Source organism: Eucalyptus grandis, chromosome 2 (genome assembly GCF_016545825.1).
Source record: "Eucalyptus grandis isolate ANBG69807.140 chromosome 2, ASM1654582v1, whole genome shotgun sequence".
Classification (NCBI taxonomy): Eukaryota; Viridiplantae; Streptophyta; class Magnoliopsida; order Myrtales; family Myrtaceae; genus Eucalyptus; species Eucalyptus grandis.
In genome coordinates, this window is record NC_052613.1 from 565,924 (window position 1) to 638,012 (window position 72,089).

At 42.9% G+C, this 72,089-nt stretch overlaps 3 protein-coding genes and 1 pseudogene across 3 annotated transcripts; 2 read left to right on the plus strand and 2 right to left on the minus strand.

The window, feature by feature from the left end:
- Positions 1-1,654: 1,654 nt before the first annotated feature.
- On the plus strand, positions 1,655-3,374 carry LOC104416900 (cytochrome P450 94B3). The gene has a single exon (XM_010028237.3). The coding sequence runs from the start codon at positions 1,774-1,776 to the stop codon at positions 3,328-3,330; it is 1,557 nt and encodes a 518-aa protein (XP_010026539.2). The 5' UTR covers positions 1,655-1,773; the 3' UTR covers positions 3,331-3,374.
- A 6,694-nt stretch (positions 3,375-10,068) lies between these two features.
- On the plus strand, positions 10,069-11,655 carry LOC104434224 (cytochrome P450 94B3). The gene has a single exon (XM_010047197.3). It carries the CDS (start codon positions 10,069-10,071, stop codon positions 11,653-11,655), a length of 1,587 nt encoding a protein of 528 aa, XP_010045499.3.
- Positions 11,656-41,677: 30,022 nt separating this feature from the next.
- LOC120286372 lies at positions 41,678-44,842 on the minus strand (annotated as a pseudogene).
- Positions 44,843-62,910: 18,068 nt separating this feature from the next.
- On the minus strand, positions 62,911-66,208 carry LOC120290166. Its single transcript, XM_039305882.1, has 4 exons — positions 65,917-66,208; positions 65,484-65,841; positions 64,514-64,622; positions 62,911-63,201 (listed from the first exon to the last, which is right to left on the minus strand). The coding sequence occupies exons 1-4, from the start codon at positions 66,206-66,208 to the stop codon at positions 62,911-62,913; spliced, it is 1,050 nt and encodes a 349-aa protein (XP_039161816.1).
- Between the last annotated feature and the right edge of the window lie 5,881 nt (positions 66,209-72,089).

Genomic DNA, 72,089 nt, shown 5'->3' on the forward strand with positions numbered 1-72,089 from the left:
AGAAAATAAAGTAATGAAATACCAAATAATATCCCCAATGTCTAACATAATCTCTAGCAATATTCTCTAATATCCTTACATATACTTTGTCAATTTCTCACACAATGAGCTTTATCTTATATTATATGCATGAGAATGCATTCATAGAGAGAGTTTCTCCCTCGGCTCTTTGCTAAGTGGACGCCGCCTTCAACGACGAAACGTTTACAGAGCCAATCCCCAATTAGACTAAATCTTAATCGATTGCTGGCGCCCGCACCTGCTCGTTTCGTTCTTTTCGTCATCACGTGTGCACTCCAATCCCCTACGATTCCAATCCCCTACGATTCTACAAAGTCCACATCAAAGTCGGCTCCCCCTTCCGTTTCACACCTGCCGGCAAGTAGTGAAACCGAATCATCTCGGGGATTCACATTGCAGAGATCCCACTAAAGTTAAAACAGATCGTAAAGTGAATCGCTTCCATCCCTCTCAATGGACCATCTGACGCACTCATAGCTAAAGCTAACTTTGCTAAGGAGCCATCTTCATGGCGGGGTAGCTCCATGGAATCGACATTTTGGTTTTTGTCTATTCGTTTTTTGGCTGATATTAAACAAAGTACTATGTGAGTAATGAAATAAGAGCTGTGTTTGGTAAAAGCAACTTACAATTATTATCAGTAAGTAACAAACTCAGTCCATGAGGGCGGAGTATGGTAAAAGCACATGTGTCGCTAATGAAATGAATAGAACAATCGACGACTTGTCAATGGAGTTGTTGATAATAGGCATCACTGGTTATTGAGGAAAGCCTTTAACAATCGATGAAATTATGGATGCTAGCATGTATTTGCCAAGTAGTTAAGTTAATATTATTTTTGGATATGTAACTTCATCCAGATAAGTGTTGCTGAATGATAGGAGATTACGGAATAACTCCTTGTAATTACATATAGGACTAGGAAGTTGCTCATTTATTTACCCACAGTGTTCTTTGCAAATATAATATTCCCGTGCAAATTTATATTTATCTTTACTTTCCTACAATTTACATTGAGAGCGACATTGTTTTTAATGCTCGTACCTTAAAATTTCTTGTCATTTAAATGACCCATCATAATTTTTTTAGATTCATATCAATTGTCTATATTTTCAAAGGTATTTTAAACTCTGACTGACTAAAATTTGACATTAAGGAGACGTGTCGTTTTTGCTTGTCCTACTAATCTCACATACTAACTTGTTTGTTTTCTAGTACACCGTCACTAATGTTTTAAACTCTTTGTCCCGCGCTGCTATAATCCCGCGTTCATGTCAAAGCGTGTGAAAAGTGAGAACGAATGGGGGGAGCCACGGTTGCCCGCTCCGTCTTTCGTTGTTTGGCCCTATGTTTTTTCCTCTTTTTTCTCCTTTTCTGGAGGCAAGCGCTGTGATTCAGGACGTATTCGCGCGCCGCAAAACACTGCTCGCAATCAATTCATCTTGCTTGCGGTTCCGCATGCTGTCCCGTCCTTTTTGAAGCTCGAAAACGATGTGAACTTCCAACTCCCCCCGCCCCCACTCCCCCAAAAATTCCGAATCGATTTCGTCTATGATGAATTCAACCCTTCTTTCTTTAGTCCTCTCTCTCTCTGTCTCTCTCTGTCTCTCTTTCTTCTGCCATTCAACTCTCTCTCTCTCTAAAAGATATACAGACATCTCCATCGCATTACATCTCCCTTCAACACAGCTATATACATAAGCTCCTGGACATCGCCCATTAAGTCCTGACATCCCGCACTCCAAACTCATCATGTCTGTTTTCCTGTTTGTAGGGTTTTCTGTCATCTTGTATGCCTTCCTCTCCCTCATTCACCAAAGCATCAGAGAGAAAACGTCATCCTCCGCTTCTCATCGTATGAGCCACGGCCCTCCTTCTCATCCCATCATAGGATGTCTCCTCTCTTTCTACCAGAACCGTTCCCGCCTTCTCGACTGGTACACTGACCTCCTCTCCCGATCCCCTACCCATACCATCGTCATTCACCGGCTCGGCGCGTGCCGCACCGTCGTCACCGCCAACCCTGACAACGTCGAGCACGTCCTCAGGGCCAACTTCCACAACTACCCCAAGGGCGTCCCCTTCACCAGCATCCTCGGCGACTTACTTGGCTGCGGCATCTTCAACGTCGACGGTCCTCTCTGGAGCACCCAGCGCAAGCTCGCCAGCCACGAGTTCAGCACCAATTCGTTGAGGGACTTCCTCGTGCGGACGCTTGAAGCTGAGGTCGAGAACCGTCTCTTGCCGCTTCTCCAAGACTATGCCGATACTGATCGAACCCTGGACCTTCAAGACTTGCTCAGGCGGTTCGCTTTCGACACCGTGTGCCAAATTTCTTTAGGCACCGACCCGGATTGCCTCGACCTCTCGCGTCCGCTGCCTCCTCTGGTGACTGCCTTCGAAAACGCGTCGAGGATATGCGCAATGCGAGCCACCTCCCCAGTGTATCTGGTCTGGAAAATCAAGAGAGCGTTGAACATCGGGTCTGAAAAGAAGCTTGCGGAAGCTGTCAAGCTCGTGCATGATGATATAGTTGATATAATCCGGAACAGGAAGAAGAAGCTGCTCCAAGAGAATGACGATCAGCAGATAAAATACGACGGCGACCTCTTGTCTCGGTTTCTTGCGGCCGGGCACAGTGAAGAGATGGTGCGGGACATGGTGATAAGCTTCGTGATGGCCGGAAGAGACACCACATCGGCCGCAATAACGTGGCTCTTCTGGCTCCTTGCTCAGAACTCGAATGCGGAGCGAGCGATCGTGAGCGAAGTTGACTCGATTCTTGACCGGAGCTACAAGAATTGCTTGGACTTCGAAGCCTTGAAGGAGATGAGGTTCCTGAAGGCATGCCTCTGTGAATCGATGCGGCTGTACCCGCCGGTCGCATGGGACTCGAAGCACGCCGCGGCGGACGACGTGTTGCCGGACGGGACCCCGGTGAGGAAGGGCGACAGAGTGACGTACTTTCCCTACGGCATGGGGAGGATGAAGGAGCTGTGGGGGAAAGACAGGCTCGAGTTCAAACCGGACCGGTGGCTGGTGGGACCGGGAATGGAAGGTGGTGCCGAGGGGGAGTTGAGAGCGGTGAGTCCATACAAGTTCCCGGTTTTTCAGGCCGGTCCGAGGGTGTGCCTTGGGAAGGAGATGGCCTTCATCCAGATGAAGTACGTCGTGGCGTCGATTTTGGGGAGGTTCGAGATCAGACCGGTTCTCGAGAACCGGCCGGCTTTCGTGCCTCTGTTGACCGCCCACATGACGGGGGGATTGAAGGTCGTGGTCAATAAAAGGCAGCTAATGGGAAGCTGCTGAGCAGTTGCGACGAAAGGAGTTGGAGAGTACTCAGAGTAGTACATAAGAGAGGGTAGGTGGGGGAGCGGATGCTTGTCGTTTTTGTAGTTTAACTGCCTCGAACGATTCGTAAGAAAGATTATAAATAAATGCCTAATCATATCATCCCCTCGGTATTTATATATCTACACAATAGTGTACCTATTAGATTGTGGATATCAATCGTTCGGTTCAGGTTTGCATGATATCCAAAACGCTTGGAATCACACTTATCTCAAGTTAAACCATGAATCAATTGGAAATGATAAATGTGGCTTAGTTCGGGTTGGATTTTTGGGGTTCCCTTTTTTTTTTCCGGGCTATTTCAAGCATATGCCCCCGTTGACCATGAAGTTATTCCAGACCTAGTATACTACATTTGGTTTCCCTATATATGTTTATTTGGAGCTAATTTCAAACCTGTTGGACAAAGAAATTTAGCAAGAAGCTAACTGTGGAAGTCCAGTTTCTTAAAACACCAAAACTTTAACTGTGGAAGACATTGAATCAGGTTAAGTCTTATACAATAGCTTAACTTGGCAGTACAAGTGCTTACGAAGATATACAAACATATCGGAACGATGAATGACCAAGATCTCCTCATCTTTTCATTTAACAAAACCAATATTCTCCAACAAATTCAATCATGTTCAGGCAATCTCCATTTTGGCCAAAAGACCATATTAGCTAAATCTCTTGAGGAAAATCTTTCCAGCCCATTAACTATTCGATATTGTAAATTTGCCAATCACGTGGAAAACATCAACATATGTTTTTTTCAAGGATGCTTCAGTTTGCAAGATACTCTATTTATATTATGAACAGTAACTGTACAACTCAACTTACAATTTTCATCCTCAACTTTAAAGAATGAAAGCATCCAATGGTGCAATTATTCAATAATGAAGCTATGGGGAGAATGATAAAGCTTGTTTACTGTTCTCTTACACCAGCAAACTTTCTCTACGGTGAGACCTCATTAGTCAATTTTTTGATTGAACCTTTAAATATTCGCTTTTGACAAATTATAGTGCTTTTTTAGGGCTCTTGAAAATTTAGGTAAGAGAGAAAGGAGGGAAAAAAAAAAAGAAACTGAACCGAAGTGAATAGCCAAACTACTCAAATTTCTTTACTAATTACATGAAATGAAATGACCTAAAATTTTCGGTTTGGTTCAATTCAGGTATATTTGACACCCCTAGGGATATTTCGATGGACTGTTGAAATGTGCCTTTTAAGGGAGATGTGATATTGATCTATTGTACATGTAGACTAGTAGCTTCACGATGTAGCTATCCTAATGTACTAGTAGGACATACGGACGATGGAAGTCATGGCCGAAACATAAAGAAGGAAATGATTTGATATTCAAAAGCGCATGTGCACAATATGCCTAAATATTCACCTAATTGCGGATGGCACAATGTTCACCCCCTCGGTCTTGACTCCACGTGTCCTTCGCTACTGATGCCAATTGCCAAGTAATATATCGAATCAATCCAATGTTCACTGGCTGAATCCGTCGCCTCTTAAGAGAGTTCAGCCGGCAAGAACAAGACAGAGTCTTTTCCCCTTGATGCAATGTTGACAGCAATAGTATTTTTAAATTAATTCATTTTATCTTACGTGCTGTTTTTTGTTGCTTTTTTCTTTAAATAAGATTTAAAGAATGGCATTTTTTTTAAAAGCTAAAATAATTCTAAAAAAATAAAACTAGAAAGAAAGAAATAAAGAAAGAAAGAAAATGAGCAGGGTCATGGGTGGCTCAGTAGCTGCCACTATCACTACCACCGTCGGAGGGGGCCGATGAGGTCGTCGGCCCTAGGTTGTGGACGGGGATGGCCCTTGCTGACCTAAGCGAAAGCTCCCCCAAATCTGGGCGATGCCTCAACTAGGGTTGGCAAGGCTCGCAAAATTGGTGATGTTGACCCTTGCCTATGGCCTACGAGTCTCCCAGCCCTAGGTGAGGGCCAGCAATCCTCACTAGGCTCAAGCGAGGGTGTGGCGTCGCCTAGATTTAGGTGAGCCTTGTCGACTCTTGCCTAGCTAACGAGGGCTGCCTCACCTTTGCCACCTCGCCAGCCCCCTCCGACAATGGTAGCAACGTCTGTGGTGCTAGCCATGATTGCTACCCCTTACTTTTTATTTTTATATATTTACACTTTAATATCTCAAGTATTCAAAATTTTACAAAGTGATCATATACGTGTTAGAATTGCGTGTTAAAATTTCGAACTCATATGTCGAAATGTGTCTTAAAAAATGAATCACGTGTTGAATTTTTCTACACATATGATTGCGTGTCCAAGCGTATTGAACACATGGGAATATTGTACATGATACGAAAGTTTTCGAAGGGGGTGGATGCTCCTTGAATGATTACCTCTTGGGGTCCATCGAGATATGGTAGATCGCTGCTGTCGAGTCCGGGCGTGGCAGTGGGCACAAACCTTCAGCAAAGTCTACCGCTTTTTTTGGGGCCCAAGGTCGTGGTCGTACGATGATGATGGTGACGACGACGATTTATAGATTTAGAAGAGGCGCCCGTTCGTTTCTTTCTTCTTGTCAGCCGCGGCTGTACCTTTTTCTGACACATGACTCGTTCGGCGAAAACCCTAATGGGAAGAGTTCAGAGTGGGAAAGGAAAAAAGAAGGAACAAGAGAAAAGCTGACAGACGATGTGACCATCCCCCCAGTCCCCATTGACTTGACCCATGCCCATCCGAATCGTCGAGAATCCAGTTAAAAAATGATGCGAATCCCTGGTAGACGGGGGTGAAATTTCGAATGTTGGAATTTAGGGTGGACGCCTGCTTCCAAATGTGGGGAAATCTCTCGTATTGAACAAATTCCATGTCTCGACTACTCGATATAAAGCCTTTCGGATAGCTGGCTCTTGTCTTTCTCCTTTGGAAAAAGCATGCGTCCTCCGTTCACGACCAGGCCAACAAACGGCAGGACGACAGCTATTTTCGATCGCGACAAAGCCGATCCGCCATCGCCATTGCAAAAGTCCAAACACCCCTGATTAAGGGGCAAGTAAAAGAAGGTGAGGAGGAAGGTCCCACGTTCGGACGCAAAAGAGAAACGTGGTTTTAACTCTTCACGTGCTCTAAATCGACGCCAAAAGAGACGAGAAAAGCCATCGACACATCAACGGCAGCAGCAGCACTATCTCCAAGAGATTTTACCTCTTAGTCTCTTTTAAAGAATAGTTTTCCTTATGGAAATGAGACGTCCATGTCGTGCGTGTCCAATCGAGTTCGTCCTTTGATCGCTTTCCACCTAACCCAACTTCTCCACAAGTCGCTTCATTTTCGTTCCCGCCCCCATTGCTGACCTACTTCGGTTTTCTTGGTCGCCCAAGCCCTCGTATATCGATGTTATGTAGACTTGCCATTTCGGTACGTTAAAATGGTTCTTGCGTAAGCGCGTAAAAAGGTAAAATTTTCCTTCTTGTGATCAGAACTAAGAATAAATTGACTTGCGAATTGCTCAGCTTGATTTTGCACGAACTGATGAGACCACCCATCTCATCTAACGAACCGATTTGTAAGATGTTACGTGCAACAACTTTTCTTTTATTGGAAGGCATAATGATGGTTTCTTTCTTTTTTGGGAAATCCTTTTGAAATGAAAGAGACGAGGCGCATGACGCGCAGTTAACAAAAGAAGAAGCCCAATCAAGATTACCAAAAGTACTAGAACATGGCACATCAAGACAATTGCAAGGTTTTTAAAAATCACATGTTTCGGAAAGTGATCCGCTCCATACATCAACAGTCACAATTTTGAATTACAATCACCACGTTTGGACCGAGTGTTCTATTTTATATTCTTAAACATGGGCTAAACATAGCTAGGAAATATTTGTATTCTCATTTATTATGTATGCCATTGATCGATAGTAATTGATATTGGAAATCATGATATGATAGTTTGAATATTTTGATACTTCGATAGCCATCTTGTGCTGTTTATAAGTTTCTCCTGTACTCTTCACTGGTGAATATGAACATTCTACTCTCTCCACTCATGTTTTTGGTTTCTTCCTCAGTGCTCTCCTAATGCCCTGGTCCTCATCACATGCAATTTCACACACTATTCCCATTTAAAGAATCACCGAACCCCACTTGAATCAAGCCCCTTGACTAAGAACACCGTGAATAGATCTGGAGTTAGGCAATGGGAAAACCAAGCTCATTGCCTTTTCACATGTATCGATCAAATCAAACGTTGACTTGCTCTAGCCTCCAATGTGTCCAAGTTGGGGAAAAAGGGTCTTATAAGTTGATAATTCTTGGGAGAGGCGTGCAACCCACGCATAGAGCAAGCAAATTACGTCCGTGGTTAGGTCATTCATATATCCTACTTTTAATTCTGTAAATATTCTAAAATTTTCAAGAGAGAGGGGGAGAAAGAATCAATAAAGATCACATCTTTACTCAACTGGCTTAACATTTACCTCATTAGAATTAAGAGTATCGATATCTGAACAATATGTATAAGAAATGAAATAATCTAATAAGAAAAATTAGCTATATTAAAAAGTAACAAAATACCAAATAATTTCCTTAATATCTAATATTATCTCTAGCAGCCTACTAAGGAAATACCTAATATTTACAAATATGCTTTGTCAAATTCCCACACAAGGAGCTTTATCTCATACTATATGCATGGGAATGCATCCATAGAGAGAGTTTCTCCCTCGGTTTTTTGCTAAGTGGAGGCCGCCTTCAAAGACGAAACGTTTACAAAGCCAAAACCCAATTAGACTAAATCTTAATCGATTGCTGGCGCCCGCACCTGCTCGTTTCGTTCTTTTCCTCATCACGTGCGCATTCCAGTCCCCTACGATTCTACAAAGTCGACATCAAAGTCGGCTCCCCTTCCCTCCCACACCTGCCGGCCGGCAAGTAGCGAAACCGAATCATCGTGTGGATTCACATTGCAAAGATCTCACTAAAATTAAAACAGATCGTAAGTGAATCACTTCCGTCCCTCTCAATGGACCATATCTAGCATTCCTAGCTAAAGATTACTTTGATATGGAGCAATTTTCGTGTCGGATACCTCCATAGAATCGACACTTTGGTTTTTGTCTATTTGTACTTTGGCTTATATTAGGTAACTATCGTGGTCCTTTCTTTCGGGGAAAATGACACTGTAATTATTCTCTTGAATATTTTATTAACGAAAGTATTATGTGACTAATGAAATGAGAGCTGTGTTTGTTAAAAGCAACTTTCGATTATTATCAACAAGTAACAAACTCGGACCATGAGAGCTGAGTTCGGTAAAAGCACGTGTCACTTATGAAATGAATAGAACAACCAACAACTTGTTAATAAAGTTGTCGATGATGGTATCACCAGTTATTGAAGAGAGCCTTCACTAGTCAACGAGATTATCTATGCAAGCATGTGTTTGCCAAATAGTGGAGTCGATATTTTCCGATCTATAACTCCATGTATACAAGTGTTGCTGAATAACAGAAGATTGTTCTTGTAACTTCTCGTAACTACATACAGTATTAGGAAGTCACTTATTTATTTACCCATATTATATTCTTTGTGAAAGACCCCAAATCAATTATAGAACTCAATGTTCTCGTGCAAATTTATTTTCATCTTTATTTTTCTACAGTTTACATCATGGGTGATATTGTTCCCCGTGCTCGTGCTTTTAAATTCTTGGTCATTTATTTTCCCATCCAAAAACGGCAAAATAACCCATCATAACTGCCCCCTGAGGGGTAGGGACGCGTAAGTTTCGAGAGTGGGTTGCGACTCCCACGCCTGCAAGAGGCAGGGCACAAGTCTGCGAGTGAGTGTAGAGTAGGATTAGAGTAGGACTGACAAAAAAAAAAAACCCATCATAACTTTTGCTGATTTATATCAATCGTTCATATTTTCAACGGTATTTCGTCTTTTCGGTGAGATTGTCACTGAGCAAGATTTGACATTTAGACGTGTCATTTGTGCTTGTTCCACTAATCTCACCGAACACATCTATTGATACCAATTTGGTTGTTTTCTAGTGCACTATCACCGCATGCATGTGATGATCCATATGTCCTCACATTTCACACAATCTCAATGTTTTTCTACCGCGTAGTTATCATACTCCTTTCACGTCAAAGTGTATAAAAAGTGAGAACGAATGGGGGGAAACATGATTGCCTCCCTCGTCTTCTGTTGTTTGGCCCCATGTTTTTTTTTCCTCTTTTCTGGTGGCAAGCGCGGTGATTCAAGACGTACTCGCCCGCCGCTGAAAACGTCTTGCGATCAATTCATCTTCCTTGCAATTCCGCATGCTGTCCCGTCCTTTTTGAAGCTCGAGAACCATGTGAACTTTCAATTCCTCCTCCCCGCCACAACTCCGAATTGATTTCGTCTTCCCCGAAAGATGATGTGTGCTGATCAAAAAGTCCTTCGGTAGCGTGCCCCCGCTTTAGCTGCGGACGGCCGCTCTCGGATTGAACCCATCACTCCCATACGGTTTGATCCCAATTATCTCGCCAACAGTTATTACACGTTGTAGAAATTTAGTATGAAGAGTTCAACCCTCTTTAGTTCCTCCCCCCCAAACCCGTCTCTCTCTATAGAAGATAAACATACATCTTCGTCGCTTTACATCTCCATTCAACACAGCTATGTATACATAAGCTCTTGGACATCACTCATAAGTCCTGACATCCCGCACTGCAAGCTCATCATGTCTGCTCTCCTGTTTGTAGGGTTTTCTGTCATCTTGTATGCCTTCCTCTCCCTCATTCACCACAACATTAGCAAGAAGACGTCATGCTCGGCTGCTCGTTGGACGAGCCACGGCCCTCCTTCTCATCCCATCATAGGATGTCTCCTCTCTTTCTATCGAAACCGTTCCCGCCTTCTCGACTGGTACACCGACCTCCTCTCCCGATCCCCTACCCGTACCATCGTCATCCACCGGCTCGGCGCGTGCCGCACCGTCGTCACCGCCAACCCTGAGAACGTCGAGCACGTCCTCAAGAACAACTTCCACAACTACCCCAAGGGCGTCCCCTTCACCAGCATCCTCGGCGACTTTCTCGGCTGTGGCATCTTCAACGTCGACGGTCCTCTCTGGAGCACCCAGCGCAAGCTCGCCAGCCACGAGTTCAGCACCAATTCGTTGAGGGACTTCCTCGTGCGGACGCTTGAAGCTGAGGTCGAGAACCGTCTCTTGCCTCTTCTCCAAGACTATGCCGATACTGATCGGACCCTGGACCTTCAAGACCTGCTCAGGCGGTTCGCTTTCGACACCGTGTGCCAAGTTTCTTTAGGCACCGACCCGGATTGCCTCGACCTCTCGCGCCCGCTGCCTCCTCTGGTGACTGCCTTCGAAAACGCGTCGAGGATATGCGCAATGCGAGCCACCTCCCCAGTGTATCTGGTCTGGAAAATCAAGAGAGCGTTGAACATCGGGTCCGAAAAGAAGCTTGCCGAAGCTGTCAAGCTCGTGCATGATGATATAGTTGATATAATCCGGAACAGGAAGAAGAAGCTGCTCCAAGAGAATGACGATCAGCAGATAAAATACGACGGCGACCTCTTGTCTCGGTTTCTTGCGGCCGGGCACAGTGAAGAGATGGTGCGGGACATGGTGATAAGCTTCGTGATGGCCGGAAGAGACACCACATCGGCGGCGATGACGTGGCTCTTCTGGCTGCTTGCTCAGAACTCGAATGCCGAGGAAGAGATCGTGAGCGAAGTTGACTCGATTCTTGACCGGAGCTACAACAAGTGCTTGGACTTCGAAGCCTTGAAGGAGATGAAATTCCTGAAGGCATGCCTCTGTGAATCGATGCGGCTGTACCCGCCGGTCGCGTGGGACTCGAAGCACGCTGCGGTGGACGACGTGTTGCCGGACGGGACCGCGGTGAGGAGGGGCGATAGAGTGACGTACTTTCCCTACGGGATGGGGAGGCTGGAGGAGCTGTGGGGGAAGGACAGGCTCGAGTTCAAACCGGACCGGTGGCTGGTGGAACCGGGAGTGGAAGGTGGCGCCGAGGGGGAGTTGAGAGCGGTGAGTCCATACAAATACCCGGTGTTTCAGGCCGGTCCGAGGGTGTGCCTCGGGAAGGAGATGGCCTTCATCCAGATGAAGTACGTCGTGGCGTCGATCTTGAGGAGGTTCGAGATCAGACCGGTTCTCGAGAACCGGCCGGTTTTCGTGCCTCTGTTGACAGCCCATATGGCGGGGGGGCTGAAGGTCGTGGTCAAGAAAAGGAAGCTAATGGGAAGCTGCCAAGTTGTTGCGACGAAAGGAGTCGGAGAGTAGATGAAGATAGGGTTGGTGACGGAGCGAATGCTCTTCGTTCTTGTAGTTTTGCTGCCTCAATTGATTCATTGGAAAGATTATAAATGCCTAATCATATCATCCCCTAACAAAGAATAAAAATTATTAGATCGCGAGTGTCAGCGGTTCAGGTTTGGGTTTCCATGGCACCCAAACCATTTAGAATCTCATTTGTTTTTAGCTAAACCGTGGACTGGTTGGAAATGAAAAATGTGGTTTGGTTCGGGTCAAGTTTTCAGGTTTCCTTTTTTTTCCCAGGCTATTTCGAACATATGCCCTGATTGACCATCAAGTTATTCCAGACCTAGTCTACTACATTTGATTCACTATAGATGTTTATTCTGAGCTAATTTCAAATCCGTTGGCCAAAGAAATTTATCAACAAGCTAAACTGTGGAAATACAGTTTCTTATAACACCAAAACTTCAACTGTGGAAGACATTCAATCAGGTTGAGTCTTATACAATAGCTTAACTTGACAGTACAAGTGCTTACAAAGATATACAAACACATTGGAATGAAGAATGACCAACATCTCCCCATCTTTTTGTTTAACAAAACCAATATTTTCCAACAGATTCAATCATGCTCAAGCAATCTCCATTATGGTCAAAAGACCATATTAGCTAAATATCTGAAGGATAATCTTCAAAAGACCCAATTTATTATTGATATCGTAAAATTTCCAATCACGAGGAAGATATCAACATATGTTTTTCCAATAATGCTCCAGTTTCCAAGGTACTATATTTATATTATGAACAGTAATTGTACAACTCTACTAACACTTTTCGTCCTCAACTCTAAAGAATGAAAGCATCCGATGGTCCAATCTGAAGCTATAGGGAGAATGATTAAACTTGCTTGCTGATCTCTTATACCAGTAATGCTTTCTCTATGGTGAGACCTCATTTTTGTCAATTTTTGGAGTGAACCTTTGAAAATTCTCTTTTGATGAATTATAGTGCTTTTTTAGGATTCTTGAGAATGCAGGTGAGAAGGGAAGGGAGAAAAAATATATCTAAACTAAATCATCAAACTACCCAAAATTCCTTTACTAATTACCCGAACCGAAATGACCTGAAATTTTCAGTTTGGTTCGATTCTGCTATATTTGACACCCCTAATAGTGATCGTTAGGAATCCAGGGACATTTCGTTAGATAGTTGAAATGTATCTTTTGAGGGAGATACGATATTGATGGGCATTATACGTGGACTAGCAGCTTCGTGATGTAGCTTTCCTAATGCACTAGTGGGACACGTGGACGATGGAAGCCATGGCCGAAATGTAAAGAAGGAAATGATTTGACATGCAAAAGCGCATGTGCACGATATGCCCAAATATTCACCAAATTGTGGCTGGCAAAATATTCAACCCCCTCGATCTTGACTCCACGTGTCCTTCGCTACTGCATACCATAGGCTACTGATGCAAATTGCCAATTAATATCTCGGATCAATTCAGTGTTCACTGATGAATCGTCACCTCTTAGAAGAGTTCAACCAGCAAGAACAAGCCCCTTGATGAAGTGGTTGGCAGTGATTGGAAGTCTCTAGGCAGTTCTTGGAACTTCAGATAGTCAGTTCATGAAAACTCGAGGCTCGAGTTTGAATGGATTCAAGGCCTCATCCCCTTCTGCTGCGGCTTCTCCTCAACCATTCAAACATACTTCAGAAAAGTCTCGCCAACGACTGGAGCTTCTCTTCCTCAGTATTCTTTGAGGATAGGGATCTACCAGTCTCCTAAGTAACACCGATGGGGATTCTTCCCATGGACGTGTGCTGAAATCCGTATCTTCAAATTATGACTCGCGTTTACCCTTTGAAATTTTATTTGGGTGTATATCCACCGTTGTAATCTACGATTCCAGATATACTGCTCTTCCCCATGAGGGAAGTTCTCGAAGTAATGATTAGAAATGGCGCCTTAAGATGTTTGAATGCCTATCATTGCACGAGGCATAATGCCACACTTCTTTTGCTGTGGTTTAGAGGATAAACATGCTTGATGGGACTACGACATGGTTGAATGCCAGCAATGTATCATTCTAATTGTCACAATTTCAATCCACAATAATACACACCAATGCGTTCCAGCATTGACAATTCACTTTAAGTGGCAACAAAGAATGACCAGTGCATCAATTAAGATATTGCCAATCAACATAGTCAATGGAAATTATGTAAAAGAAAACCCACCCAGTGACGCATCCCTGTAACTTATTGTTGGATTTTGCGGAAGCGTGTGTGTAGGTGTGTGTGATATATGGCAAGGGAGCTGAGAAATGAACAAATGACAATATAGGATAGTTCAAGAATAAATAACATGGGATATAGTTTATGTAGTTGATGGAAATGGGTAGTATAAGATGTTTTAGTAATGGAGGAGTATTTCATGGTATAGAAACTATCTTAGCTCTACTCCTCCACACACAGTGGAGGTCTAAACCTTACATGCCAAATGGATGACCTACAAGCCTATTTATAGGCAATTACAATCGACTTAGGGCTTGTTTGTCAAACAGTATTTTTGTTCCCTAGATTAAAATTTTTTGTTCTTTTGTTTCAGGGAACAAAAAAAGAACAGGAATGTGTTCGTAAAACTTTTGTTACCGGGAATAAAAAATCTATTATTTTTTTAATTCCCGAGAACAGATTTGGAATAGAAACAAAAAGTAGAAAAAAGTAATTTCTTGTTCCCGGAAACAATTTCTAAGAAATAAAAAAACAAAAACTCAAAACTCTTCTTTTGTTTATTTCTACTTCAGCCCGTGTCCTCTATCTCAGCCAATCCACTTGCACCCTCTCTGTCTCAAGTCCCTCCATTCTCCGCCGTCTCTCAGCTTCTCCGCCGTCATCCTCTTCGGCGACCGGCCGATGAGGGCTAGCAAGATTGCCGGCTCATGGGGAGGCCGAGCTTGCCTAGCCACGGTGAGGCTCGGTGGGCGAGCTTGAGCTCGCCTAGCCAAGGCAAGGCCAAGCCTCGCCGGCCGACGTGAGGCTTGGCCTCGCCAGGCCAGGTGAGGTTGACCTCGTGCCAATGGTTGGCGAGGCTCGCCTGGCCACCAAGGCCACCGACGAGGCTTGATCTTGCCTAGATCTAGCAAGGCCGAGCCTCACGGTGGCCTAGCGAGGCTCCGACGAGCTCGTTGGACCTTGCCCAACCGGTCGCTGGCCACCGTCGTGGCTGGCGACCAGCCACAAAGGAGAAAGAAGGAAAAAAAAAAGAAAAAAGAACAAAGAATGAAGAAAAAATGAAAAATATAATAAAAATATTGAAAAATTAAAAGAAACAACAAAATTATACAAGTTTACCAAATGCATTTCTATTCCTGGAATAGAAATTTCTTACAGATTACCAAGCGCGTTCTTATACTCAAAAATTGTTCTCGCGAACAGAAAAAAAAAAAAAAAAACTATTTATGTTAAAAAATTATTCCCCGGAACATAAACGTTATCAAATGCGCCCTTAGCCACCGCCTTAGACAGCTAGACTTTTGATGGACCTTAGATAACTTGTTTTAGTTGACATTTGTTTTGTTTGACTAATAAACCTTCTTCAACTTTTCTTCTTCTACTTTGGCACTGACTTAGACAGCATATTTCCGGCTGGAAGTTCAATGGTTCCAGTTGTTGTCCATGTTCTTGACTCTTCTTTCTTCATGGTTAAGCAGCTATTCTTGACTTATTTTCAAGATTTCCTCAAGCTATCCACCGTCCAAGGCTTTCTTCAAGATTAGGCTAGTTGACAACTTCTTGTGTAGAGAATGTGGAAAATGGATCATAATTTCCAACACTCATCCAACCACCATAATACTGAGATTTCAGTCACGCAGACATCCTAGAACAGAAATGGCGTGTGCCATTTACAATACAAATGCACCATCTTCTATTCTTAACAACAATTGCGGTCAAGTCTTCCCTGTCCACCATTTTCAGTTTTATAATCTAAGTCTGCCGCAAAAAAGATCCAAGTCTTAAGGACAGAACCAGTCCTCTTTCATCTGCAGTTCAAACAAAAGCACAGTGATAAAGTGCATGGCCTATGGTTATAAGTAATGGCCGCACAATAAAGAACCTACAAAGTAAGGGTAGCCGTCATCTTTGCCGAAAGTCGCGGGAGCATTCTCAACAAATAGACTGGTAAAGAATAAAATGGCCACACACTTCCCCGGTTCTCTGTTGTGGTACCTAATTCATAGTTTACCATTCAATTACAAGAGAAGAAATGGAAGAAAATGGATTAAACCGAGCAACCTAAGAGGCAAATGTTACCTTTAACGGAATATGCGGACTTGCCAGTTTCTTTTCTGGTCTCCTTGGCTTCAGCTTTACAAATGTCCACTACAAATATGGGTGAGAGATTCCAACAACTCCTGGCAAGAATAATATTGTCGCAACCTCTTTTTTTTTCGGCGCCCGCAATCGGGTACGAGCGCCTAAGGAGGCTAATGGCTCGGCTAAATTTAATTATGCCCGGACTCTCCCAAATCCACCAATTCACGACTTTAATAGTATGAGTTTTTAACCTCGTAAATCAATTTTTAAATTGGAGTCACCACTAATCGATTTGGGGTGGGTCGATTAGAAACCGAAGCGAAGTATCGGGAGAAATACTCGCTCTGCGCGCAACTGAGAAATTAGGATCGAGGACTTGATTACACTAGTTAATCACTTATGCCCTTTCGGTACCTAATCTTGTTTAAACCCGAGGTTTTTGGATGTTCGAGGGATTTTCCATGCATTTTGGGAGGAAAAACATTTTTGAGTATTTTTCTCATTTTTTTGGACATAAAAGGGATTTTTGGTATTTTTTGGAAAAGTACAAGTCTTTTTGGCTTTTTCATGAATTTTTGGCTTTTTTTGGATTTTTGGCATTTTTTGGAAAATATGAAATATTTTTATTTTTTGATTTTTCGGAAAGTAAAATATTGTTTTTAATATTTTTTAATATTTTTGGAAAATAAATTATTTTTTGATTTTCTCGATTTTTTAGAAAATAAAACATTTTTCGACATTTTTTAATATTTTTCGATTTTTTGGAAATTAAAACATTTTTTAATATTTTTTGAAAATAAAATATTTATTATTTTATATTAAAATAACAAAATAAAACCGACCGGGTCGGATCATGCGTTGGGTCCGACCCGGTCGGCGACCCAAACGCGACGGGCCCGACTCGGATTTTTCATCTTTTTCCTTTTTTTTTTTTTTTTTTTTTTTCAAACAACGCCGTGGCGGGCGTTTAGGGACGCCCCGGCCGGCCCGACGACCGGATCCATTGACCCGCTCCGCGACCCGGCTCCCCGCGAACCCTACCCGACCCGGCTCCGATTCGTGACCCGACCTTCCACCGCCCAAAACCGCGAAACCCTACCCGACTCGCCAACCCGGCTCCGACTCCATGACCCGGAAAATCGCAAACCCTAGGGTTCACGAATCTGTGGCGCCGAGGGGGAAATTGAGGCATTGCGGCGGCGGCGGCGGCGACGACGACGACAGCAAAGACAACGACGACGGCAGAATATGACTAATGCGATGAACGGTGAAGGCGATGGCAGAATACGGCGAATTCGGCGAAGGCGACGGCGACGGCCCTTTTACCTTTCCTCAAACAGGGACGATGAACGGTGATGGCGGGGATCGATTGACGACGGCCTCACCGGGGGGCACGATAGCAAACCTTCAAGCAACGGCGTCGGGACTTGGTCGGGGCGAACGGCGGCGGCGGTACGGCGTCCGACGGCACAAAGAAGCAAGAAAACTCCCGGATCTCGAGGCGCCGCAGATCTCGGCCGGACCTTCCTCGGCCTTGATTTCTCCTCACTCAGGCCAGATCTGAGCCTCCACCGGCCGGATCTAACCTTCTCGAGGTTGCTCGCTGCCGCCTTCCCGAAGTCTCGGTGGAAGGTGGGCCGAGCTCGCGACTCGAGCTCTCTCCCCGCGCTCACCCTTCAACCCTTCCCGATGTCTCTCGGTGAAGGATTTCCGAGCTCACCACGCCCTCCGACGTGCTTGCAGCCACCTATTTATAGGCGAAGGAACTTGGTCGACGGAGGGGCCTCGGTCCGCCGGCCTCCGACTTGCCCACCGGTTCCGCTCGGCGAACCGGTGTCCCATCGAGCTTTCAGTGGCTCGCCGGCATTAATGGCGCCCGCGATCTTATCCCCTCCGGTCGACGTCGCCCTACACTCCTCGGCTGTAGGCCGTCCTTCGCGCGCGTCGCCGGCCACCGCGCGTGAGATGCAAGCGATTGAGGAAGAAGAAGATAGGAGAAAGAAGAAAGAAAAGGGGCCGGGCCAAGGGTGAAGGAAAATGGGCCATATGGACCACGCGGAGGAAGAGAAAGGGAAAAGAAAAAGGGCTGGGCTTTTGCTTTTTTTTTTTGTTTATTAATTATCTTATTTATCCTAAATAAAATAAAAACTTAATAAAATAAAATTAACCTAAATAAAATTGAGGTGTCAACACGCCCCTCTTTGAAGGTGAGCTCGAGGTTGCATTCAAAGACAAGACGATGCCTCAATTTTATCCATACATGCGTAGCGAATTATATTTTATTTGGGATCTATTATTCTATGTAGGAAAAGAGCAATATAACTTTACATATACTAAGGCAGATAAGAAGATACACATGGTAGCCACTTACCGGGAGTAAGTGAGATAGGGTGTGAACCCCGAGTTTTGGCAAGTATCAAGGCGTCATCTTACCTGGTGATATGAAGATGTTGCTTTTCCTGTGGCTCGAACCATTCTTCGATCGCCCTCGTTAAAACAATCAATGATTTGTCTAGGACCCGAACCTTTTTCGGTCGCCTTGACGAGAGATTGCTCCTTTAGGACCCGAACCATTCTTCGGTCGCCGTGACGGGAAGTTGCTTCTCCAAGACCCGAACCATTCTTCGGTCGCCGTGACGGGAAGTTGCTTCTCCAAGACCCGAACCATTCTTCGGTCGCCTGTTAAAACAATCCATGATTTGTCTAGGACCTGAACCTTTCTTCGGTCGCCTTGACGGGAGATGCACCGACCTTTCTCGGGGCATCTCATTTGTGGGTGCCCGATTTGTATCAAGGACACCGCTTAGTACCCGACCTTTCTCGGGAGATGAGCCGACCTTTCTCAGAGCATCTGTTTTGCTGGGGTGTTTGACTTCTATCAAAGACACTGGTTGGAACCCGACCTTTCTCGGGAGGATGCACCGACCTTTCTCAGGGCATCGATTTGTGGGGCGTCGACTTCGTCAAGATACTAGTTGGAACCCGACCTTTCTCGGAAGATGCGCCGACCTTTCTCGGGGCATCCGTTTTGGGGCGATACTGGACATTCACAAGCATATCAAAGAGTACCTGGATATTCACAAGTACTAACATGAAGGATGTTTGGGCCTTTGCATGCGTCGAAATGGGTATTTGGCTGACCATAGGTATTGAAGGGGTATTTGGATGATCACAATTATGAATTCTCGGGGGATACTTGGACATTCACAAGTATCGAAGGGGTACCTGGATGATCATAGGTACAAACTCTTGGTGCATGGAATATCGAGGACGTACCTGAGATATTCATGAAGGTCTCTCACCTCCTTGTAATTGGGAATATCGAGGGCGTGCCTCGCATATTCATGAAGGTCTCTCACCTCCTGGTAACATAAACTTGAATGCAGCACGAGACTTACCTGGATGGCCGTAGGCACTTAAAAGGGGTGGAACATCTGGATAGCCACAGGTGTACAAAGTACTGGAATACTTGGATGAACACAAGTATTTAATGATACAACCTGGGACCACTCAGTCGGTCCAAGTGTAAGGAAGCATACCTGGGTAGGCGCAGGCACACAAAGCAATGGAATGTTTGAACAGCTGCTATATTATTTGGGGACAACTCAAGCGAGTTGAGTGTCATGAAAATGGAGTACCTGAATGGCGGTGGGTACTTGATGATATGGGGATACCTAGACAGCAGTAGGTATTCCAAGAGATACTTGGTCAGTCACAAGTATCAATACTGGGACAACTCGGACAAGTCGAGTGTCGAAAAGGAGTATCCGAATCGGTGGCCAGTACTCAAAGACAATAGGGATACTAAGACAAAGGTAAGCATCGAAACTCAAGGGACAACTTGAATAGGTTGAGTGTCAAGAAGAGAGTACTTAGACAGTGATAGGTACCTTAAGACAAATGTGGATAGGAATATGCTTACTTGGCAATATCTCTGCTCTTTGAGAGTATGTCTGCTATTTGCACAATATGCACACATGATTGTATATGCTATAAATTCATGAGTTCAAATGAGATTCATGCATGATAATTTTGTCAGTTCTACCTTCATTTAGAATGTAAATGTCTTGAGCATGCCAGATGAGGGACTTTCAGTTTGAAAGGACTTTCCGCTCACTCTCATGGAAAAGGCTATCCTGACCATTGATGCATGATTCATAAGGACCACACTATCTCACTGTCATCATGTCAGCAGGGGTCTGAGTATTCTCGCAAACGGTACGACTTTACCAATGTGAGAGGTCTTTGTTAAAACTGTGATGAAGTCTTGGTCAGCGGCTCATCAAAGGGGACCATCAAGGTTGAAGCTGATGGACGAAAATGTTGCACGATCATCTCCGGGTTTACAAGTCAAGAACCCTGCGAAAAGAGATAGAGTAATCCTGCTCGTACTTCTTCGAGCGATGTTTATAGACATATGAAATCTTACATTAATTGAAGTGCCCCTAGTCTGAAGAGACTTTTACAATGGGAATGTAACGGAGATTTGGCTCACATGTAAGAGGGTGAGAGTTCGTGACTGTCTTGGCATTTGTCACTAGTCTTTCTTGTCAAATGGAGGTTCTATGGACCACAACAGCAACTTTTTCCTGGCTGCATTTTTGACTGGGGGGCATTGGCCTTGCTTTTACCAGGCACACTGCTTTTTTCATGCCCCTATTTTTACTCCAGTTCTTCTCTTATGGGCATTGACCTTGTTCTTACCGAATTACACCGCTTTTTTATACCCATGTTTTTTCATTCTTGTCGTTGGAGGAACTAGCCTAGGCAAGTTCAATCGAAGCACCGTTATTAGACTCTTGAGTCTTCATCTTGATAGGTGCTCTATGCTATCTTAAATGGCAATAACTTCTGTTTTGCCTCCATGTGAGGGTGAATTTACAGACTCAATTGAGCTGTACAATAGATACAAGTGCGTAAAGAAAGAATTGCTCTTCATGACTCTAGGGCACTTAAATTAATGTGAGTGTTCATATGCAATAAAGACACCCAAAGATTGATGCAAGTGCAAGCAAGAAAATTTCTATCCCTCTGCTCACCTTGTGATGCTGTTTTGTCTCCGATCTGCCCCAGTGTGGGGTGGTTCTTGACAAGGATATGAGAGAAGCTTCACCAGTGTATGGGGCTCAATGGGGTGAGCGATGGAATGCCTCTCACTATTTTGGTTATCGTACCATTCGCGAGAGAACTCTTTACCCTGCAGCCATGGAATCTTCTGCACTCATCTCACAAGTGTATAGATGGGGGTCTGTGTGTAGGATATGGCTTGCCTGTTATCATTCTGACACGCCTCATCTAGCATGCTCAATTAATCTTGTATTCTTCACTTAGCCGTCTATTCATAATCCTCAATGGAATCCGTGATTTAGACAGACAAAATCATCATGCAAAAATCCATTTGTAAAAGGCGTGTAGTATTTTAAATATGATGGAGTTTGGACTCTTCAAAACAAGTGAATGGTTTTGGCTCAAAAAGACCTTCTTGGTAGCTTTAAAGGTCAACGGAATAGTATTGTTAAGCCTTGAACATCAAAAAGGTTATTCACAAAGGGTGTCGATGGTTGTCCTATTGATTAGGGATATGACACATGAATGATCAGCCGGGTTGGGAATCTAATCGGGCATCTTTGCTTCTTTTTCCTTGCTTGGATCACTTGATTTGCCTTGTTTAACCACTTAATCGCTCTTGAATTCCAATGTTTCTGTCAATATGAGTTCGGAGAGTGAGTGTTAGAAACGATGCCAAATTACCTTTTTCCCTGAGTTTATTTGTGCTGGTTCTTAGGGAAGTTCTTGACGGCCTCTTTTACATTTCAATGCTTTCCTTTTGTGGCCCCGTATGCATGATTGCTGGTCGTTGATTGATTTTCAATGCTTTTCTTCTGTGGAATTTTTCCTTCACTTCTTGCAAGAGTACGTGTCTCGGAACAAGAAGTGAGGCTTCCAGTTCTAAGATTGTTGACTGGGACAAAGGTTTCTTTTAACTAGCCTCGGTTCCGAATGACGCATCCTTTACACCGAGCTGGGCAAAATTGGCGGGGATTACTCTTACGCGTCTGCTTCCGGGTAATGTCGATTTGGTCAAGTTATGCCATCGAGTTTGCTTCTTGATTTATGACACTTCCTTAAAGATCGGTCATCACCATTCATTTTCTCCATTGAGTCAAACACACATTTTTTATGATGGTGTAAATACATCACTCATATATAAAGGTGCATAAGCATTTTCATTCTGATAGAGAAGTGCTTGGCAATGCCAAACAATAAACATCTTTCAAGGGTAGTACTTTTTTACAGCATCGGAATTAACTGGTTTGGAGAATTCCCGCTCGTCCATTTCAGTCAGAATCAAGGCTCCTCCAGGGAGTATCTTCTTTATTACATAAGGACCCTTGTAATTAAGGGCAAACTTGCCTCCGGGCTCTGGAAAGATTGGCAACGTCTTTCTCAAGACTAGCTCATTTACCTCGAAGTGTTTGGGTCGCACCTTTTGATTGAACGATCGAGCTACCCTTTGTTGGTAACACTGACCATGACAGAGGGCTTTCAGTCGTTTTTCATCGATCATATTCAGTTGCTCAAACCTTTGTTGTATCCATTCTTCCTTGGACAATTCTGCTTGGGATAAAATTCGCAAGGAAGGGATTTCTACTTCTACAGCAAACCGCCTCCATGCCGTAAACCAAGGAAAAAGGCGTTGCCCAAGTGGAAGTTTGAATCGAAGTTCGATACGCCGTTAGTGCGAAGGGTAGCCTCTCATGCGCTTGCGGTAGTTTTCAGCTGTCTTGGATAGGATTCTCTTGATGTTCTTGTTGGCGGCTTCCAGCTCTATTCATTTGTGGACGATAAGGGGACGAGTTCAGATGTTGGATTTTGAACTCGAAAACAATTGATCAATCAACTTGTTGTTTAGGTTTGACCCATTGTCGTGACGATAGCTTCCGGTGCGCCATAACGGGCGATTATGTCACGTCCGATGAATTTCATAACATTTCGTGCAGTTACGCTTGCATAGGATGCAACCTCGATCCATTTTGAGAAGTAGTCGATTGCGACCAAAATGAACCGGTGCCCATTTGATGCCTTTGGATTGATTGGGCCAATCACATCAATGCCCCACATTGAAAATGGCCACGGCTTAGATAACTGATGCAATTCAGTTGGAGGGACATTTATCTTGTCCTCGTGGATCTGACAACGATGACAGCTTCGCACATGGTGAGCACAATCGCTCTCTAAGGGGAACCAGTAATAACACAATCTCATTATTTTCTTGGCCAACATATGTCCATTCATGTGAGGACCACATACTCCCCCATGTATTTCTTGCATTATTTTGCCATGAGCCAGAAAAGACTAAGTAAAAGTAAAGAAATCACTTTGCTTTTAAATAAAATGGCAAGCACAACGACATACGGATGGGATGTGCGGCTCGATTTCTAACTCAGAAGGATTTGTGAGATTAAAAAGATATCCGCCCGTCGCAGTCTCGCGTTAGCAGCATATCCTCTTAACCTTGGCTAAGAAATTCGGGGAAAAGAAAGGCAACCTCTACATCGCAGTCTCGCGTTCGAGGTCGTATCTTTCTTAACACCATCCTAGAAATCCTATGGCGGCCCAGGTCCGACGGCCGGGTTGTGTGTGCCATGTGTAGTGTTTAAAACAGTAAAGCATGCATAACAATTTATAATCACAAGATAATCTATTTTAAACAAAATTAAAATAAATTTCTAAGCTTTTGACCTACATAAAAAAACCTAAGTTAGTAAAGATATTAAACAAGACATAAAGGCCTAAGTCCTCAAGTCCCCAGCGGAGTCGCCAAGCTGTCGCAACCTCTCTTTTTTTTTCGGCGCCCGCAATCGGGTACGAGCGCCTAAGGAGGCTAATGGCTCGGCTGAATTTAATTATGCCCGGACTCTCCCAAATCCACCAATTCACGACTTTAATAGTCTGAGTTTTTAACATATAAATCAATTTTTAAATTGGAGTCGCCACTAATCGATTTGGGGTGGGTCGATTAGAAACCCAAGCGAAGTATCGGGAGAAATACTCGCTCTTGCGCAACTGAGAGAAATTAGGATCGGGGACTTGATTACACTAGTTAATCACTAATGCCCTTTGGTACCTAATCTTGTTTAAACCCCGAGGTTTTTGGATGTTCGAGGGATTTTCCATGCATTTTTGGGGGAAAACATTTTTGAGTATTTTTCTCATTTTTGGACATAAAAGGGATTTTTTTGGTATTTTTTTGGAAAAGTACAAGTCTTTTTGGCTTTTTCTGAATTTTTTTTGGCTTTTTTTTCATGAATTTTTGGTTTTTTTGGATTTTTGGCATTTTTTGGAAAATATGAAATATTTTGATTTTTTGATATTTCGGAAAATAAAATATTGTTTTTAATATTTTTTAATATTTTTTGGAAAATAAATTATTTTTTGATTTTTCTCGATTTTTAGAAAATAAAACATTTTTCGACATTTTTAATATTTTTCGATTTTTTGGAAATTAAAACATTTTTTAATATTTTTGAAAATAAAATATTTATTATTTTATATTAAAATAACAAAATAAAACCGACCCGGGTCGGATACGTGGGTTGGGTCCGACCCGGTCGGCGACCCAAACGCGGACGGGCCCGACTCGGATTTTTCATCTTTTTCCTTTTTTTTTTTTTTTTTTTTTAAAAACGACGCCGTGGCCGGGCGTTTGGGGGACGCCCGCCCGGCCCGACGACCCGGATCCATTGACCCGCTCCGCGACCCGGCTCCCCGCGAACCCTACTCCGACCCGGCCCGATTCGTGACCCGACCTTCCGCCGCCCAAACCGCGGAAACCCTACCCCGACTCCCCAACCCGGCTCCGACTCCACGACCCGGAAAATCGCCAACCCTAGGGTTCGCGAATCTGCGGCGCCGAGGGGGAAACCAGGCATTGCAGCGGCGGTAACGACGGCGACAGCAAAGACAACGACGACGGCAAAATATGACGAATGCGATGAACGGCGAAGGCGACGGCGACGGCCCTTTTACCTTTCCTCAAACGGGGATGATGAACGGTGATGGCAGGATCGATTGACGACGGCCTCACGGGCACGACAAAGAAACCTTCGGGCAACGGCGTCTGGACTTGGTCGTGCGAACGGCGGCGGTACGTCCGACGGCAATGAAGCAGAAGAAAACTCCCGAGATCCGAGGCGCTCGCATCTCGGCCGAACCTTCCTCGGCCTTGATTTCTCCTCACTGCTAGATCCGAGCCTCCACCGGCCGGATCCGACCTTTCTTGAGGTCGCTCGCCGCCCGCCTTCCCGAAGTCTCTCGGTGGAAGGTGGGGCCGAGCTCGCGACTCGAGCTCTCCCCGCGCCGCCCTTCAACCCTTCCCGATGTCTCTTAGTGAAGGATTTCCGAGCTCGCCACGCCCTCCGACGATGCTTGCAGCCACCTATTTATAGGCGAAGGAACTCCGGTCGACGGAGGGGCTCGGTCGCCGGCCTCCGACTTGCCCACCGGTTCCGCTCGACTAAACCGGTGTCCCATCGAGCTTTCAGCCAAGCTCGCCAGCATTAATGGCGCTTGCGATCTTATCCTCCGGCCGACGTCGCCCTCTACACCTCGGCCGTAGGCCATCCTTTCGCGCGTCGCCGGCCACCGCGCGTGAGATGCAAGCGACTGAGGAAGAAGAAGACAGGAGGAAGAAGAAGAAAGAAAAGGGGCCGGGCCAAGGGTGAAGGAAAATGGGCCATATGGGCCACGCGGAGGGGGAAGAGAAAGGGAAAAGAAAAAGGCTGGGCTTTGCTTTTTTTTGTTTGTTTATTAATTATCTTATTTATCCGAAATAAAATAAAACTTAATAAAATAAAATTAACCTAAATAAAATTGAGGTGTCAACAAATATAAAATTGACGAAGATTTGAGCACGTGGGTTATGAGCTCTAAATTTGGTCGTTAGTCTTATTCAAAGGATGTCTTGATTAATGGTGGGCGTCATAAGGAAGTTGAAGACAAAAGGAAATCAGCATGATTTATGGTGGGCTGTGTTTGGGTGGACCCCCTACCATTCAACAAGGAATACATGCCTTCATAAGGAAAAGAGAAGCTCTTGTTTGGTTTTTAGGTCAAAGAGCGTGAAATTTTAACATTGGGAGGAGTGAAGATTTCATGATCTTTGGCTCATTTAATGTTTGTGTTTCTTGTTGTTGATATTTTGTCCTTGATACTAAGTGTGTGGGATGTTTATCTTCATGTTTATTGTAATTTAGGTGTTTTGCCATTATATAGGATGTGAGGTGTATTGTAAATAATAATCCACTAGAAAAGTATTTTAAGAACAATTTCTTCCTCCAATTTGTGTCGTACCAAATTTCCAAAGTTGCTATTGGTTCCAACATCTTGTTTCACCAAAATGACATAGGAGCAAGAGGCTCCAACTACTCCTAGCAAGTAGATGCGGACGGATTAGAAGCTTTGGAACACAAAGAAAAAAAAAATTAAGACGTAAAAGCTCAGAAAAGAAAAAGTAACAACGGACGAACAATGGGTAGGACAACATATTTCTTGGAGAAGATGTGCTCCTTGTTAATCCACTTCAGCACGTTTTCTCTCTATGGCATCCTTTCATGTACAGGGAAAACCACAGAATGTCCAAAAAAGTGAACGAAGCCTTCTCATCTTCTGAAAAAAGATATTCCTTAACGTACACAGTTGAGACCATAAACTTAATACAGGAGATGCTAATCCCTTTCCCATGAAAGCGGTGGGTATAGATTTCACTGAAACAATCCTCAATTTTATCTAGGTCTAACTTACTTGGGTGCTTGGAAATGGTAGCATCATTATTCCCTCTCAATTTTAAACATTTTAATAATTTAATAATTTAGTTTTAAACTTTTCAATTATATGAATCAATCCTAAATATTTCAATGATTTGTTAATTTAATCATAAACTTTTTAATAATTTGTTCCATCTAATTTTGGTCAGAAAATTCTAACGTGACAATCTAGTTGACATCGACTATTCTATATAGTATAATCAACATTGACTTGCACAATTTTTTTTTTTTTTTTTACCATTCTTAAATATTTCTAATTTTTTAATTATTATTTTCTTTTTTGCGTTTTTTTTCTTTAGGGCCGGCAAAGGTCATCGGTGACCCTCGCTAGCCACAAAATCCTAGCCCAATTTGGGAGAGGGCAGTCTCACCTCAGCCTCAAAGGCCTTGGGAGAGGCTGTCGACGCCGCCAATGGCTGGCGAAGGCTCTCATCGCCGCTCTCGCCATGAAGGCCTCGAGTGATGGCGTCAGGGCCTCGTCGGTAGCGGACGGCGAGGCTGTGAGGACCTCGCCCACGAACACCCAAAGTCATCGAGGGCCCTTTTGTCCTTGCCAATGGTGAGCAAGGCAATAAGGATCCTTGCCCGCCGGCGCCAAAGTTGACGAGGGCCCTCGTGGCCTTGGGTGATGGTGTTGAGGCCTCGCTAGCAACGAGTGAGGCCATGAGGACCCTCACCCACCGCCACCCAAAGTTGAGGAGGGCCCTTACGACCTCACTAAGTAGCTGGAGAGGGCCCTCATCCCCTTGCTCGCGCCATGAAGGCCTTGGAGAACGGCATCAAGGTCTTGTGGGCAACAGGCAAGGCCAGCGAGGCTTTGATAGCCTCAGCCAAGGCCTTTGTGGTTGAGGGTAAGGCGGCCCTCACCCAATTTGGAAGAGGGTTTTATGTAGAATATTTGGTCGGAAATGATACTTAAGTGAGTTAAACTCACTCTGATTTAACACTAAAGTAAATGAAAAGATAAAAATTAGCATTGTATGAAAATGTTGACACTTTTATAGTATTTAGCCCACCTCTCTGAAGAAGAGCTATCGTGACTTTCAGAGCATTCTAGCAAAACAATTTCTAAAGCTACTCTGCTCTTTGTCGTCGAATCGAATGGCTCTCTTTTCTATCTATTATCATAGGTGAAGAAACGCATGCCGCAAGACCTACGGTTCTGCAATGTGATCACGCCTTGGGTTCACTGAGAAACGGTAAATCGCTGCTGTCGAATCTGGGCATGAAAGCGGGCACAAACTTTCGGCAAAGTCTACCGCTTTTTGTAGGCAAAGGTCGGGGTCGTGCGATGATGATGATGATGATGTATAGATTTAGAAGAGCCACTTATTTGTTTCTTTCTTCTTGTCAGCTGCAGCTGTTCCATCTTTTTGCACGTGTCTCCTTCGGTGAAAACCCTAAAGGGAAAAAAAAAAAAAAAAGGAAGAGAAGAAGAGAAATGCGGACAGACGATGTGACCGCCCCCCGTCCCCTTGACTTGACCCACGCCCATCAGAATCGTCGAGAATCCAGTTAAAAATGATGGCGATCCCCAACGGACGGGGCGTGAAATTTCAAACGTTGGAATTTAAGTTGGACATGTTCTTCCAAAACGTGGGGGAACTCCTCGTACTGAATAAATTCCAAGTCTCAACCACCCGATATCTCATATCTCATATAAGAGAAAATAAAGCCTTTTGGATAGCTGTCTATCTCCTTCTGTAAAAAGTACGCGTTCTTCCTTCACGACCAAGCCAGTAAACAGCAGGATGACAGCTAGTTTAGATCCACAAAGCCAATCCGCCATCGCCATCACCGAAGTCCAAACACCCTGATTAATGGTGGAGGAAGAAGGTGAGGAGGAAGGTCCCACGTTCGGATGCGAAAAGAAACGTGGTTTTAACTCTTCACGTACTCTAAATCGACGCCAGAAGAGATGAAGAAAGGCGAACTGGCAGCAGCACTATCTCCAAGAGATCTTTACCTCTTGGTCTCTTTTAAAGAATGGTTTTCCTTATGGAAATGAGACGTCCATGTCATGCGTGTCCAATGGAGTTCATCCTTCGATCGCTTTCCGCCTAACCCATCTCCTCCACAAGTCCGCTTCCATTTTGCTCCGGTCCCCATCGCTGACCTACTTCGGTTTCCTTGATGGCGCAAGCCCTGATTCGTTTCGCTCGTATATTGACCACGTGCTCTATGGACTTACCATTTCAGTACATCAAAATGGCTCTTGCGTAAGCACGTAGAAGAGTAAAATTTTTCTTCTTGTGATGGCAGCTGAGATTGTATCGACATATGAATTGCTCGGTCTGATTTTGCACAAACTGATGAGACGACCCCCCCAATCTGATGAACTGATCTGTAAGATGTTACATACAACAACTTTTCCTTTATTGGAAGTCAAAATGATGATTCCTTTCTTCTTTTTGGGAAAACCTTCCCAAATGAAAGACACAGGCTAGTGACATGGCCCACGGACGAAGCATGTTCCAAGACTGTCCGGGCCATGTCACACACGAAGGGCTGCCCAAGAACAGCCCACGATCAATCCCCGATCTGCGCATGGCCAGCCCATGTGCGATACAAACAAAGGCTCATGTGCGACCCATGAGGAACCCGTGAGCAAAGCTCGGCCAGCCCATGTGCAATTTGTGGCCGTTCACCTTCTCCCGCGTCAGGCGTGTCAGGCGGCCCTGCAGCCTTGATCTTGCTTCTAACACACATCCATGGGCTTCCCAAGGGCTAAGGCTATTGAGTGACCTGCTGTGTAGTCTTGTAATGATGATACGAATTCAAAATCCACCGTTAGTTTGGAGGGATGATCAACGGCCAGGAATAGACTCAATCTTGTATAAATAGGAGTCCCTCCCCTCTTTGTAACTAGTTCGTTCACAAGTGAATATCCTTGCTCATCCGACTCTTGTGTCTGAGCGTGTGTGCGTAAGGCTGACTTGGGATCGATATTCCTAAGGTCGCATAATGTTTTGATTGATCGTAATCGACTGACCCGTGACACTAGCATGTAGTTAATAAAAGAAGAAGTCCAATCAAGATTACTGAAAGTAGTAAAAAGAAGGCACATCAAAACACTTAGAAGATTTTTAAAAAAGAATGCATTTTGGAAAGTGACCCATTTCATTTGCCAATAGTCACAATTTTGAATTACAATCATTGAGCTCCGACCAAGTTTTTTATTTCAGTTTCTTAAACGTGGGCTAGAGATAGTTAGGAAATACTCATATTCTCATTGATTGTGTATGTCGTTGATTGATATTGTAAATCACGATATGATAGTTTGAATATCTTGTTGCTTAGATAATCGTCTTCTGCTATCTATAAGTTCCTCTTGTACTCTTCACTATTAAATATGAACATTCCGCTCTCTCTCCATGCATGTTTTTGGTTTCTTCCTCAGTGCTCTCCTAATGCCCCGGTGCCCATCACATGCAAGTTCACACACTATTCCCAATTAAAGAATCACGAACCCCACTTGAATCAAGCCCCTTGACTAAAAAACACCATGAATAGATCTAGAGTTGGGCAATGGGGAAACCAAGCTCATCGCCTTTTCACATGTGTCGATCGAATCAAACGTTTGACTTTCTCTAGCCGGCTGTGCGTTTGGAAACTGCTTTCCAAGGGGCTTTGGGGAGCTAAAGGCCTTTGGGCCAAATTGAAGGTGTTTGGGAACTACTTTCCAAGGGGCATTGAGGCAAAGGTAGCATTAAGACTGAAAGTCCAAGGCGAGGTCCTAGGCTGCCTTGGGCTTTCAAAGCCGTCTCGGAATGTCTCGTGTCACTGTTCATGCTATTGTTCATCTTCTTTCTCCAGCGGCGTGGCTGATCAGAGGCAAGCTCGAGAGGCCGACGAGGTCACGGCTAAGGTCGACAAGGTCGCGGCGACCGTCACTGGCTAGTTGCGCGACCCTGAGTCTCGGCGACTACTCATGAGTCCCGACGACCACTCGCAAGTTGCGTCGCCACAACCCGGCTTCGAGCAACCTTATCTGGGTCGCCGGAGGTTGCGCGACCTTGATCTAGGTCACGGAGGTTGCACGACCTCATGGCGACCTCGGCAGGGCCAGCTGGGGTGCCCACCCTAGGCGACCCTCGCCGGGAGGTCACCCGACTAGGTAGCCCCTCGTCGATCGTCTTGGGGCTGCTCAGCCTTTGTCGGCGAACTCTTTCATTTTTTTTTTTGTTGATATTTTTCTTTTTTTATTAATCACTAAAGTCCTTTATGTAAATGTAATATTTCCAAACACTATTTTACTCAAATGTACTTCATAATGGACTTTTAAAGTACAATTTACCAAATACAGTTTGCATTTTGGAAAACTCCTTTAACTTAAAGGCCTTTGCATTTTCCTAAAGGCTTTCCCTAAAAGCCTTCCCAAACGCACCCAATGTGTCCAAGTTGGGGGAAAAAGAGTTCTATAACTTGATAATTCTCGTGAGAGGTGTGCAAACCACGCATAGAGCGAGCAAATTACGTTTGTGCTTAGGTCATTCATATACCCTACCTTTATTTTTGTAAATATTCTAGAATTTTCTATAGCGGGGGACAAAGAATCAATAAAAATCACATCTTTACTCAATTAGCTTGACATTTACCTCATTAGAATTAAGGGTATTGAGACCCTGAACAATATGTATAAGTAATGAAATAATCTATTAAGAAAGTTAGCTATATTAGAAAGTAACAAAATACCAAATAATATCCCTAACATCTAACATACTCTCCAGCAACATTCTCTAATAGCGAAATTTCTAACATCCATAAATATGCTTCATCAAAGAGGGTGAGTCCAAACGGGAGGTCGTCAAAGAGGGTGAAGTGGAGCTGACAAAGAGTTTCTCCCCGGCGTTTCGCTAAGGGAGGCCGCCTTCAACGACGAAACGTTTACAAAGCCAAAACCCAATTAGACTATATCTTAATCGATTGCTGGCGCCGGCACCTACTCGTCTCGTTCTTTTCGTCATCACGTGCGCATTAGTAGTGAAACCGAATCATCGCGGGATTCACATTGCAGACATCCCACTAAAGTTAAAACAGATCGCAATTAAATCACTTCGATCCCTCTCATTGCACCATCTGCAGCACTCATAGCCAAAGCTTACTTTGACATGCCATGTTCATTTCGGGTGGCTCCATAGAATCGACGTTTTGGTTTTTGTCTGTCTGGACTTTGGCTGATATTAGGCAACTGTCGTAGTCCTTTCTCTCGGGGAAACGCCGCGGTAATAATTCTCTTGAATATTTTATCAACGAAAGTATTATGCAACTAATGAAATGAGAGCTATGTTTGGTAAAAGCAACTTCCAATTATTATCAACAAGTGACAAACTCGGTCCATGAGAGCTGGAGTTTGGTAAAAGCATGTGTCACTAATGAAATGAACAGAACAACCGATAATTTGTTGATATCGGGCATCACTAGTTATTGAAGAAAGCCTTCACCAGTTGACGAGATTATTGACGTTAGCTTGTATTTGCCAGTAGGAGTCAATAATATTTTTGGATCTGTATCTTCACACAAATAAGTGTTGCTGAATGATAGGAAATTGTGGATTAACTTCTCATAATTACATATAGGATTAGAAGCTATTACCCACATTGTATTCTTCGCAAATTTATATTTATCTTTACTTTCCTAGAATTTACATTGTGGGTGACATTATTCTCTATGTTCAGACTTTTAAATTCCTTATCCATTATTTTCCCATCCAAAAGCAACAATCATCATAACTTTTGTAGGATTCATGTCGATTATCCATATTGTCAACGGAATGAAACTATGACTAATTAAGATTTGACATTGGGATTTATCATTTGGGCTAGTACACTGTCACCACATGCATGTGATGTTCCATGTCCTCACATTTCACACAATCTCAATGTTTTAAACTCTTGGCTGGCGTAGTTATAATCCTCCTTTCATGTCAAAGCGTGTAAAAAGCGAGAACGAAATTGGGGAGAATGATTGCTTGCCTCGTCTTTTGTTGTTTGACCCCATGTTTTTTTTTTTTCCTCCTCTTTTCTGGAGGCAAGCGCTGTGATTCAGGACGCACTCACCGGCCGCAAAACACGCCTCTCAATCAATTCATCTTTCTTGCAATTCCGCATGCTATCCGTCCTTTTGAAGCTCGAGAACCATGTGAGCTTCGAATTGATTTCGTCTTCCCCCGAAGATGATGTGTGCTGATAAAAAGTCATTTGGTAGCGTGATCCGCTTTAGCTGCGGACGGCCGCTCAATGTCCGCCGCACATCGCCATCGGGTTGAACCCATCACCACGGTTTGACCCCTAATCTCACCAACAGTTATTACGCGTTGTAGAAATTTACTATGATGACTTCAAGCCTTCTTTTCTTAGTCCTCTCTCTCTCTCTCTCTCTCTCTCTCTCTCTATAGAAGATGTACATACATCTCCATTCAACACAGCTATATATACATAAGCTCTTGACATCACCCATAAGTCCTGACATCCCGTACAGCAAACTCATCATGTCTGTTCTCCTGTTTGTAGGGTTTTCTGTCATCTTGTATGCCTTTCTCTCCCTCATTCACCACAACATTAGCAAGAAGACGTCATGCTCGGCTGCTCATTGGACGAGCCACGGTCCTCCTTCTCATCCCATCATAGGATGTCTCCTCTCTTTCTACCTAAAACCGTTCCTGCCTTCTCGACTGGTACACCGACCTCCTCTCCGATCCCCTACCCAGACCATCGTCATCCACCGGCTCGGCGCGTACCGCACCGTCGTCACCGCCAACCCCGACAACGTTGAGCACGTCCTCAAGAACAACTTCCACAAACTGGCCCAAGGGCGCCCCCTTCACCAGCATCCTTGGCGACTTTCTCGGCTGTGGCATCTTCAACGTCGACGGTCCTCTCTGGAGCACCCAGCGAAAGCTCGCCAGCCACGAGTTCAGCAAATCATTTGCCTTAAAAGTTCTTAAAACTACCTTAGCCTAGGTCACGCTAAAACGCGCCGAATGGAAATTTATCGCGAATTCAAGTCCGATTTCAGAAATTGAAGATCCCGTCATGTCACAATAAATTCTAGGAGCGTTGACTCGGTCTTAGAAGATTTTTTGACAACCGAGACTTTTTTGGGAAAAAGTCGGTTTATGACATTTTGTTCAAATAAGGCTGATGATTGTTTTTGTTTGTAAAATTGAGATGGAAAGTGGATTCGGAGGTGAGGGAGATGATCGATGAATGACCGATTGAATTTATTGAAGCCAATTGAGATTTAATCAAGTGAAGAATGGTGTCCAATTGAGAGAGATGAGTGCTAAATTCGTAGCCCCCCTTTCCCCTAGTAATTTTGGACCATTTGAGAGTTGTGGGGAAGCACTTTGGTGGCCCATTTGCAGCCAAGGGTTGCTAGCTTCATGGGCAAGCAAATGGGAGACAACTTGGTGGAAAAATGGCCATGGTGGAGCCCCTTGGTCCCCCTCACCTTTATCCCTTCTCTCCCTCTCTCCTTGGCCGGCCACTCTATCCTTTTCTCCCTCCATCTTGTGCGACCAGCAGGCGAGGGAGAAAGAGAGCAGCAGCCGTCGCCGTTTGGATGCCACCGCCACGACGGAACGCCGTTGTCCGCCCGCCCCGCGCGCGCTTACCCACGCACCACTTGCCCTTTCCGCCTCTAGCCACGCCATCCAGCAGCTTCCTCTCGCTGTCCCGAGCTCAACCAAGGCTGTCCATAGCCGTTTCTTCGCTGGTAACCCTCCATCTAGGCTCGATTTGGCCTATTCTTTTCATTCCCAAGCCTCACCACGCTAAACCGAGCTGTTTTCTCTCCATTTCCAGCCAAGAATAGAAGGTTCGGGTGTGGGTATTTCCAGCACCTTTGGAAGCCATTTTGAGGTGCTTGTGGCCTTGGTCCTTAGGCCCGCTTTGGAAAAAACGTCCCTTGCGACGTTCCCGACGTTTCAATTCGAGCGGATTGTTAAATGTGTGAGTTTAGCTCACTAATCCTTGTTTAGTTTGCTAATGATGCTTAAGGATTGATTAGTGTTAATTAAGTAGGATTAGGTGGTTAGATTAGAGTAGATTAGTGATTATTAGTTAATCTCAATGGATGTTAGGCAAATGGTTAGTGTAGTTAGCAAGGAAGTAGGCTCTATTATTTATTGAATGTCTCTCGGGATTTTTTCCCACCCATCTCGGGAGAAAGAAATTCACGATCGAACTACCAATAAAAAAAATAATATAATGATATAAAAATCCGAAACCTAAATGCTTTACTTTGTATTGAAAAACTAAGTTGGATTTATTTGTATTTATTAATTAAATTAATTAATAAATTAATTAATTATTTTTGGAAATAAGGCTGAGATAGCCGACAACCAAAATCTTATGCTGATTGTTATGGTGCAGTATGTTTATTTATTTGAGCTTTACGTTGTGCTGAATTGATTTAATTGTAGAATTTTAGGAATTATTCCTAAATTGAGTGAATTTGGATAATTGATTGGTAAATGGTCAGGTATGGGTATTTAGTGCGGAATGCTTTGATGGGCTATAAAGTGAGAAAATCATGAGAATGAATTAAATATACTCTTGGCTAAGACCAATCAGGTACGATAATGAGTATGATAAAGTTGGGAAAGAATTATGTAGCATGTGGCTTGGTGATTAAGTACATCACTTTGCGAAAACGGCGCCCGAGAGAATGCACGTAAATTGTATATTGTATAGATCACCCGGAAAAGACACGTGGCTCAGCGATTAGGTGCGCATGGTTTCATTTCTGCTTTTTTTTGTTCCCATGAACAAAACAAAAAAGTGTTTGCTTTCCTGGAACAGTTTTAACAAAGAACGCGTTTGGTAAGTGTAAAAAACTGTTCTTGGAATAAAAAAGAACAGAAACATGTTTGGTAATCAGTCAATTTCTGTTCTTAGAATAGAAAGAACAGAAACACGTTTGGTAAACGACAAAACAATTTGTCTACATTTCGTTTGATTTGTTCATAAGTTGCATTTTCTGCTACAACAAGTACATAATAATGCTACATATAGAATGCACCATGAAATTCAGCCAACACAAGGCAGCATTACCCTTTTGGTTATACCTTCTTACGATGCCGCACAACCACGCTCGCACCCCGACTTAGCTAAATCTCCCCCTTGGTGGTGAAATCGTCCTTCAACGCCCTCGCCACGTGCTTCACCAGCCTGTCCATTCCACATCACCATGAGCAACAAAATAACAATCGAAGGAAACCACATCACCGATGAATTATTCATTCAAAATCACCAGCCCACAACATCCACCTCGCTAGAGCTGCGGCGGAGTTAGAGCCACTGGCCGCTCGAAAGCAGCTCCAGGCTGCCGCCGAGCAAGGCTGAGCTGAGCAAACCTACCTCAGGCCTACTGAGCCGCTGGAGCAAAGAAGCTGGAGCTGCAAAGGAGCGCAGCTCGAGCCGGGATACCGCAGCTAGCCGTCGCCGAGCCGAGCCGCCGAGCTTTACACAGGCGCGCAGCCGCCCAAAGAGTCGAGCCGCCGCAGCCTGCCTCGGAGTCGGAGCCGGGAGCTCGCTCGAGCTACAGATCCAAAGAGTTGCAGCTGAACTCGAGCTCGCAGCCTCGAGCAAGAGTTTCATCAGAGCCCGCCGCCGGGAGCAGCGCTGAGTCGAGCTCGAGCCGCCGCAGAAAGCTGGAGTCGAGCCGCAGCTCGCCGAGCCGACAGCCCAGCAGCCGCCTCAGCTCGCTAGTAGAGCTGCTGAGGCAAGAAGCTCGAGGCTGGCAGAGAGCTCGAGCGAGCGAAGGGGAGGCAATGACGAGCCGCAGCTCGAGCGGGCGAGCTCACTGAGCGACTGAGCGAGCAACGCCGTCAAGCCTTCGAGCGAGCAATGCTCGAGCTCGCCTGCTCTGGCACCGCATCTCGCCGAGCAACGCCGCTCGAGGGATGGCTCGCCACGCCGAAGGGGGAGCAAGGCCGACCGGAGAAGGAGCGCCGAAGGGGGAGCGACGCCGACCGAGGAGGAGGGCCGAACTGAGAGCAACGCCGACCGAAACGTACCAGAGTCGCCGGAGTGAGGAGCCAAACGGAGAGTTAGCCGAGTGGGAGCCGCCGAGAGATGGAAGACACGCCGGAAACGGAAGAACGAAGCTTCGCCCGAGAGGAGCGATGACGAGCACGCACGAAGAGTTCTTCTTCGCTTTGTTCCGAATTTGTTCTTTTGTTTCTTTCATTTTTGTTCTTTTGTTCCGTCGAAGAAGTGTTTCTTTTCAAAAGAAACAACTTTTTTTTTTTGTTTCTTTTCAAAAAAACAACTTTTTTTGTTTTTTTTTCTGTTCCTATTTCGTTCCGAAACAAAAAAAAAAAAAAGGAACAAAACGCAACCAAACGCGCTTGTTCCTTTTTTGTTCCCGAACACTTTCCGTACAGAAGTGTTTCGAAACACTTTTTTGGAGTGTTACCATGCACGCCCTAGTACGTCACTTTGGTGAAAACGACGCCTTAAAGAATGCATGTGCCTTGGTGGTTTGGTATATCGCCTTAGAGAATGCACGTGGCTTAGTGAATGATACGTCATCTTGGCAAAAACGGCATCTTAGAGAATGCATGGGGTCGGTGATTGGTACATCACCTTAGCGAACTTGGCGTCTTAGAGAATGCACGTGGCTCGGTGACTAAGTACGTCGCCTTGACGAATAGGTCGACTTAGAGAATACACATGGCTTGGTGACTAGTTGTATACTATTTGGAATATTATATAGTATGGATGGAACTGATATGTAATCGACTAGGTCAATTGATCAATGCTTTGATCTGATATCGTGAATTGATTGAATTGAAATGACCGGGAAATGGTTTAATTGACATGTAATCAACTAGGTTGATTTGATCGGTATATCGATCTGTGATTTTATGATTAGGTGCCTATTTGAACCGTGCTAATATGCATGTGGAATCGAGGCCAAGGTAAGTCCTCCAACCATGTGTGCATAGGCAGCCCATAGTGTATTGGTTTATTAATCGAGTTTTAAGGGGTAAAACTCACCGAAACGTTGTCTCACTGGTTATTATATAACCATTTTAGGGCCCATATATGGCAGTACCTCTACCTCCTCCCATGTGTTTTGGTTTACCGAAGGAAATCACTGAACAAAAGTTCCACGCACCGATGCCGGGGAACGTCGAATGATTGGAGTATGTAATGGTGAAATCCATTATTTGGGTTAATGTGGGTAAACCCCAAAAGGTGCCCCATCAATATTGGGCATGGTATTGATACTATAGCGATGGGCAAAGAGTGGGCTTGATACCGGAATTTGAGGTGCCTAGGTATGCTTTGGAAGTAGTGTATGGAGAGGGCATTGCAAAACCCAGAGGTGGAGAGGTGATTGACCTAGTGACTCCCGATCTTGAAGGCCTAGTATCACCCGAGTATGTTGCGATAGGCTCCAGCGGGAACGTGGAAGGAGGAGAGCTCGTCGAGCAGGAAGAGAACCCGATGAGGACTCGCCGAAGGACTGAAACCCCACCCTCGTTTTTAGACTACGTTGTTGAACAAGCTTGAGTAGGACCGGACTTAGTAGTTGATCTTGTATATATTTGCATAATGAATTGCAATGAATATAAGTGTGTGGGTGTTTCCGATTTTAGGTTTTTAATCCTATTATTCTATCCCATTGTTTTATTGTCTGGAGATTTTATTTTATGCTTCCATATGCGCATATGTAATGAGAGAGGTCGGCGTGCGTCCCGGGACGTCGCTATTAATCGACCATGTGAGGGATGGGCGCGCGTTCGAGATCGGGCGTGACACCCATAGTCACGATGTCCCACCGAGCTGTACAAATTTTCAAAAAATCCTAGTGTCATTTCCTTCAAACGTTTTGGTTCGCGTACCCACTTTGTTGATGTTCATCTTGCAGCATGCTTATTCGATTGCGTTGTCTCCTTTGGTAGTGGTGGCATGGAAAAAATTGTTATTCTTGTCCCCCCATCTAAGCCAGTTGAGCCTTGATTGCATCGCCCAGTACTGTTCCTCCTGTTGCCATAATTACTTTATTTTCTCTTTCAGACTAGTAACCGTCGCTTTGTCATACTGACCATTGGGTTGATTTATTAGATTTTGGAGCTGCTGCTTGAGGATGTTGATTTGATGATGGCCATTGGAGAACTTAGATCGACTCCAACTAGTAAGGGCCTCAGAGACAACTGTTAACTTCTGAGGTAAAGTCAATGCTCTAACCTAGATAGATCCCCATGAATCTGCAATGATTGTGCGGCACTCTTGGTCCAAATTACAAGGATTAGTTTATAACATTTGTATGGCAAATTACAAATAGGCATTTCAATAAGTAAACAAATCCACTTTCCAATAAGAGTCTACCGTATCAGGTAGGCCTCTTAAAAGAATTGGCAATAAAAAAAAGAGCATGCATTTAAAGAGGAGTTATCACCATCTACCGCAGGTGAAATCTGAATCCCACACACCAATCGAAGGTATAACAACTGAGTTACTAAGAGAAGAAGATACAATCAACTATCGAAGTCGAGAAAATTAGGACGCACATAGAACAATTAGATTGTCCGGAAGGTATGTAAGTAAGTACAAATTATTGAGCAATTTTACGATTTGGTCGGTAACCACCAATTTTGATGTGTCAACAAACATCATCAGTAATGGGTAAAATTTCTATCTTTTAGTGACAATCCTTCTTATTCCCATGAATGATGGTGAAATCTGCAAATTCCATACTAGGAATGATGTCTTTTCCCTCTAGCTTAGATGGCTTCAGCGAGTATTGCTTATGTATATTTTTCTTTAAGTGAAAAGTAGTTGTTACGTTAGGAGTGATTGACAGACGATCGAAAAGTTTTCGTCACATCCAACATACATAAAAGATTTGATGTGGCCTTTTTGGTCAACTTTGGCTCACCGTGTAAATCTTTTTTGCCCTTTCCTTACTCTGAAAGACGTTTTCAATTTATTCTCGCGCTTTCCCGCCGGCGATACGTTGCACCAATCAGTTATCGTAGTTTGAAGTGCTTCTGAAGTTATTATTTTTATCACAAAGTCAAATTTTGAGCTAATATTTCTCCTGTCCATTCCTCGTGACTCACCAAACAAATTCGCACACTGCCAATCAGCGTCAATGGCTTGGCCATATTTCTAAATTAGATATCTTATAGAAAGTTGGGATGATGAGGGGACCAATTTCCCAGAAGTTCAGATGGAGAAGAAAAGCTCATGAATTGATGGATCCGTAGACTACATTATTTTACTCTAGATTGATGGTTGGAGGAAATAATCGTGCCACGCCCTTTTCGACAATTTCCATTTTCATTTTAGTAGATATTGACTGTGTATTAAGAACGACTTTTGCTTCTGACTGCCACTTTCGTTGCAATTACGATTAAAGCCGCCCTGGTATAGCTATTAGAGTTAAAATGGAATAGACAATGATAGACCCCTAGAGTTATAGGTTGGAGGGCGAGACTGAAATTTTCTCAAGTTAACAATTTTTCTTTCCTGAATTTCTTTTGTTAATATCAAAGGATCTTTCGGGCCTCTAGGGTTAGAGCCACCATTGGCCGCGGGATGTTCCATCTTAGTTATAATAGCTCTTACCGGTGAAGTATTATCCCACATTATTTGACAACAAAGTTTAAATACTCTTTTATATTTATATGGTTTCTCTCCATTTATCACCTTAAACTTTTGGCCTGCACTTTCTTACATAGATTAGAACTAGTGCTATTACCTTTGCAAAAGTGCGTCCGGTTTGCACATGTCTCATATTGCTTGACGACGGGTTTAAATGATCTTTATATTCATGTAATCTTTCTTTACCTATCAATTTAAACTTTTGTTTAGACATTTTAATACTTAGTCGTTTGATTTAGATAATGGAATATCTACTATTTGTTTGGGTTGACACAATAATAGCAAAGGAATAAGTCATCGAACCAACGTGTCTTAGAGTTATTCTTGTAACTATTTTAAAATATTGAAATAATTTCTTCACAAAAGCCGATAATTACTTTTTTTGACTTTTGTTTAAAGCTGACCAGACAACGTGTTAGGTTACACATGGTTTTTGGTATTATCTTCTGACTTTAGCGTTAGCTCTTGGCTTTAGTTGGCATGTGACCTTTTCCCAAGGTATAATTATCGTGAGTAAATTTCCACATTGGTTAACTTCAACAATCTAGTTGCATTTGATGTTATTTTAACTTTTTAAGGTCAGTTTGACTAAATGCCATATATAAGTGATGAGTTAGGGTTTCCGTGAAGCAACTTTAGACAAAGCCATAGGAACTAAACAAGCACGTGGGGATTTTTGGATTGGTGAAGAAAAGAATTACTCTCACGTAAGGTCTTTTGAACTAGTGATCACTTCCTTTATAATAATCATATAAAAAAAAAGAGACTGGTGATGACTCAAAGATGACCAGCATTATCTCATCACAAGCGAACAATTTAAGGTGATAGAAGGTTCATGACTTGCTACTTTCGAGAGATCGAGAGAGAGAGAGAGAGAGATTTTTGGATTTGTGGATTAATTCATCCTTAATCAGGTATAGCATTAGGAGTTTTATCCCTAGTTATCCACACAAAAACAATGTCGATTGTAGCCCCTTTATTTGCAAACAAATAGGGCTATGCTTATTCCAATTCAACAACACATTATTTTTATCATCAATTCACAAGTTCATGTGGCGAGAGAATGGTTGAGCAAACTATGTCCCATGCATGTTATGCGGACATCTCGACTCACGGAGTTTCTTCGTCAGAGAGTAGCTTCGCAAACCTACAAGAATGTCGACCAAAATTAATCAGCCTTCGCAATGCTAATCAAAGAAATAAATCTCCAACTGCTATAATTTTCCCTAGGATATTATCGTCCCACACATATGTTCAATATTTATGCGCAAAAATTTCAACCTTTGAGGGCTTCCTCATTGGTGCCGGCATTTGGAATGGGTTCGTAGTGGCCGGTGTCGAGATTAACTCGCGAGATCGCCTTCCTCAACAAGTCCTCACCAACTTTCACCAGACCCTCCAAGTTCTTTTCGTGGATGTGTCCACCGAAGATAAAGTCCCCTTGAGAGTGTCGTCCTACAGCAATTCATTCAATTCTAGTAGCATGAGTTGGTACCAAGTGTAGATCAACAGAATAACAACAGTAAGAATTCACGAAGACGGCGAAGTCAGCAAAAGATCTTACGTTGATGCGGAGGTAATTGTCCTCGGACTGGTAGGTCTTGAAAGCCACGGAATTGTGGTAATCGACCAGGTCGGCACTCCCTTGCGTGTAGGCATCTATCAAAGGGCTCGAGCCGTCCTCGTACAGCCAGGAGAACAATCCCCACTTCGAAGCCTTCTTGGCGTCAAACTTGAGCTCCGACGTGTCCGAGCCCGACCCCAGTGAAATCACTAGCAGTCGAGTGTAGTCTATCGGCGATTTGATGTCGAAGAAATCCGGGTCTTCCTTCAAGATTTGCCTCGTCACTTCGCTGATGGCGATCAATGTCTGGAAAAGAGGAAAACGTGTGAAACATTCCAAAATCTTCAATGGAACGAAGTACTAGATACGGCACCATGTCACGTGTCATCAACTAGATTTTATGAGAATTTTGAAGTAAAATCAACTAGATGTTTATAGCCGCCTCATCATGTGTCATCAACTTGAAATCAACACGAAGTATTAGTTGTCCTCATGCTTTTAACTTTTCTATTGCTGGTTGATCCTCACCTAATCTCTATAACTATTAATGATTCTTATATTGCAAAACCGGGTTCTTCATAGGACGCTCTTGGAATACAATTCTCAAGTGCCAAACCCTAATAATACAAAAGAGAACCTCTTTGTTGTGCTCTTTTTTGATATCCGAACCTTCCGTTCAGTTGCTCTCATTGAATATGCGCAAATACTCCCCTCCCCCACTTCCCTTCGACATGCATCGATGTAGGGCTCCATCCACACTAACAGTGACGATGATCCCATTACTGTGAGAAAGACATGACTAGATAAAGGAGTCGGTTGTCAAATCAAGTGTGCAATTGACCGGTCCTTGTACGAGACTTCCTTGGCAAGAACGAAAAAGAAAAATAAGATAATAGAACAGATCATCGCATTGGTTGTGGCTTGCCGGCAGCTAGCCCGTCATCTCAAAATAACTAGAGTATCTATGACTTCGTTATTGAGCAGCTTCTGAGGTGTTATCCGTAGGTTTGACCTGAACAAACCATCCCATCGTCGTACCACAGATGAGACATAGGATTGTGACTAGACGCAGAGCTGTTGCAGCCGAATAATCTAGGCCGCATAAAATCCGCTATCATCTGTAACAACCTCATAGGAGTATGTTATTTCTTTACTCAAAAAATCATGTTTGGTAGCTTATGTCACATCGACACCTCATTTCCAAGTCTAAAAGGCCTCGGCTATTGTAACACGAGGTTGATATGATAATTAAAGAATTGAACTTACTAATCTCAATTAGGTACATGTTTAATTCTTCATACTATTAGGTACAATTCATGTTTTGGCCGTTCATCGCATACCTTGGTTCATGTTTCACCAACCTCACCCGTGAAATTTACGGGTAATCCTCGGGTCAAGGTTTCTTCACTTAAAGTGAACTTCCTTGTTGCAAAAGAAGAAGACATAGTAAAGGCACTCCGTATTAGAACTCGGTATTCCTATTTTAGCTGCGTTAGTTTATCTTTGCGGTCTTCAATATCAAATAGGCTAGTATTAATTTATAATATTGTATGTACCTATACCTCTTCTTAAGTGTATCTATCCATGTATGTATGTATTCATGAGTGCATCTATGCATGTAAAGCTATGATCACGTGTGTTCATTAGACATACGTACCGGATTGTTGGCGGCCAAACCACCGTCGATGAGATTAAATTCATGGACTCGCCCATCTTTATCTTCCGTCTTGAAATAATAGGCAGGAAATACGTCGGAGCAGCGGAAGTGCCGATGCAAATGTCAGAAACTTGAGCGTCTAAAAAAGAATGTTTTGACACCTACACGAGATACAAATCCATTAAAGAAAACATCTCCTATGATTGGTGTATATGCGTATAGTTTTCCTCTATTAAGACTGGGTAGTTGATTATAATTGTCTTTGTCAAACTTGCACTGTCAATAATCCCATTTTCCATGGGAAATCAGAAGTTGCAAGAAAATAATGATTCCATCACAACCTTTCACCCTCCAAAAATTCTACACAAGGCTATAATTATTTGGATATTTCACGATTTGCTTGCACTCACATGAGGTAGTTTCAACATGAAAAGGGGATTGACAAGTCTCGCTTAACCGGCCATATATACAATAATGCTAATGTGTCATCCTGATTAATAAAAATTGTGAAACTACGAGTTGGGTTATAAATTTTCCTCCATCCCTAATTAGATGAAGTCATTTTCGAATTGTCTATGCACATGTAAATCTAACTAAAATATGGACAAGGTCGATGTCTATGTTTGCAACTCTCATAGGTCAAAAGCCTGTTAACATTCCCCAAATTAAGATAAGACGAAAACAGGACCCGTCGGACTTATACCAATCTACAACTGCACTCTCTAAAAAGAAACATACAAGAACTCACCTCATAAGAAGAAAATAGAACTGGTTGAAGCTTTTTGATATCGAAAGTCACATGACCAAGCTGGTAAGGGTATCGTGCAATCTCGTGCTTCCAAGTAACTTCCTTATTAATTTGTGAAGATAAACTCCATTGTACTTGGGCCCCGTCAGAGATTTTATCGTGTTCAAGACTGAAACCCAGGCTCCCACTTTTTGTTTTCAGGAAAAAGTAGCGGGAGCAAGCAGAAAAGAAATGAAAAGATTCAACTCAGATATCTTATATGCGAGGAGAGAAAAGGCTAAAGAAAATTCTCGGTGAGCTTAAAAACGATAAAAAGAAGTTCGATAATTCAAATTTAGCAACATGAGAGGTATGTCGATGATCGATTACCATCCTTGAGGAAAGATTTTAGGACAATTCTCCAAAGTAAAATGGGACTATGTCTTTTGCAGCGAAGAGAGGACGGTTTGTGAGCATCAGGTGCAGACAACATGGCCGTGATGAGACCCCGGTGCTTGTTCCTGCTATTACATCGAAATAGTCTGCAAGCCTCGCACCTTCTCCATCCAACTCCTGCACCCATAAATCTCAACTACTTCTGGATTAATGTCTACTCAAGAGATGGTGTGGACACCAGCGATGCCCCATGCTTAGAATAAAAGAAAGGCTTCTCAAAAGATGCTTCGACTCAAACCCTAATCAGAGGGCTTCTTTTTCTTTCTTTTTTCTTTTTCACCCACCGTAGTACAATAATGTAAATCCTGCGTCCGCTTTGTTCGTGTGGTTTGTTGATGTTAATACCTGGAGTTGGGCTTCGAGGTAACCGAGAATAACCCCGGAATGATTCCTCGGACTCCTCCGCCGTCAATACTAAGGATTGTGATGAGTTTCCATACGTCGGAGGCCGAATTTTCAACGACGAAGCTTTTTTTCTCCATTTCTTTTAACTGTTAACGCAAGAATTGAGAGGGAGGGGGAAGGAGGGAGAGAGAGAGGGAGGGAGAGCGAGAGAGAGATGAATGAAAGTGTGATATCTCCATTGTTGTGAAGCTCATGAATATATATAGAGGGATGCAGTATGTGCACGTAAGGGTTCTATCTGGGAAAAAACATAAAGATAAATACAGTCGGCCGTATGGCTTTCGTCAGCTCTTGGTTGGTCAATGTGAACGCTCCTCTTAAGTGGGCATGAAAAAGGGTTAAGACTTAATCGCTTGTTTAAACTGACAAGGTTTTCTTATAGGCAAAAGGTAAAGTTTAATGCTTGCAAATATCTTAGAGTGGTTGTGAGGCGAAGAGAGATACCGGGTGGAGGGAAGGAAGGTTGGTTTGAGATGCAATACCTATGACTTTGGTTGATTGTAGGTTTTTTAATTTGTGAAAATGTGGAGACCTCTAATAGACCAGGTTGATTGGGTACATATATACATTTAAACATCGTGCTTGAAAGTCTAACAAAAAATCTTAAATTAATAGGTGGAGAGAGATTATGTAGAAAGAGCATATAAATTCATAGTTTAGCGTTGCTATGAATATTTTAGTATCTCATCTCATGCGCAAGCTGTATTATGAATGACATGTGGGATTTGACAAATAAGAGGCAGACGCCCACTCGAAATAAACCAAGGAAGCTAACTTTGATATTACGTTAGAATGTCTAACTCAAGAACTTAAACTAAAAGGTGGATGAAACTAATTTATATAAAGAGCATCTAAATTCCATAATCAAGCAATGTGGGATATTTCAATACTCCTCTCATGTGCATGCCAAATTAATATTAACATGTGGAATTTGGACGAAAGTGTGGATGCACACAAAACTAAATTGAGGCAGATCCTAGTTTAAACACTATGAAAAAAAAAAAGCCTAACCCAAAAGCTTAAGTCGATTAATGGAGGGAGACTACATGTATAAAGAGTATATAAACCCAATGTCAAGTGATGCAAGATGTTTCAACACATCCAATAAATTCCGTTATTTAGCATTTAGTTTTTTGATAAAATTATCTTGCATTTCTCTTTAAGTTTACGAAGGTAAGTAATGTTTTTAGCATCGATAAGGATAATGGTGTTGAACTAGGATCCAATCATTCCCACCTCGATCGCAATTGAGCAAAAATGGAGTAATTAAAGCAAAACCTAAGCCAATTTCAATTTGATGTAAAACTCCACACATCAAATCACCGTGTTCAAGCTTCGATTGCATGGCTAAAAGGAGTCATAAGAAGACCAAATAAAATCTCCATGTATATATCACGTAGAAGTGGCCTTCAAGAGGAATTTATTTATTTTCCGTAAACACCACACTTCCTAAATTGTTTACATATTATGGATTGTTCTACATCCACCAAGTTGATTTGGATTTCATACACATACTCAAATTTGAGACATAATAATCTATTCTCCACCTTAATTCAATGATCACTGCCAAATCATAGTGCTAATCATCAATGCCGGCTCTACCAACACTCCCATGAGCACTCATTTTTTGCATACGCCAATTGAGCTTGGGCAAACCTCGAGCTTTGCTGAAGGAACGAGGCTTTGTCACCATTATGTTGGTTTCTATATTGTCACGATCTTTTTTACAACAACCTTCCCCTTTGCTATGACATCTTGGATGAAAAGGTAAATGTTGATATGCTTTGCTCGCATGATAAATCAAATTTAAAGCTAGATATATCATGCCTTGATTGTCACCGTATATAACAATGCTTTTATGCTCCAACCTAAAGTATGGGACCAAATCCCTTAGCCATAATGCCTCCTTTGCTATAAAGAAGGTCGTTGTCATGTAATTTGTCTTAGTTGAAGATAAAGCAACATCTTCCTATGAGACCACCTTCTAACTCACTGCACCAACTACCAATGTAAAACATACCCGGGTAAAGACATATGCTCACCTAAATCACTTGCGTGGTCCGAATCTACAACACCTATGGTCTCATTGTTATTACAATCCCTCTAGTACACTATACCAATGCTATTGGCCTTTTGAACCTTCAAGGATTCAATTCATAACTTCCTAATAGGTCTTTTTTGTTAGGGCTAGATGGATCACTTAGAGGGGGTGAATAGTGAATAAGCGGAATAAAATAAATTTAAACGATTTTTGCAATAGAATAGCTTCGATCATAACCCGAATAATCCGATCTTACCAAGCAGTGCAAATAACCCTTAAAACATATAAAATAAAGAGAGTAAGGGATAGAAATTGCACATAAATGATTATAAGCGGTTTTTTTAACAAGCTTATGTCCACTCTCCTACGCTAATAGCTAATTGGCTGGATTTCACTAGATCAATATGTCGGAGGTTATGAGATGTGAGTAATAATATATACTCAAGCTAGTTTGACAAATTTCTCACACACTCAACCTCTAAAAGATTAAAGTATATCTCTTAGAGACAAATTTTTATGATTAAAGAACACTCAAAACTTAGGAATCATAGATACTTGTTCACCGAAGCTCTCTCTTCGAGGGCGATCGTGTACTCTCATTCCTCGCATTTTTGCTCATGGCTGGTTACCGAAGCTCGACCGGTTGTTGGGGCCAATTTTTGGTGTTCAGAGGCGCCCCTCCGTCCTCTTTCAAACCCCCTTACTGCTCTTCCTGGTACGCCTTTTTACTTGGGCTGTTCTCTCGAAATGGGTTAGGGTTTTCAGCTTTTCTGGCATGCTGTTCGCATCTTCTATATGAGATGACTTCGAACTTGGTTTCAGCCCAAATTTCGGGGAAAGGGCTGATCGTTGACACCCCTCCTTCCCCGGTGTTGTTCATTCAACTCGTGTTGTTACGGATGAGAACTTCGGGCTCCGCCTTCCTCCTCTCTGCCGATGCCTTGCGCGACGATACCCACTTGCTACAACCTCCTCGTGCTCCTGTGGGTTCCAAGGATAGAAGTCAAGGATGTTCTCAATCAAAACCCCCTCAGCCAAGAAGGGAGGACCCAAATAAACAAGCTGTCCGAACTTGGGCTAGCGTAGCTAAGGTAGCTACCAAAGGCTATGCTTTGCAATATTTCCACCTACCTATGTTAACAATATGCCGTTGTTGAGCTAATCGAGGACATTATTGAGGCGGTTGATCCTAAATTGTATGATTGTCTCGTGGGTTATTTCATTGGAAGGCGAGTTCCCTTCAAAGGGATTCTTGGCGGCTCTCAAGAAAGCACGAGGATCTAATCTCGTTGAAGTTATGTCCAATGGACAAGGGTTCTTCTTCTTTCACATCCTTGATGCAAACTTTCGGAGTAACTTGCTAGATGGGGTCCTATTTCGGTCTCTAGGATTCCGCTGGTGCTGCAAAGAAAGGAGACCGGTCTCGGAGCTTAAGAAAGACTCTCACCTAACGGTTCCTTTTGGATTAAACTTAAATTCCTCCCGCCTTCCTTATGGTCTGCCAAGGAATAAGCAAGGTTGCTAGTGTCATGGGAAGGCCTTTATACGTTGATCAAAGAACAAAGCGAGATGAAGATGTTCTCTTTTGAAAGAGTTTGTGTGGAAATCACACCAAACTTCCCACTTGTGATGTCATTGAAGTGTCGACAATGGCATGTCCTCTCTAGTAGAAGTTGAATACGAATGGAGGCCTGTGGCATGCTCGGTTGTGGCATTTTCTTTCACAAATGCCCACCTACTCCAATTTGGTCCGTAGTTGCTGCTCGAAGGACTTGGCACCGCTCCTCGAACATGCCTTCCCCTGTTCTTCTTGCCCCGTCGCCCCATGTTGTGGTGGATGGCCAACCAAAACAAATGGTGGCTCCGATGGCTAATCCTCTTTTGGATAACATGTCGATATCTTGGTCTAGTAGACTCTAGTAATGAATCAAGTTGCTAAGCCTCATCCAGCGGTTCTGCCGGTGATCCTTCTCACTCGTGTTGCGGAATGCTTTGGTTTTGGTGGATCTCAATATCACCCAGCCTACCTTAAATGCTTGATCCGGTTATTGCCTCTTCCATTCCCGCATCCGATTCGGGATGGAAGCGAGTCAAAGAAAAGAAGAAGCCCCATTCGGTGGCGGGCAATCCTTAAATTTGAAAGACTCCACCTCTCGCTCCACCAATTTGCAAGCCTTAAGGAAGTTCCAGGACTTCTAAGAAGGATGGCTCCGTTCTTCCCATGCGGTGGCTTTGCCCAAATCGTCGTGCCTCATGCTAGTTCGGAAGATGAGATTGTTGAATCTAGTGTCTATGCTGGTTCGGATGAGGATGATCTTTTATCTACTTGCCCCCTTTTCCAAAGAGTCTTGCGGCCCCTTCTTGGAATTAAATCACTACAAGATAAGTTGGAGAAGCTTCTCCCTTGACCCTCCTACTTCGGTAGTGCCTTCTTCAGCTTCTAACCGACACGGTCTTCAAAGAAAAGGTAACTTCATTCCCTCTTTGTAATCATGCTTTTGGATTTTGGAATATTAAGGGTATTCTTAACCCCGTCGGAAGGGCTGAAGTCGGGCATTTTGTTACTTCTAATAATTTGGCCTCATTGGCCTTGTTGAGATTAAGGTTAGGAGAATCTTTTGGTTTTATCTACTCTCTTTTCTTAAAGACTGAATTGGTTTTGCGAACTATGACTTTTTCTCTCGGGGTAGAATTTGGGTGGGCTAGAACTATGAGTTTTGAGTTTCGATATTCTGTCTATGAATGACCAAGCCGTGCATGGTCACATCAAATTCATCCGATCTGGTTTGGAAAGTTATGTCTTTGTTATCTATGGTGAACATACCTATATCCGGCGCCGACCTTTGTGGAGGACCTCCTCCATCTAAATGCTCTCCTTTAGAATTTAGCTTGGATTGTAACGGGAACTTCAATGTAATTAAGGATCCCTCGGATTGTGTTGAGAGTTCGAATAATTGGATACCTTGTTTTGATGAATTAAGCTAGTGCTTAGCTTAGATCGACCTAGAAGATCTCCGATATGTGGGCCTTCATTATACTTGGTCCACTTCAAGTGGTACTAATAGGAAGATGAGAAAAATTGATTGTGTTTTGGTGAATTTGAGGTGGAACTTGGATTTCTCCTTTTCTAAGCCTCATTCCCGAATCTCGGTATATCCGATCATACCCTATGATAGTGAGAGTTCTAAGCCTGGTCTTTAAAAAGAAAGCCTTTCAAGTACTTTGACTTTTGGGCTGATCATCCGGACTTTCCCTCCATAGTTTGGAGACTTAGGATAGCCCTATTAGAGATAGCCTATTAGAGGGACTTCTATGTTTAGACTTTCCAAGCTCAAGGCTATGAAGTGTCGTCTCAAGCTCCTTAACCGTGAAGCTTTCTCCTATCTCTCGTGAGAATGGCATCGGCTAAGGGATGCCTTGCGGTCCACCCACCTTGGTATTCAACTTGACCCTAATAATGTCTATCTTGCTAAGCTTGAGAAGGAGCGAGACGTGCTTTTGTAGACCTTCGTGGTCAAGAGGAATCCTTCCTTAGACAAAAATCTAGAGTTAGATGGCTTAAGGAAGGGGATCGGAACTCTAAATTATTTCACCATGCAAAGTGAAGAGGAGACAACTCACTAATAGGATCCTCTCGGTTAGGATCATTCGAGTTCTTTGATCACGGACTCGACTTGGTGCCGTAAGTCTTCGTTTCCTTCTTTTAGATCTCCTCTCTCATATGGCACTCTCCAAGCCTTCTTTGCAGGAACTTAAAAGTTCATTCGGTATCCTCTCAAGGACAATTGGGTTTGTTTCCTCTCTTCCCTGGGCCTATGACTCGAGATAAAGAATACTCTCTTTTCTCTTGCAAGAGGCAAAGCCCCGGTCCAAATGGATTCTCTCCCGCTTTGAGTTTTTTTAAGACTAACTGAACATTGTGGGTTCATTGGTATTGGAGGCGATCAAAGATTTTTTTACCTTGGTTGCCTACTTAGGGAAGTCAATAATACAATCCTCGCCTTGTGCCAAAAAAATCCCTAACGCTTCTCTTGTTTGGACTTGGGGCATAAGGTGCTGCAACATTATTTATAAGGTCATCACAAGATTATGGGTAATCGTTTGGCTGGAGTTATGAAAGACTGATGATCCTTCTCGAACGCTTTTATCAAGGGTAGAAAGATTCGAGATAATTTTCCTTTGGCCCAAGAACTATTTACTTGATTCCACCTCAACCCTTACCTTCCCAAATGTGCTATTAAGGTGGACTTTTTAGAAGGCCTATGACACTCGTAGACCGGGGACTTCCTTGGTGACCTTTTTGGCTTTTGGTTTTCCACCTTTGTTTATTCATCTTATTATGATTTGTGTTCGAACGCGAAATACTCCATTTCCATTAATGGTGAGCTCCATGGTTTCTTCCGGGAGGTTGGGGCTTACGGCAAGGGGACCCAATGTCTTCTTACATTTTCACTGTGATGGAAGTGTTCTCGAGGATTCTAATTGATCGGACTTCGCAAAGAACTTCAAATATTATTGGAAGTGCAAATCGGTTAAGCTCTCTCACATTTTCTTTGTTGATGATGTTTTTCTCTTTTGTCAAGCTGATTTTGCCTCGGTGGCTTTACTTAAGAGAGGACTGGATATTTTTTCTTCCCCGGAGTGGATCATTTGCCTAACAAAAACAAGAGTGAGATATTTCTTTCCGGTGGGTCTCCATCTCTTCGCAACAACATTTTACCGGCTTTTGGCTCTAATGAAGGCAAGCCTCCGGTTCGGTATTTGGGTGTCCCATTATATCTTCCGGACTTGGCAAAGCAGATTGTATTGCTCTAATAGATCATATCACAGCTAGGGTCCAAATGTGGGCTCATCGGTTTCTTTCTTTTGCTGGAAAGATTCCAACTCATAAGGCCAGTCTTACATTCTATTCAAGCCTTTTGGGCTAGTGTGTTTACATTGCCTACCTCCGACTTGATAGACATTGAGCATATTTTGAGACAATTTTTTTGGAAGGGTTCTTCTCTTGGCCGTGGTGGTGCTAAGGTCTCGTGGGACGACATTTGTTACCCAAAATCAAGGTGGTCTAGGCCTTTGTAAATTGAAAGATTGTAATAGAGCGCCAAGCTTAAATATATTTGGATTCTCTTCACGGATAAAGAATCCTTGTGGTGCCGTTGGATTCATTCAAACTTTTTTAAAAAGGATAACTTTTGGTGTTCTTCTTGTCCTACTATATGCTCTTGGGCATGGAAGAAAAAATTTCTTTTAAGAAGAGATTCCCGTCTTTCTTTCTTACGGAAAATTGGAAATGGTCTCTCGGTTTCCTTATGGCATGATCATTGGCTTCTTCGTGGCCCCCTAGACTCTTTCGTACCAGCTTCTCTTATGGACGGTATGGAGCTTCGAGCTTTGCGGTGGTTTTTACTCGGTGTTCTTAGATCCCTTTTGGAAGATTGGGACTCATCCTCCCGACCTCTCCCTATCCCATGATAGGTTCTCCGTGGGGTGATTCCTTCGGCTCCTTCTCCGTCACTTCAACTTGGAATATTATCATAATGAAGAAGGATGCGTTCCTTGGGCGACCTTCGTTTGGGACAACACTATTGCACCTAGATTCCAATTCAACCTCGTGGTTAATCTCTAAGAATCGTTTTCCTACTAAAATGCTTCTCCTATCCTATCATGGGATTGATTATGAAGTCTTTTGTGCTACGGGGTCTTGCCGAGACTCAATTGACCATTTGTTCTTCAATTGCCCCATTTCTACAAATCTAGTTTTTTTTTTTTTTTTTGCACGGCCGGGTATAATCGTCCTTGGCGCAATGGATCATGGAAAGATAACCTCTCTTGGGCCTTGAAATTCTTGAAAGGTAAAGACTTCTACCATTCGATTGCTCAGTTCTCGTTTGGTGCCTTGTGTTACCTTATTTGGAAAAAAGAGGAATAATATCATCTTCAGAGGGGAAGCTTTCGTTGTCTCGGCGATGAAGAATCACCTAATCAAGCTAGTTAAGGACAAAGCCTTAACTTTTTCTAATGTTCCAGTCTCTCCAAGAACACAAGATTCCAGAGAGGATGGGGCCTGGAGCCCCTCGATTTTTCATTGATCGTCGCTCCCCTCCTAGGTCTACTCGTGCCTACTACTTCACCGGCTACCCAACTACTTCAGCTTTCTATTCGTTGTGGTTTATGGTCTACCGAGTTTTGTAGTTGTGGGTTTCTTCGGTGTTTGGCCGTTGTAGTCCTTCGGTGTGTTGCTTGTACCTTTTATCGGCTCCCTCTCACTCTTCTTGCTTTTAGCTTCTAGAAAGCGTGAGTTTTTTGGCGCCGATCTTTGTACATTTGTCCAAAGCTCAATATAATCTTCATCTTACCAAAAAAAAAAAAAAAAAACTTAGGAATCATAGACTTCATATTTTCAGCTCTCTATTCCTTTAAGTGTCTCGACTATTCTTATATAATCCTCTCGTATCCAAGCTGACTGTTTGGACATTTCCTTAGAGGATTGCTTAGCCAATCTTCCTATTAAACCGAACATTGTCGAAGATCGGATAACTTCAAGGTTGCCAAGATTGAAGTCTCGTTGATTTTGCCATCCATATGATTGATGAAGTTTCCATAAGAAAAGTGTTTCACTTGGAAAGAGTATTTCGCCTTTTGTAGATTGATTTATCCAAGATTCGCTAAAATCTGTCTTAAGAGATTGGATTTGATATTCTTTTCTTTTTGGATAAGTCTCTTAATTATAACTAGAAATCCACCAATTTTCTAGCCGTTGCATGAGGATTGTCTTCTAGAACAATACTATGATAATCAAATATCAAAGATATGAATTCCTTCAAGACTTAGAGTTTGATTCTCTTAGTCTAATGACTAATGTCTAAAGGTGCTCATCAGAGTTTTCACCTAGAAAATCTTATCATCAGAATCAAAGAAAGTTTTGTTAATCATCAAAACTAGTAAGAGAATTCTCCTCAATAATCTCCCCATTTTGATGATGACAAAACTTATTACAATGAGAATCGATTTTAAAAAGAATTTATTTTGATGAAGCTATGAAAATAGCATTTGTATTTAGAGTGCAAATTTGATCTATAAGAATGAAAGATATAGTAATTGATATTTTTATAGATATTTTAAATAAGGATAGGAAAGATTTAATTAGTCTTGCAAAAAAAAAAAAAAAAATCCTTAGAATAAGAATCGCATCGCATCAAAATCTTCAATTCTTCCCTTTTTGTTAACAACACAAAAGATAATAATGGCAATAGTAAAAAACCTTAGTAGCAACCAAACCATAATAGCAAACCAATAAGTTCAATACTTAGTAACGTCCATTTGTAGAAAAATCCAAAAAAAAAAAAAAAAAACACCTCAAGCAAGCTGATAAGTCAAACAGAAAAACAAGCCAACACAAAACGAAATTATCTTAGAAATTTTGAAAAGAAATTGAAAAGATTATTTTGAGGTTGAGAGCTGGTTAGGGTCTTAAGCTTGAGTAAAGGTGTAAAGTGGTTTGTTCGGTTCGGATTTTGGAAAATCGGGCAACCGAACCGATAAGAAAATTTATTGAACTGAATCGACATTCGATTCGAACTAAAAGTGAACCAAACCGAAATCTCGGTTCAATTCATTTTGGTTTGGTTTGATTTTTCTGTTTTTACTTTTATTTTTGTTTTTGTTTTGTTGTTTTTCTCTACATGCACCCTTTTCAATTAATTTTTTATTTTTTTAAATATCAAATTTTTAATTATTTTTCTTCTTCTTCTTCTTCTTCATTGGCCGGTTCTCTGTGGCTGAAAGAAAAAGAAGAAGAAGAAGAAGAAAATAAAAAAGAAAAAAAGAAAAAAATGATTTTATTTTTAAAATTTTATCGGTTTGGTTCTTAACCGAACAATAAGAACCAAATCGATTAAAATTTTTTTGGTTTTTATGAGAACCAAACTGGAAAAACGAACATTTTGGTTTGATTTTCAGTTAGATTTTTTGACACCCTTAAACTTGAGGGCTTGAAGGAGGATATCATATAGAGGCATGAATACAAGAACATAGTGACTCATGTGGTTGATGGCAGTCTCAAGTTTCTTAAATCTTCTGTCCCCATCCTGCATAAGCCTTTTGATCTAATAGTTCATCTCCTTGATCTTATTTTTGAGTTCCTTCAGTGCACTAAGAATATTTTCATTCAAATCTACAGCAACCTCTAGTTTAGGAATGATCTCAACAGATGGATCATGCTTTCCTTCTTTCCACCCTACTTTGTTTCCTCGGCCACTTATAGCACGAACGTGCTACCCCTCAATTGAAGCATCCTTGTCAGCTTCTGGTTCTCCTCTTGCATCTGCTTCCTTGTCCACAACCACAACATTCTCATATGCAATAGAAGTAGCAGTCTAAACTTGTTCTGTGAGAGCCTCTAGATTGTCATCTAGATTCTAGGGGTACTTCTTCCAGCATTGGTCTCCTTACAACTTGCAACACCCGATTTTGACCCCATAAGGATCGGCCATAAGGTCCAAAAAGGATCGATCATGCGCTATTGGCCATGGATTGATCGGTTCGATCGGCAAGGAATCACGGATTGATCATGGTTTGATCGACCAGCGGCCACCGACCGTTCACGAATCGGTCGAGGTGTCAGCCCCGAATTTTCTACCAACCATACCGATGGGATATGATCACCGGCTCATAAGATGACTTTTGATCATGAGAATTGGTCACTTTGATTTTGGATTGGCGAGATGATTATGGGTTAATCCAACCCGATCCACCTTCGGTGTGAGTGATTCCACCCGGTTATGCATCGATACACGGTGATCCGAATTGATCAAATGCGACTTGTCTTTATGACCAAAAAATGCATCATTCCTATTTTATTCTTAGTGATCGAAACAAAATCTCGAATTGGTGATGTTCAATCATGGATCGTGTGCCGACCATGAACCCTATCGGTAGATCGGGTCTTTGATCGAAATGAGCCGAGGGATAGACTCGGCTATTTGTCACTAATTCTAAGGTCCATGAGTGCCTTGGCTTAGTGCTAGGCCATGGGTAGCCTTAGGATTGGTTTCAAACCGATCAAAGGACAACCAACCCTATTGGCCGACCGACCATCCAAAGTGATTCGGTTTGGGCAAATATGGGACATAATGTCGAACCTCGGGTGTGTGTGATTCTATTTTTTTGAGGTATACCTAATGATCCCTTCTCCCACCCCCAAGACCAACTTAGACAACAAAATTCTCTAGGCAACTTTCTTGAGGAAGAAATAGACAAAATGGAATTCTCTAGAACACCATAGCTTTTTCATGAAGGATGTTGACTTATTATTCCACATAGATTTTCTAGATATGGTCATGATTACCAAGGATTTGCAGGGAATTAAGCAAAGTATCCAAGTCAAGTGTTTCAATAAAAATTGGACATATTTGAAACTACTTATGGCTATCCTATAGCCTTGATGCCACCTATCTTTTAGAGTGCCACCTATCCATAATGAGTTGTCCCCTTAATAATGAGCTAAGTGCTAATGTGGTTCAAGGAAATGGAGACAAAGCAAGGCCTTAAATGATGACACTAAGTCATTAGATCTCCACCTCATAAGCCTAGGTGTCCACTTGAAGATTTGGTAATGATGGCTTGAGATTTTCCTAAGAGAAGAACTCGATGACTCGTAGCTTAGGTCTCCTCTAGAATCTTAGGTTATGATGAGCTAAATGATAGCCTTGGTGAACAAGGCAAAGGCCAACCAATCAGAAGACATTAGGCATCAAGGGCTTATGTGTCCCCTAGGATCATAGGCACATCATAAGCCTAAAGTGAGCCTTGGAGGGTAAGTAAATAGATGGAGCAATCACAATCAAATACGAATAAGCATGAAAACGCCAACTAAGGAGACTCGATAGGCCAACTCATTCCTTAGGCTTAATTATGAGATTTGCACCAATAATTGAAGAGGAGGAGACCTTTAAATAGGAAAAGGCATCCTCACATTTTGGAGGCTTAACCATTCTCTCCTTTCCTCTCCCTTTCTCTCCTCTCTTTCACATCTTTCTCCTCCAAGCCGCCTTAGGATTCGTCCAGTCACTAAAGGAGCATCTTGGTGCTAGGCTCAAAAGTTGTAAGTAGAATCTCTAACTCTTGGCTAGGGCAATAGCCTACATCGTTGAGTTTTGTGGTGTGCTCACCCATATAAGCCCTGTGTATGTTGTAATGTTCTTTTATGTGTTTGCTCACATTTGCATGCTTGAGTGTGTTCATGCCTGGACGAGGTCAAGTTTTGCTCGGCTTGAAATCAACGTCAAGTCGCGATAGCCTAAGCATGCGACTCAAGCCACAAACCAAGAATTGTTCCCGGCATATTTTATAATATGATGTTGAGGGTCATGACACACTCACTTGAATGAGCATGCCCCTTGGGCCTTGCATATGTTGGCTAAGATAAAGATGAAAAAAGCTGGCTTGTGCTGATGCAGTTGTGTATGCACTTAAAGAGAAAAAAGCACTTGTCGCCACATAGCGTTGCTAGCAATGCCTTGTTCATTAAACGAGATGCTCTGGTTGAGCCAGGATGCTTGGGTTTAAGCTCGGATGCCTCGAGTAAGCTAGCCCTAAGATGCCCCGTTGAGCCAAGATACCAGGGGTTGAGCACGGATGCCTTGGTGAGCTAGCGCAGGGATACCTCGGTTGAGGCCGATGCCCTCATTGAACGGGATTCCTAGCTTGAAGCTGGATGCCTCGGTTGAGCCGAGAGGGCTTGGTTAAGTCAGAACGACGATAAATGAATTTGCATGAATGTCGGTATATGCATAAGCATGATATGTTGATGTGTTCATTGATATGCCAAAGGTAAGCAAACATTGAAGTATACTGTAATGTACATCTGCATATAGTCGAGGATAGTAATAAGTTTTCTATTGATCTGCCATTGACATTGTATTGTGAGTGTTGTATCTACTAGATTCTGATGATGAGATATCCTTATAGTAGAGAATTAGGGTTTTTTACTTACTGAGTCCATGACTCACCCTGTTGTTTTTCAGAATTGTAGGCACGAGGAAGTTGCAGTCTCGCTAGAGAAGTTAAGGTTTACCCTAGCCTTTTGAACAAAGATGATGTAGTTGGTGTAAATATACGCCATGATAAAAAGGGCTTGTAAATGTAACTGATTTAATTGTATGTTTGTAAATAATTATTTTCCTAGCCGTTGGTTGTTGTCTAGGTGTTGTTTGTAATGCTTCCACATGTGCTTAACGAAAGATAAAAAAAAGAATGGGACGGCATGCACCCGGGACATCGTGAAAATAGCCCTCGTCGCTCGTGACCTTAGAGATGAAGTTGGGATCGTTACACAAATGATCATGCACTTCCTTGATTACGAGGATGTTCAAATAATGTGGGTTGTCCATCACAGCAAGCGTTAGGTCATTGACACTAGCCATTGCTTCGTGCAACACATCCTTAATCGATGCAAAAGTATCAGCCACTTCCCATTTCTTTGTTTTTTTTTTTTTTTTTTTTTTGCATATTTCTGAGGATCTCTTTCTTGCTATTCCCCGGGATTTTCCTCAACTTCTAGCCTACCTAGTTCGGTGTCATATGCAATCTTATCCTCCTCAAGATCTTCGTCCGACTATCAATTAGCCTATCTAGATCATCCTCCTTGTCTTCTATCAAATTGAAATCCTTAAATGATTCTTCAACCAATCTCTGCAAGAATGATTGAGATCCACTTCCTTAGCCCCGAGTTCTTCTACTCTTTGTAGGAGGTGAGATTAGTTCAATGGGCTTGCCATGTCTGTCTTGCCATTGTCCTTGAACAAATCTAAATACCATCTTCTTCATCATTTTTTTTCTTCCACTAATAACAAAAGGAGTTGCTTCTTCTTGAAACTTGTTGGGATCTCGATATCATAATGTCACGCCCCCGAGCCTCGAGCGCGTACACATCCTCGGCGATCAACTAAAATTCCGCAAACGGTTATGGCACGTTCCATTCTGTGCCACACAATTTTATCCCATAATCAGGCGTGGCTATCTTAATCACTCAGGCGTGTCCCAGTTATTTACGACCTAACGGCCACGGCCAACTCAATAGTCGGCGATCATCCGGCATAACCGGGCAATGTCCCACTTCGTCGGGCACGGCAATGTCTACATCTAGATGGCATTCCATAAAGGAGCATTGACCCAGCCTCTATTGCAATCCGCATTCGTTGACGTGGGGCATCCGAACTTAATCAGGCATCGTCCCGCGTGAACGCATCAGGACGGGTTCCAATAGTGACCACACACACATCCATACTTGGCCAAGAATACTGTGTTTTGCACTCAAATACTTCCATTTCAAATAATGGACTTGGCCAATTTTCTTTATATTAAAAATTCTCGGTAAAATAATTATGCGTGGTCACACCTTCAAATCAAACAATAAAACGTGATACTTTCCTATTTCAAAATTTCATGATTTTATATAGTGAATAAAATATTTCTTTGGTATCAAAACCCGACACCCAGTATTTTTCTAATTAAATACCATAAAATCAAATTTTTGCAATAATAATTGCCAATCACCATCAAGCACTCAATTTCACATATAAGCCATCAATTTCACATATGAATTTAACCACGACAATCAGCATAAATTTCACTAACCGGCTATCCCGGCACAATTTACGCTAAATATAATTAAATATATAAATTGCAATTAAATTAAATAAATCTAATTTAATTAAACTAACCATGGTTTACTAACCACGATTAACCAAACTAACCCTAGTTAACTAACTAACCTAGGGTAGACTAACTAAACTAATTCCTAACCAAACTAGCTTAACTAACCATTTCATCTAACAAAACTAACCAACTAACTAGTCCACCTAACTAGGATTAACCCTTGATCCTAATTAGAACTAAACTAATCCCCTAAGTGTAATTAACTTCATAATCCAAGATTAGGGCGTTAACTCACCGGATTAGGGCGGTGACGGGTTCACGGCGACGGCGACGCGAAGACGGTGAAGACTCATAACTACGACGCCATCAACAGAGGCAAAACCGGTGGAGAAAAAGCCCTACAAGGCTCACGGTTTAGGCTGCAAAATCGGTTCTGGACTGAGTTGGTCGGGCTGGCTTGGTGGGGCTGAGGTGGGTGGCTAGTGAGCTAGCGGCAGCAATAGGCGGAGGCGCCGAGCTAGACGATTGAATGAAGTTGGTGGCTGCTAGCGGGCCAGTGGCGGGTGGCTAGGCGGACGCACAAGATTGGGGGTGGTGCTGGCTGGCATCTAGGAACGGGCTGGAGCAATTGAGCGGTGCAAGTGAAGCCGAGGTGGGGCTGTGGTTGTGGCGTGACTGGCTGGTGGGTAGTGTGAAGTTTGGACGGTGAGCTGCTGGACTGGAGTTAGCTGCTCGGTGGAAATGGAGGAGAAATGGAGTTCAGCTGCTACAAGGGGGAGTCGGCTGAGGAGAGAAGGAGGATGCGCATGAAGAAGGGAGGGAAGGAGAGAGGGGACAAGGGGCCATGAAAGTCCAAGCAACATCCAATAGGGGCCAAGCCTAAAAATCTAAGTCACTTGAGTGCATTGCCTCCAAAGTCTTCAGCCACTTTGGTCAAGGCATCAACCAATGGCCAATTTCTCCTCATTTCTTCACAAAACTTCATTTTGGTGGCCAATTATTCCCTTGAAGCTAATCCCTATGAATTTCCCTTCAACTCTTCACATAACAATTCAAATCGGTGGCCAAATAAACCAAGGAAGCCGCCCATCCAAATTTCCTCCTATTTTCTTCACCAATTAGTCCATTTTGAAGGCCAAAAAGTCCCTTAATTTTGCCCATCCAAATTTCTTCCCTTTAAATTTGCCGAATTTGATTTTCCGTAAAAGTTCCGGGCTCGACAAAATTTCCCGAAAGATGAGACGAGATCTTAAAAATAAATCGTGACACGCTTGAACGTTTGCTTCCCAAAATTGAATTCAATTTTGTGGTTAAAATCGACCGGACGCTATTTTAGTACAACCTAACCTACCAGGTAGCTTTTAGGGATTTTAAAGCGTTTGACCCGTGGTCAATAATTTTCGATCCACGTTTGTGCATTTTCGACTCGTAGGCGACTCTCGGTTGTCGTAAAAATTGCAGAGTTTCAATTACGGATACCAAGTATAAAATCGATAGAAAACTGGGTTAGTGCGGTTCGACGCGAATTTCGCAACCATGCAGAATCACCCGTAATTCAATTACATGATTCTATCGAATCGACCTATATCCAATCACAAATCAATTATAATGGTGTCGTATTGACCCTTACCGATTATTACGGTCGAGCGATCGATTTCCGATCGAATTCTCAAGTTTGCCGCGTTTATATCCCTTAACGGATTCACCTAATAGGTTAGCTAACTCGTGAGTGATCAGCTCAGAGAAAAAGGACCATAGGCGTATCGACGAAATGCCCATTTCATATAATCGAGACAGCGTCAAAATTCAGGTTGTCACAACTCTTCCCCTCTTATAAAAATTTCATTCTCGAAATTTGAATCATTACAATTCTTCTTCAAAAAGGTGGGGGTATTAACATCTCATCGATTCTTCACTTTCACATGTAGCTCCTTTTGTTCCGTGATGTTGCTAGACCACTTTAACTAAAGAGATCGTCTTGTTACCCAGCACTTGCTCCTTTCGATCCATGATCTGAACCGATCTCTCCATGTACGACACTCTTTCGTCCATGTCTAATTCTTCAAAATTCAGCATGTGGGTCGGGTCAAGTTCATACTTCCTTAACATCGACACGTGGAAGACATCATGCACTTGCGCAAGTCTTGGCGACAATCCAAGACGATACGCCAAAGTCCCAATTCATTTCAAAATGTCAAAGGGACCGACGTACCTTGGACTTAACTTCCCTTTCTTGCCGAAGCGTGAAGTACCCCTTATCAGTGACACTTTAAGAAAGACGTGTTCACTAACTTGGAATTCCAATGGTCTCCGCCGCTTATCTGCATAACTTTTATGGCTACTCTAAGCGGTCTTAAGTCTTTCTCGAATGACTTTGACAACATCCATTGATTGTTGAACCAACTCAAGACCCGTGATTTTAAGCTTTCCAACTTCGTCCCAACAGACTGGAGTTTTGCAGGCTTTGCCATACAATGCTTCAAACGGTGCCATTTGAATACTCTGTTGATAACTGTTGTTGTAGGCGAACTCAACTAGATGAAGCTGTTCCTCTCAGCTTCCCTTGAAGTCCAACACACAAACTCCTAGCATGTCTTCGAGGGTTTGAATCGTCCTCTCAGGTTGGCCATCCGTTTGCGGATGATAGGCTGTATTGTATTGTAGTTTCGTTCCCAAGGCAGTTTGTAAACTTTTCCAGAAAGCTGCTGTGAACTTCGGGTCTCAATCTGACATAATCGTCACTAGTACTCTATGCAGACGAACTATCTGTTGCATGTACAACTCAACATATCTGTCTAATGTAAAATCCTTTCGTATGGCGATAAAGTGAGCAAACTTCATCAATATGTCAAGTACAACCCATATGGAATCAATACCTTGCTACTCAACATATCTGTTTAATGTAAAATCCTTTCACAAAATCCATTGTGATATGTTCCCACTTCCACTCGGGAATCTCGAGGTTGTAAAAGTTCTCCAAGCTTGCAATGCTATGCTTTCACTTAGTGGCACGTCAGACACTTGGCGGTATCCACCTTCATACCGATCCACCAATAGCGTTGACGCAGATTCTGATACATTTTCGTACTGCCTGGATGAATGCTATAGCTGCTACAATGAGCTTTTGACAAGATCTCCTCCTTAAGCTCCGCATCATCAGGTACACACAATCTTCCACGAAACTTTAGTGTTTCGTCTTCAGATACTTGAAAATCAGCCTTTCTCTTTTCTACATCTTCATGCAGAATCTTCTGCATCTCAGGATCTGTCAACTGCAACATTTTGATCCTCATCTGCACTTCATGTTCAATTCTGAGGGTGGCTATAAGACTTGAAAGGTGGCCTACCTCAAATTTGAGAATCAAATCTCGAGCTCCTTCAAGTAGGATCCACTCCTAGATCACCATATGCACAATCGATGACTTTCGACTTAATGCATCTGCAACCTTGTTACCTATTTCAAGATGATACATGATGTCGCAGTCATAGTCTTTAAGAAGTTCCATCCAACGATGATGTCTCATGTTCAATTCATTCTGAGAGAATAAATACTTTAGGCTCTGGTAGTTCGTAAAGATTTGGAATCTTTCTCCACATAAGTAATGTCTCCAAATCTTCAGAGCGAAGATGATCGCTGCGAGTTCTAAGTTATGCGTCGGATAATTCAACTCATGAGACCTCAGTTGACGAGATGCATATACAACAACTCTTCCATGATGCATTAAAACACAACCCAATCCTCCAAATGACGCATCACTAAAGATCTCATACCCTCCAGGTCCAGACGGAATCGTCAACATGGGTGCAGTAGTCAGCTTCTACTTAAAACTCTTTGAAACTACGCTCGCGCTTATTTGTCCACATGAGCTTCTCTTCCTTCTTTAGCAATTGAGTCAGTGGCATGGCTATTGCAGAGAATCTTTCCATAAATCGTTGGTAATAGCCTGCCAATCCCAAGAAACTCATGATCTCTGTCACTGTCGTTGGTCTTGGCTAGTTGATCACTGCTACAATCTTAGTTGGCTCCGCGGAAATCCCTTCACCAGAAATCACATGACCTAAGAAAGCCACACGAGTTAACCAAAACTCGCACTTATTGAACTTGGCGTACAGTCCGTGTTCTCGCAGAGTCTGAAGCACTATTCTTAAATGTCTTTCGTGCTCCTTTGGACTTCTCGAGTACACCAGGATGTTGTTGATAGACACAATCACAAACTGATCCAGATACTTCTTGAATACTTAATTCATCATATCGATGAAAGCAGCTAGGACGTTGGTCAAACCAAACAGCATTACGGTAAATTCATAATGGTTGTAACGCGTACGAAAAGCCATCTCTGGTATATCCTTCTTCTTGATTCTCAGCTGATGGTAACCTGTCCTTAGGTCGATCTTGGAAAATATTGACGCTCCTTGTAGCTGGTCAAACATATCGTCAATCCTCGGTAATTGGTACTTGTTCTTAATCATCACTTGATTGAGTTGCCGATAGTCGATGCAAATGCGCAACGAACCATCTTTCTTCCTTATAAATAGAACTGATACTCCCTAAGGTGATGCACTAGGACGTATAAATCCTTTATCTAATAACTCATGCATCTGCACCTTCAGTTCCTTTAACTTTGACAATGCCATATGGTAAGGAGCCTTAAAGATTGGCTCCATCCCAGAGGCCAACTCAATCACGAACTCAATCTCCCTTTCTAGGGGCAAACTGAGTAATTCTTTCGGAAACACATCAGAAAACTCCTATACCATTGCAATGCTTTCCATTTTCGACTCCTCAATTGTCGTATCTAGCACAGCTGCCAGATAACCTTGGCAACCCACATCTAACAAACGGGTTGCCTTAAGCGAGGGGATTAAAGTAATCAAGGGTCCTCCTTGATTTTCGATAAACTCGAAACTTTCACCCGCTAACGGGTTAAACTAAATCAATTTATGATAACAGTCTACTGTAGCTCGTTGCTTGGTGAGTTAATCCATATCGATGATCACATCAAAATCATACATGGCCAGCACAATCAAATCTATTCTTTCCTCTCGCTCACCAATTACTAACTTGCAACCAAGACACCTTACTGTAGACAACACCTTATCCTGTAACGGGGTGGATATACTAATGACTGACCCCAATGGTTCTGGACTTAACCTTACCAACTTAACGTACTACTTAGCAACAAATGAATGCATATCTTTAGGGTCAAATAAAACATAAGTAGTATGGTCGTTTAGCGAGACTGTACCTGTGACCACGTCTGGTGAGTCCTCTGCCTCTCGTCGGGGGACAGCATACACCATTTCCTGTGCTGGAGGGATGTTCAATCCGCCCTACTCTACGTTCTACGATGCACTTCCTCTATTCTGTCCCATCGGTGGTAGCAGCAGCTGTGATCCCATAGGCCTGCGGGGACAATCCCTGATTTGGTGGCCATGTTGGCCATATCCAAAGCAAGCTCCCATTCTTGTGAAACATGGGGTTGATCCATGTCGTCTCCCATAGAAACGACACACACTGTTCTAGTTGAGCATTGACTTTCCAATCCCACCTTTTGGGTTGGGTGGAATAAGATACCTTCCTCCTAACATCGGTTTCTTCCCGAACTGATTACCATCTTTGCTGGACCCGAATTGCGATCCAGATGCGGTGGCTCGCTCATTCAAATTCCTCTCAATCAGCTGTGCCCTTTCATACAGATCGTTGTAATCCTTCAGATTTAGCGGCACCAACAGATCCTTAATCTCCGATCGAAGGCCATCCCTGAACCTCCTTACTCTGTCTATTATATCCTCTATCAGTCTGGGGGCGTACTTGGATGGCTTGGCCAACTTCGCTTCACATTGATCTACTGACAATAGACCCTGACGAAGACGCTGAAACTCCGCCATCCTCTGCTCTCTGGCACAGTTAGAGAAGTACTTCCCATTAAAAACTTCCACAAAGGCGTTCCACACCGGAACCACACATTATGGAAACACTCTTCCTCTGGTGGCTTCCCACCAGGTACTTGCATTCCCCTGCAACTGGTAGACCACCAGGACTACCTTGTCTTTATTGGAGCACCTTAGCAGTGCGAAGACCTTCTCTAACTCTCTGATCCAGAGAGTTACAGCCTCGGGATCGCCTGCTCCCGTGAACCTCAACGGGTTCAACTTTAGAAATTGCTCTACTAACTTGTGCATCGATCGCTCCCTAATCACATTCCCAGGCTGGACTTTAGCAGGTGCGGTTGCAGTAGCAGCAGTGGCATTAGCAACAGCAGTGGCAGCGGCGGCTTGATTTTGTACTTGATGTCCCATTATATTCCCCAACGTCTCAAGCGCTTGCACAATCCAATCTATTCTAGGATCGTCGGGTGCTGCTACACCAGTAGTAGCCTGCGATGGTACTATTTCTCTCGCGCCAGCCTAAGCCGACGCTCTACCTCGGGTACCGACCCTAATCAACGTCCTACCTCGAGTGACAAACGCAATAGTCCTCTTTCAAGGAGTCCTCTGCTCCGGATCGCTCATTATGCAGAATCTCTATAGAAACCTACTTTCCAATTCTAATACATAATTATAAATTTGAGCGACCCATACAAAACAATCAATCAATCAATCACAGGCATCAGCATAAGGAAAAAGCCTTTCCTACTAACTATCCCAAGACCCATCGCACATTATCACTCCAGACACTAACCAGCTCTAATACCACTCCGGGCGGGGATGTCACGCCCTAAACCCCGGGCATGCGCACATCCCTTGGTAGTCAACTAAAATTTGGGACGTCCTAGGATGCATCGCCAACCTATTCGTTTTATGCACATGTAGAAGCGAATTAAACAATCACCCAACCAACAAGCAAACCCATGGATAGTCTAAACACATGTCAACGCTTTTATTTCACAACTGCACTTCATATACATGCCAGGTTAAACCTACGGGTTTCTAAACATCAGTTTGTCCCAAAAAGAAATGACCTGACAACCTACATCTGGACCCTTCTGCCTCAAACTCCGGGTTCTCCATACTAGGGACTTGAAAATATTAAACCATGACAGGTGAGATTAAATCTTAGCGAGTCAACACCCTAAATCTCGATTAGGACGAGAATTCACTCAGAGGCAGCCTAAACTGGCATCACACACAAACGTACCTAGCCTTAGCACCTTCCTGCACACTAGCTCATCACATATATCATATGCACACAGCAAACGTATTTCATAATTGGAACACATCAATTCATCTTTCAAACAATTACATGGGTCCCGATTATAAGGCCAAACCGTTATGACACGTCACATTCTGTGCCACACAATTTTGTCCCATAATCAGGTGCGGCTATCTCAATCACTCAAGCGTGTCCCAGTTATTTACGACCTAACGGCCACGGCCAACTCAACAGTAGGCGATCATCCGGCATATTTAGGCGTCGTCTCGCTCCGTCGTGCACGGCAATGTCTATATCTAGACGGCATTCCATAAAGGAGCATCGGCCCAACCTCCACTGCGATCGGCATCAGTTGATGTGGGGCATCTTAACTTAATAAGGCATCGTCCCACATGAACGCATCAGGACGGGTTCCGAGAGTGACCACACGCACATCTATACTTGGCCAAAAACACTGTAATTTGCACTCAAATACTTCCATTCCAAATAATGGACTTGGCCAATTTTCTTCGTATTAAAAATTCCCGGTAAAATAATTGTGCATTGTCACACCTTTAAATCGAACCATAAAACGTGATACTATCACATTTCAAAATTGCACGATTTTATATAGTACATAAAATATTTTGGCGTCAAAACCCAACACGAGGTATTTTTCTAATTAAATACCATAAAATCAAATTTTTGCAATAATAATTGCCAATCACCATCAAGCACTCAATTTCATATATAAGCCGTCAATTTCACATATGAATTTAACCATGACGATCAGCATAAAATTTCACTAACCGGCTATCTTGGCACAATTTATGCTAAATATAATTAATAAAATAAATTGTAATTAAATTAAATAAATCTAATTTAATTAAGATCGGGAAAGGACTGAAAAGGCCTACGAAGCTCTTAGCCCAAAGCTAAGAGTTTGGTTCCGAGTGGGCGATCAAGGGGGTCGAGGGCTAGAATGAGCGGGCTCGGGCTAACGGAGGTGAGAGGTTGGCTGGCCAAGCAGGGGACTGGAGTGGTAGATGGCTATGACGACAACTCAAAGATGGCTACGGGTGACCAAGTGTCACAAGCAAAGGCACGTAACCATGGGTGGGAGCAGACGGGTGGCGAACGATCGAGCGGTGCCGGCGGACTATCTTGGGCCTGTGCGCGCTTGGACAGCGTGAGGGGGCCAGAAATTTCGTGAGGAGCTTTGCTAGTTCAAAGAAGGTTGCAGCAAGGAAATGGAGGTTTTCAGCTAGAGAAATGGAAGAAAAGCTGAGGAAGAAGAAGATGGGGTTGCTGCAGGGGAAGGAGGGGACAAAGGACCACAAAGTCTATCAAAAGATCTCAAACACTTGAGTGTTGGCCCAAAAGTCTTTAGCTCTATCACCATTAGCCATTTCCTCCCAAATCTTCCTAAGCAAGCCACTTTTGGGGTCCAAACATTGCAGCCCCCATGGCCTACGAATTTTATGCCAAACCCTCACCTTGTCAACTCAAATTCACTTCAAATAACCTCCAATCAATGGCCAAAATGCTGAGGAGGAAGTCCACACCAAATTCCACAATTTTCCTCACTAATCGATCCATCTTGGATGCCAAAAATGCACTCAATTTAGCCCATCCGAATTTACTGATTTAAATTGTCCAAATTTTTATTTTTTGCCAAAAATTTGTGCTTGCCGAAAATTCTTCGAATGATGAGTCGACATCCTAAAAACAAGTTGTGACACGCTGGAACTTTCGATTCCTGAAATCGGATTCAATTTTGTAGTTAATTTCAATCGGATGCGATTTTAGCGTGACCTAACCTACTGGGTAGCTTTTAGGAATTTTTAGCACATTTGACTTGTGGTCGATTATTTTCGATCCACATTGTATATCTTCAACTCATAGGTGACTCTCGGTTGTCGTAAAAATCTCAATGTTTCAATTATGGGCACAATGTATAGAATCGACAGAAAAATCGGTTTAGTGTCGTTCGACATGAATTTTGCAATTTGGTTGAATCACCCACACTTAATCACATGTCTCTATCAAATCGATCTATCTCCAGCCTCTAATCGATTTTAACGGGGTTGTATTGACCCTTGCAAATTAGCACGGTTGAGCAGTCGATTTCGATCAAATTCTTAGGTTTGTCGCATTTATATTCCTTAATGGCTTCACCGGATAGATTAGTTATCTCGTGAGTGATCAGCTCAGAGAAAAGACTATAGCGCGCATCAATGAAGGGCCTAATTCATTCAATCAAAAACAGGTTGAAAATCAAGATGTCACATATATCACTCTAGGTTTCTACTTTTAGTGCCTTCTTGTACTTCTCATACTTTCCTTTCTTCTTTTTTAGCAGACAATTTGGCTTGATGTCCTTTTTTTGCACTCAAAGCATATCATATCCTTTTCATCTTCTTCCATCGATCTTCTCTGGGAATTTTGCTTGTATTGCTTCTTCCAGTTAAAGCTTTTACCCTTTTATTTAGCTTTCTAAATTTTTTGATCAAAAGAGCGAGTTCTTCGTTGTCCCGATCATCTTTTGAGTCTATATAATTAGAATAGATTTAAGTACAATAGACTTCTTACCTTTTGAGTCATCTTCATTATTGATATGTTCCACTTCATAGAATTGAAGAGTGCCAATGAATTCATCAATAGAGAGTAGCGTAATTCTTTGCATCTCTCGGATTGAGGTCTTGACATGATTCCAGTCCTTTGAGAGTCCTCACAGAAGTTTGTTGACCTTCATTAAGGTAGAAATTGGATGTCCTTATTATGCTACACCACTCACAATTTTTGTAAATCGGCTAAACATATCTCTAATAAATTCTCCAGGCTTCATTTTGAAATACTCATATTGACCAAGTAAAATGTTCACATTTGTCCCATTTACATGATCTGTACTTTCATAAGTAACATGAAGTCTATCTCAAACTTCTTTAGCTATTTCATATGAAGAAATTATATTATACTTAGTAGGAGATAAAGCACAATATAGGGAATAAATAGCTTTTGCATCAAGAGCTTGTCTCTGGTAATTTCTCCTTGATCAATTTCTTCAACATCCTTGTCTATCACTTCTTTGCCTTTGTCTGAAACAAAAGCGGCCTTTAGATTTGCTGACACATAAATTTTGGCTACCCGATCATTTATTAATTACATAGAAAATTAGAGATTAATGCTTAAACCCTTAACGAAAAATAATGAAATTAAAGTGCATAGCATATATTTTTAGAAGCATTTATTTTATTATTGCATTTGCATTTGCATTTGACTAGTGATGGATGTGTTTAAATTGATAGTTCTGACCTTCAATATGACAAGTTGGACTAAGCCTACAAAGAGAGGGAATTGGCCCAAGGCCATTGTTCTTCGATGACCAAAAATTGACTTATGAGGATTGGCGATTTGATATTTTCGAAAAGATTCATAATATTTGTCCAATATTAAGTGAATCTTTTATATATTCATGCGCTATATACATTGAGTGATATATTTCGCAACAAATTGAAAGATTTTGGAGTAAATATGAAAATAATAAGAGTGAATATTGCACGTGATATATTGAGCGATATATATTTTTGTCTCAAAACAAGAAAGATTGCATGGCCAATGGATATTTCATGCATGAGCCGAAAAGGAAAAGACAAAAATTATATAATTTTTATGGCATTTTCTTTCCTTGGTGGGGACCTTGCTACGTTGCATATAAAATAAATAGTGGGGCCATACACTGAATAACAGGATCGTGGGGAGGAGCTCGGACAAAATTGAGAAATACACGCATAGAGAGAGATTCACGAGAGAAAGAGAGAAAAAAACGTGAAGGAAAGGAGTTCACCAGACGAAAGAGTCTTGTTGCTCGGTTTCCATGATCCGCATGTAGAAAGGTCAAGGAAGAAAGAGAGAAGGATGGCTAGAAGAAGACAAAGGAGGGAGGTTCGCTCGTTGAAAATCGTGAGTGTGGGGTTCTCTTCTAGCTCTCTTGGGGCCAGACAATTGGAAAACACGCAGCCACATTGAGGGGAGCGACACATTTAGAGACTCGACCGGAGAGAATAGATAGGAGAAATCATAGAGAGCTTCAATTAAAGGAAAAACATTCTACAGCGTGGAGAGAGAGATGGTGCAAGGAAGAAGAACGTGAAGAAGGAAGCCCATCGCTCACGAATTGTGGCTGCTGACCTGCTTCCACGTTGCTTCACCCTTGCTTGACACGCCATCATCAGTCTTGGTTCCAAGACAGCCAGAGCACCACTAACAGCAGCTGAGTTTGACCTGTCTTGCTCCACGTCGCGCCTCCCCACCGCCTCAGTCCATCGCGTTTCAGGATTGCCAAGTCAAATCCTGATCAATTGACGCAATCGAGCGTCCCGGAGATAGTCTAGCAGATCTAGACGATCTCTCACGCCACTCTCGAGTCCCTCATCGTTCCGTCCGTGACTCGTGACAACCAGCCGTTGTCCCGAGTCGCGATCCCCGATGTGATCTTGCTGCTTCTCCGTGAACCATCACAACTAGCCGTCGCCCATCAACCCGTGAGCCCACTCTCCGCTGCTTGCTGACCCGAAGAGACCGCCGCTGCTCGGCACTGTCCTGACAAGTTGCAGCCGCAACGTTTCTCCAAGTCCAAGCTGCCATCCCTGACGTGAGCCGTATCCATGCCGCCTGTTAAGCCATCCGCAGATTCCCCAGCAACGACGGTGAGCCACTGTCCAAGCTCGAGCTTGTCCATTCCAAACCGAGAGGTTCCAGTACCACGAGTCCTTGCATCAACGCCGAAGCAGTCACACCTTGCACGAAGCACACTAGTCTTTTTTAGAGGTGGAAAATTTAAGTTTTGATGTGTCAACAAACATCATCAGTAATGGGTAAATTTTCCATGTTTTAGCGATAATCCTTCTTATTTCCATGAATGATAGTGAAATCTCTGCAAATTCCACGAAGAAAAAAGTCGTCAACTAGGAATGATGTCTTTTTTCACTGTATCTTAGACGGCTTCAGCGAGTACTGCTTATCTATATTTTTCTTCAGGTGAAAAGT

Bases quoted from the DNA above. Each gene is read 5' to 3' on its own strand.
- LOC104416900 (XM_010028237.3), top strand. From the start codon at position 1,774: ATGTCTGTTTTCCTGTTTGTAGGGTTTTCTGTCATCTTGTATGCCTTC.
- LOC104434224 (XM_010047197.3), top strand. From the start codon at position 10,069: ATGTCTGCTCTCCTGTTTGTAGGGTTTTCTGTCATCTTGTATGCCTTC.
- LOC120290166 (XM_039305882.1), bottom strand. From the start codon at position 66,208: ATGGGACATCAAGTACAAAATCAAGCCGCCGCTGCCACTGCTGTTGCT. The intron at 65,842-65,916 runs GTACCTGGTGGG...CCTTTGTGGAAG, and splicing joins CCAGTTGCAGGGGAATGCAA to TTTTTAATGGGAAGTACTTC. The intron at 64,623-65,483 runs GTATCTTATTCC...AGAATTACTCAG, and splicing joins AAACCGATGTTAGGAGGAAG to TTTGCCCCTAGAAAGGGAGA.